The sequence below is a fragment of the Camellia sinensis genome, chromosome 12 (assembly GCF_055761805.1).
Source record: "Camellia sinensis isolate YWXY chromosome 12, ASM5576180v1, whole genome shotgun sequence".
Classification (NCBI taxonomy): Eukaryota; Viridiplantae; Streptophyta; class Magnoliopsida; order Ericales; family Theaceae; genus Camellia; species Camellia sinensis.
Genome location: NC_138972.1, coordinates 111,420,076 through 111,492,164, shown reverse-complemented (window position 1 = coordinate 111,492,164; position 72,089 = coordinate 111,420,076). Strand labels below are relative to the sequence as shown.

The 72,089-nt window shown below is 38.1% G+C and overlaps 2 protein-coding genes across 9 annotated transcripts in view; one reads left to right on the top strand and one right to left on the bottom strand.

Annotated features, from left to right (window-relative positions):
• Positions 1-20,290: 20,290 nt before the first annotated feature.
• On the bottom strand, positions 20,291-56,770 carry LOC114290700 (E3 ubiquitin-protein ligase SP1). Of its 8 annotated transcripts, none has more exons than XM_082899582.1 (12): positions 56,380-56,770; positions 56,231-56,283; positions 55,083-55,207; positions 54,909-55,004; positions 54,581-54,718; positions 54,374-54,439; positions 37,291-37,403; positions 37,039-37,149; positions 32,354-32,397; positions 32,150-32,258; positions 31,089-31,209; positions 20,291-20,703 (listed from the first exon to the last, which is right to left on the bottom strand). In XM_082899582.1, the coding sequence occupies exons 1-11, from the start codon at positions 56,451-56,453 to the stop codon at positions 31,107-31,109; spliced, it is 1,032 nt and encodes a 343-aa protein (XP_082755708.1). In that variant the 5' UTR covers positions 56,454-56,770; the 3' UTR covers positions 20,291-20,703; positions 31,089-31,106. The 8 variants fall into 8 exon arrangements, with proteins under 8 accessions (XP_082755708.1, XP_082755709.1, XP_082755713.1 ...); XM_082899583.1 differs by having other exon boundaries at positions 20,291-20,692; XM_082899587.1 differs by having other exon boundaries at positions 32,150-32,252.
• A 15,245-nt stretch (positions 56,771-72,015) lies between these two features.
• The window catches only part of LSM2 (Small nuclear ribonucleoprotein family protein), a 3,211-nt gene continuing 3,137 nt past the window's right edge, over positions 72,016-72,089 (top strand). The window contains exon 1 of the mRNA XM_028234690.2: positions 72,016-72,089. This exon is cut by the window's right edge and continues 66 nt beyond it. The gene's annotated coding sequence lies outside the window, so the exon portion shown is untranslated.

The window sequence follows — 72,089 nt, the reverse complement described above, 5'->3', positions numbered from 1 at the left end:
ATTAGTCTCCGCTTGAAAATTTGACTAAACAAAATAGTTATTTTTATTTTTATTTTTAGGTTGTACACCCACCATCCAAAATTATTAATATCTTATTTTATTTTTTATTATCTCAAAATATTAATTTAAAAAAAATTAATTATTAAAATAATATGAATTTCTTATTTTGTCCTTTTTTTAAATCCATTAATAATACAAAAAGTACAATTATGACAATTGATATTTTTAAAAAAATATACTATCAAAAGGTAATTTTGAAAAATTAATATTTTAAAAATGTAATAATTGTATTATAAAAAGAAATTAAATTCTGAAAATAGACTATTATTTTTAGATGGAAGAAGTTTAGATGGAAGAAGTTGTCGGCTTTCATTTGATGGGTTGAACACATCTTTTAATAATTGGGCCCTCACGCGAAAGGTATGCTAAAATGGGCAACTTGTTATTGGCTGTTTGTCGATAGTTTTACATTGCAAAAATTTAAAGGCATAGTTACAAGTCAGTCTGATAAATTTAATTTTTAATAATAAATTTATTATTTTTAAAAAGTACAATTAAACTATTTATACTTTTTACATCATCATATTTCAATAACACTAATAAATTAAGAATAAATCAAAATTCACAAATAAAAGACAAAATATCCCAATTATTTATCATTTTAATAAATTTTTCAATATTATTACCAGTACTAATAAAATAATCATTTTACAGACACAAAACATATATTTAAAAAGTTTTAAAAAAATTTCATTATCAAAACGAAGGCTAAGTGTGTAAAAAAAATTCACTCGTGACTTATGAGTAAATAAATCTGATTTGTAAGACTTATTTTTAAATTTATACTTTCTAAATATTTCTAAATTTTGCATTTTTTTTTTTCACAAACTGAGTCATAAAACTCCAATAAAGTAAAAAGTATAAACAATAAATAAAATTAAAAAATATTAATTTAACAAGCCTGATCTATTTTTCACATCTCTAAAAAAATTAGCAGCAAATATTTTCACAAAATTTTATCTTAATTTGAAATTCCCTCTCAAATTGGGGATTCCCCCCAAAATTTTGCCCGAACCCTTCTCTGTTTCTCATCTCACTCTCACACACAACTCCTTTTCATTCCTCACTACAAGAAAAGTGGGTATATGAGACGGAACTATTTGCAACGGCACACTTTGTCTCAAATTTGTAATTCACCAATTCATCTTCCACGAGAACATGTTCGGATTGCTGAAATCATGGCCTCGAAAATCTCAATTTTTTGATGATCATTAACAACCAATTACATGTTCCTGATTAAAATCTAATTGAACTCCAACTTAATTAACTTATTTATTTATTTATTTGTTTATAGCCTTGTTGCTTCTACCTAAAGTTTATTACCGGCAAATTGATTTGGGGAACATACAGACTGTGTTGAGATATGAGTTTACAATGAGTTGTGAACATGTGTTATTGTTTTAACTTCGAATGAGGTACTTTGTAAAGGTGGTTGGGAAATGGGAGTGGTGAGTTATATTATAGACCTTGTTTGTGGGCCTGAAAGTATAATTTCAGTGTTTGAATAATACTAACTTATATTAAAAGCATGTAGTGTGCATGTCTTAATTTATCCAAAACAGGTTGTATTTTTGTTCCTGTTGCTTTCTAAACTCCTCAATATGTTGAACAAGCACAATTAGGAACAGGTTGACTATTAACAATATATATTTTGCTTAATACATTAGTGTAGGTATTAGGTATATGTGGTGGTTGGTTGTGGACCTCTGGGAAGATAGCAAACACTTCAATGGCTAAGGATTGCTGGAGGTGGTGGACGAGAAGACCAAGGATTGATCGGTTTAACATGATTGTCAAAAGTCTCATTCATTATGAACTGGAGGAGAAGACCAAGGATTGCTGGAGGTGGTAGTCCCTTTTTATTGATTTTTATCTCATCCATTACAAAGTCTTGCATATAGTTGAAGGGGAGATTGAAATTGATTGATTGGTTTAACATGATTGTCAAAAGTATAGACATATCCTACTTTTATCAAACTCTCTCTTATACATTTAACCAATAGCATTTCTTGCAATATAAATTTTATAAACTAATAACAGGCTAGACAGTAGTCCTTTCCTCCTAGCTTTACTTAAAATTTAGGGAAATTATAACCAAAGTAGAAACTCCTAAAAATTAAAATTCCTAACAAACATGACTTTCTATGCAAGAGCTCCTTTATTGGCTAATGATGGGCTTTAAGTGGGCTGTTTTTGGAATCCTTGTCTTTCTATCCGTCTATCCTTTATTAACAGTTTGTGCCTGTTCTCAGTGGACAGAAGGAATGAAAGGAGAGAAACATGAAGGGGCATATATAATCAGTTAAAAAACTCATCTTAGGTCAAGGGCTCAAGGAACTGAAATGCATCTTTATGTAAGATGCACCTGTGCTTTATGAACTGTCTGACAGATTTGTGTAAAATGCATGTGTTCTAGGAACTTTCTGACAGATTTTCATTTATTTATTTATTATATTACCTTATTTAGGGTTGTTATGTCCATTTTTCTAATGTCAAGAAAGAATGTAATGGGTTTTAAATAATTTATGGTTGGTGGCTTTTAGATATTGTAACATCTTTATATAAAAACTATTATATATATAACGTGGTAATATAAATTTATTTAATTCTTTTGCATGGATAAGATTGTTCAACATTATTACTAATTTTTTTTTTAATATGTGCCAATTCTCTCTCTCACTCCTTCCTGTTTCTTTTCCTTTCTTTTCTTTTTTTTTTCTTTTTTTAGTTTTTATGAATCTCAATAGGAAAATATATGTGTGTGTGAGGGAACTGACCTTGGTTGCTCTTCACTTTTGTTTTGTGTTTTTGATAAGATATATAAGGAGTCAATAGGTACTGCTCCTGTAAACGATGCAATTTTTGGAGATCCAGTGCAGAAGGCAGAAGCAATGGCATTTCGTCGAGCTTTTGAGGGTATCTTCTTTTAGGAAAAGTAATTCCCAAAAAAGGAAATGCTAACCACCCCATCTAATGGGGTATATGTGTAAAAAGTAGATTCGAATATGTAGAAAGTGTATAGAAATATATGAATTGTGTATTGAAATTCTAACCCTTTTGACATTATATGGTCTTTAACAAAATGCCCAATGGAATCTATCTTTCATGCCATTTCCACCTTTCCTTCTGCTGGGAACAGAGCACAATTCTGAAAATGAGCACAATTCTTTCTTTTGGTTTTGTAGTTAACTGTTAACAAATGTGTGCTAGTAATGGCTGTGTAGCATGCCTTGTATTACTTAGACACGTTGCTATTTAAGTGGATGGTCCAATTTTTGTCACTTTAATGTACATGTATTTTCTAAATGGTCCCTTTGGCCATTATATTGGATTTTACTTTAATTTTTGAGTTATAACTTAGAAATTGTGCTTAATGTGTAATTTTTTTTCTTCTTGCAAATGTGAGATTTGAGCTCCCAATTTGCATAGCTATATCTACCTGAGATTGAATGAAACTTGTAGATTTGAATGTTCAAGGAACTTGTTTGATCTCTCACATTGTACGTTAGACAAACAAATGAAAGTTGTAATATAAATAAATACAGGTTGTCTACAATTTTTTTTTTTTTTAAAAAAAACAAAAAAAAAAATTATTTGGCTACCAAATGTTTTGGTAGCCAAATAGGTAATCAAAAGTTTTGGCTACTAATAATTTAGTAGCAAAAACATAACCCAAAACGTTTTTGCCACCAAATAATTAGTAGCTAAAAGATTTGAGAATGAGAGAAAGAAACTATTGGTGACTAATACTTTAGTGGCCAAAACATACCTTTTGCCGACTAAACTAAGATTAGTAGCCAAATGTGTGCTTTCAGCGACCAATTATTTAGTAGCTAAAAGTGATACCTTCCCCGACCACAACAAATTAGTAGCTAAATGTGTACTTTCGGCGACCAATTATTTAGTAGCTAAAAGTGATACCTTCCCCGACCACAACAAGTTAGTAGCCAAATGTGTACTTTCAGCGACTAATACTTTAGTGGCGGAAACATACTTTTTGCCGACTAAACTAAGATTAGTAGCCAAATGTGTACACTTTCAGCGACTAAACAAATTTTAGTCGCCAATACTATCGCCGACAAGGTAAAGGCGACGAGTTTAGCGACGAAAAATTTTGGTCGCTAAATCGTTTCGGCGACTAAATAAGTGACTTTTGGCTACCAATATTTTGGTAGCCAAAAGTAACATTTCTTGTAGTAAAGTGTGGGTCTGTAGCATTTCTATAATAATAAATTATCACATGTAACTTTTATTTTTTTTTTATTCTATAAAAAAAAAGGTTTTACCAACTATCACTTTTAATAAAAAAAATGTTTATTCCTATTTGATTTGAGCAAAAGTCACTTCCAGCTCGTTTGGGAGTTAATTTTTTTTAATTGACAATTAAGATTAAAAATAAATAGAATATATTATGTTTGACAATTGTTTAAAAAGGAATTTTGTTAAAAAAATATTTATATTAAAAAATTTACTGCAAGTCCTTATAGTTTAGAAGGACATAAATTTTTTTATAAAATTTAAAACCAAAAATGAGAAAAAAAAATATATAAACTTTTAATAGTGATCAATAATTTGAATACATGCATTTAATAATATATTATGTTTAGACCAATAATATTATGACACATTATTATGACACATATGAATATTTAATCTCACTCTAATTGTAGTAACATAATTTAAAATAAAATTTAAATTTAAAATTTTATTTTATTTTATTTTATAATTTGATAAAAAGATGCATAAATTAATGAATGAATATTGATATTATTCGGTGACATAATTTGAGAAAAATCTAAATTTTAGATTTTATTTTAAGAATATAAAAGTAATTTACAAACCAATCATATTGTGACACATATTAACAAAAATTAAACAAAATCAAAAAAAGAAAAGAAAAAGAATTGCAACTTTAAGCTTTGATAGGATGACAATATTTTTCAATTATAATAGTATATAAATTTTGTATAAGATTTTGAAACTCTCAAGAGCATTTCCAATGGTTGTTGCTATAATACTATTGTTATTGCTATAATTTTGTAATGAATAGTATTATTTTACCAAATTATAGCAATGGTGCTCCAATGGTCACTTACTATTTTGGCAATTCTCAACCAACTTTTCCTCCAAATTTGTAGGTGTTGTTTGGATATAGATTTTTTTGTGATTTTATTTTTGTTTATTTTTTTTTAATCTTTTATGAACTTTTTTTAACTATTTGTAAAAAAATTATATATTTATATTATTCCCGACTAGACAAATATAAAAAATTAAAAAATTTGAAAAAAAATTAAATATAATTCATTTTGAAAAATTAAATTTGAAAAATTACTTTGTTTTCTATTATTTCAATTTTGTTGTTTCAACTGAATTTGGAGCTACAATATGTTCATATTTGCTGATGTGGCGTGTTTGGCAATTACTATTTTACTTACCAAATTTGAGAGCATATATGGCATATGTCATCTTTGACAAGTAAAATAGCAAGCCATTGGAGACCCACTTTTCTATCACTATTTGCTAAATTATAGTTTTGACAAGTGTTTTGAGAGTTTCATTGGAGATGCTCTTATATCTCTTCTCAAAAACATTCTTTTGTAAAATATATAAATAATCTCAAAATCACTCTTATTGCTCCTAAATACAAAAATTATTAGCTTATTATGATAATTTTAAATTTGTATTTAAAAATTATAAATCATGGGATAGATCATTATAATTTTAAATTTATATTGTGTCAATTTTAAATTTAAATTAATAGATTGCTTTTCTATATTTAGTGACCCTCAAATTTGAATTTTGAAATAGATTAGTATACTTTTCATTTTTTTTAGATTTGATATATTTTCCATTTGAAAGTCATAAATCAAGAAATATTAATTTTTATTTATTTATTTATTTTTACTTGAATAAGAGCTGGCCAATAAATTTTTTTAAAATTAAAAAAATTATGAAATTTAGATTAAGAACTTGGAGCTTCCAAAAGGCTTGTGAGTTGAAAATTCTAATTTTCTTATATAATATATAGATGATATATGTTTAAAGTGATTTTTTTTTTTTTTTTAAGAAGAGTTTTGTTGTCTTCATTCCTACAGCTTGACACAAAAGCAAAAGTTCACTTCTTTGAATGGTCTTTTCAGTCCAGTTTGATGTAATTTTTTTTTCTTTTGAAAAATAATATATATAAACAATTTCTTAACTACTAGACGCAAAAAGTAGTGAGCCTTCTGTCTATTTATTAATGTGAGTACTACTATCTTTATGTCTGATTGTAAAAAAAAAATTGATAAAAAAATCATTTAGCTATAACATTACACCCTTTTTTTTTTGGTTTTTAATATTTTTCAACATTGTAAAATTTAAATTGTTGAGTAATAATAGGGTTCATTTGGGAAGTTGGTTGGCTTTTTTAGCCTGAGGCTCAAAAGTCTCATTTGTAAAGGACTTTTTGACTTTTTTAACTTTTTGTAAGAGAATGATTGTAATGATTATAAGTTGGATATAATATTTTGTCTTATTAAGCTAAAAAGTCTATTTAACCCCAAACCCAACCCAATCCAACCCTTCTTTCCAAACGAAGCCTAAACAATCACATGGATTTACCATTGCAAACTTCTTTTTTTTCTTTTTTCTTTTTTTTTAAAAAAAAAAATGAAAGACAATTATTATTATTAAAAAATATATAATTATTCAGTAATTCCGAAGAGCATGTTAACCTTGATTCCAAACCATTGCTGACTACATAAAACTAAATAAATAAACAAAACCCAATGATAATTTTAAATTTATATTTAAAAATTATAAATTATGGGATAGATCATTATAATTTTAAATTTATATTGTGTCAATTTTAAATTTAAATTAATAGATTGCTTTCTATATTTAGTGACCCTCAAATTTGAATTTTGAAATGGATTAGTATACTTTTCATTTTTTTTAGATCTGATATATTTTCCATTTGAAAGTCATAAATCAAGAAATATTAATTTTTATTTATTTATTTATTTTTACTTGAATAAGAGCTAGCCAATAATTTTTTTTTAATTTTTTTTAAAATTAAAAAAATTATGAAATTTAGATTAGGAACTTGGAGCTTCCAAAAGGTTTGTGAGTTGGAAACTCTATTTTCCTTATATAATATATAGATGATATATGTTTAAAGTGATTTTTTTTTTTTTTTTTTTTAAAGAAGAGTTTTGTTGTCTTCATTCCCACAGCTTGACACAAAAGCAAAAGTTCACTTCTTTGAATGGTCTTTTAAGTCCAGTTTGATGTAATTTTCTTTTGTATTTGTAATTAATTTTTTATTGATTAACTTAAAAAACGCAAAAGAATGGTTTTTAATCCTCAGGGGCATCTAAGAGCATTGCAAGGTACATTTCTTTGTAATTTATTTTTCTTTTGAAAAATAATATATATAAACAATTTCTTAACTACTAGACGCAAAAGTAGTGAGCCTTCTGTCTATTTATTAATGTGAGTACTACTATCTTTATGTCTGATTGTAAAAAAAAATTGATAAAAAAATCATTTAGCTATAGAATTACACCCTTTTTTCTTTTGGTTTTTAATATTTTTCAACATTGTAAAATTTAAATTGTTGAGTAATAATACGGGTTCATTTGGAAAGTTGGTTGACTTTTTAGCTTTTTGGCTTTTTTAGCCTGAGGCTCAAAAGTCTCATTTGTAAAGGACTTTTTGACTTTTTTAACTTTTTGTAAGAGAAAGATTGTAATGATTATAGGTTGGATGTAAAATTTGTCTTATTAAGCTAAAAAGTCTATTTTGTCTTTTTGTGACTAAAATAACCCCAAATCCAACCCTTCTTTCCAAACGAAGCCTAAACAATCTCATAGATTTACCATTGCAAACTTCTTCTTTTTTTCTTTTTTCTTTTTTTCAAAAAAAAATGAAAGACAACTATTATTATTAAAAAATGTATAATTATTCAGTAATTCCGAACAGCATGTTAACCTTGATTCCAAACCATTGCTGACTACATAAAACTAAAGCAAAACCCAATGCAAAAATAAAAAAGATCTCGAATATCACTTTATTCCAAATGACGTAGCCTCAATAATTTTTTTTGAAAAAAAAAAAGGCAAGGTCACTATATATATTATTATTATCATTTTGTGATCAGCCTTATTGATATATGTATATTATTGATTTTTTTTATTAGTTTAACTGGATTCTTTATAGATTTTTATATATATATATATATATATATATTCTTTATAGATTTTTTTTATATATATATTCTTTATAGATGATTAAGGGAGCATCAAATAGAGTTAAAAATAAGCCGTGTCGAATTGATAGTAAGTTAATCAAGTTTGATATGGTAATTTAACGATTTTAAATCATGTTTAAACTTAACTTATTTATATAATAAATCGATCTCGAATGAGTGTTTAACCAACCGAACACAAATCAGTATATATAAACTTATCAAGTTTACTAGTATGTTGTTCAAATTTAACTTTAAAATTTAACGAGCTTAAAATTTTAAAATTATCTTTAAATTTGATTTGTTTATACTAATTTCAAATAAATTTTAACAAATTTATGCGTCAAACTTGAATAATTTTAATGGCGTAGCGGTCTTAAAATCAAATACAAGAAGAAAAAATTTTAAAAACAGAAGATAGACCCAAAAGTGGGATCCACGACGAGAGGGGCTCTGTGTGAGTAGCTGATTTCATACCCTTTTTAGGCAATAAAAGTCAAGAATGCACATGAGAGGCCCTTGTTTGATTTTCATGAAAGTGGTGTTAATTTGGATGGTGATGGTAAGGCATCCCATATGACCTTTTTTTTTTTATATATAAAATTTATTTGTAGCAAAACATATATAATCTTGTATAAAAAGTCAAATTGCATCACACTCAATTTTACAATCACACATATATGTCAATTAATTATAGCTTCACAATTATACTATAAAAAAAATTATACTAAACCAAAAAGGGAATGGAATGACAACTTTCAGCTTTAATCGAAAAGTTAAAAAATTATTATAAGTTGTCATATCATTCTCTTTATTTTTCTAAATGTCTTTTCATAAAAAAATTATTAAAATAACATGTTCTCAAACGAGGCCTAAATAATAATATTGATTTGTAATTATGTATCAGTCCACTGTAAATCATTGCCAGGGCATCCTGTCCTCCACTATTAACCAATTTTCAAGGTTGTGATTGTAAAACCAATTTAGTATTGAGAGTTTCACACATGTTTAACTTTTTGAAATTGACATGTTGTCTAAAAAATAATGTTTAACTCATTTCAAAACATTGTTTATAAACACTTGTAAAACTGAGTAAAAAACTCAAACATTTAAATTTGGATTGATTAGAACTTATTTGAGATTGACTTTATTAATCAAATCAAATTTTAACAACTTCCTACCCAACTCGACTAAATTCGTTTACAATCCCAATCTAACTTCAATGCCCAAAATCTCTCTCAAACACACACACACACACACAAAAAGATCATGGCGAGAGTTTATAGGCTAATGACACATCCCCAACACTCTCGTATGAGTTTTGGATTCAAACCTTACCAGCGACAAAGTTGGATAGAGGAGTTTTATTAGTTTTTTTGTGTACTAATTGCCTATTGCTAATTCACCTACCCTTGCTACTTATTAACTCTCCTTCACCATACCACTTAAGAGTAAATTAGATATAAAAACTATATTTAAAAAAAAAAAAAATTACAAAGACTAACACACACATATATGTATATATACATGTTTATGTATGTACTTTTGATTTGCATGAGGAACCTTTTGTAACCTTGGATGGTGGAGAATCATCAACACAACTCAGAGAAACACAAATAATTGAGGACCATCCAAAATGAGTAGATGGAATTTTCACTTTATTGGGGGGGCTTTTGGTGAATGGCTAAAATATGCTCAAGCAACCAACTGGTTGTCTTATAGCCATCAACTGTGTTCTTCAAGGTACTCCATTGAAAGATTCTGTTTGTGAAGTAGTGGATATAGACACTCACACTCACACACTAAGGGGAAAATTGTGTGAAATAAATATTTTCTCTTTAAATGCATTTTTTTTTTTTGAACTGTCTTTAAATGCAATTTAATCTGATCATTATGTTGTTAAAATTTTACTAATTCACACAAACATTATATAGGGTCATCCTAAACAGCCCAATGGATTGTCAATATGAGTACAAATTTTTTTGTTCCAGATCTTTTATGTTTCAAAACACTCACAAACATAAGCAACAGTTCACCTTATGCCTCAAGATGGGCCCATCACGAGTTCTATCATGTTTCAAACCATTTATCTTGTTTGGTTTGTCGAGTAAATCATTTATATAAAAAATCAAGTCAATTAAACATCATTAATTATATGATTGAATCATATTTATCTTGAAAAAAATAAACCATCTAAATTTTAATTTTTAAGCCAAAGTTGATCGTGTATCTAATATTTTATATGGATTATCTTTTTTATAAACCCCACAAGATGAATTATTTGGATAATGAAATTGAGCCCGAGGTGAGCCTATCGTAGTGCACAACGCTCCCTGCTCCACAAGCATTGAATCATATCTTCAAGTTTTTGCACCTTAAGATTATAATATGATTAAATAATTATGAATATTTTGAAACAAAGTAATAGAGATTTGGGAAAATAAAATTTTTATTAAAATATTGGAAAGGACATGCCTAAAAAAAGTGAGAATCTCAAAATATTTTTATACATTTTTCTCAATGTTTCAATACATTTTTTATCTAACAACCCTTGTCGTGATCATTGACATTTTCTCTACATATACATATAGAAGTAACAAAATGTTCAACTAACTAGCTGTGAGTGACCTCATTGAATGTCAGCAGTCATGCCTGGAGGCTGGAATTGAATGGTGTGGTGCAGACACTTTCGGGCTTGAGGGTTGGTAGTTATTTCATTAAATTAGTTATATTTATTTATTTATTTTTATTCAATTCTGGCAATGACTAGTTAGGTTGTATGGATCTAGAAGCAAGTTAGGTGTATATAAGAGCATCTCCAACGGTTTATTTCTTTTTTCATTAAATCTGAGTAAAAAATGATCTATTTTATCAAATCTGATATCACTCGCTCCAACGGTGAACTTTCATCAAATTTGCGCCGGGACAATCGGTTGGTCGACCGGTTAGGCGAAATTTTATTTTATTTTATTTTTTTTTGAACTTTTTGAACCTTTTAGTGGTCGACCGGCTGGTCAACCGGCTGGTCGACCGGTAAGGCAAAAAAAAAATTATTTTTTATTTTTTTACTGTTTGAACCTTTTCTTGGAACTGTTTGAACCTTTTGGTGGTCGACCGGTTGGTCAACCGGTCGGGCAACCGGCTGGTTGACCGGTTGGTCTCCCCCAACGGTCACAAACAGTGTTTTGATGAAATCAGTATTCTGTCCTCAGTTTGATGAATTGTTTGGTGAAATCTAATTTTGATATCGATTTAGTGTAACCATTGGAGCACCAAATAGTAACTTTTTCACCAAATTTTAAATTTGATGTCAACTTTGATGAACCGTTGGAGATGGTCTAAGTGTGTTTTATTATGGCGGTGGTGCTGACTAAGAATGATATAAGTGGTGTTTGGTGGGATTTTTTTGAGCCAATTTATGACTTTTGGCTTTTAAAAAGTTATTTTGGACTATTTGGTTAAATTTATTTCAAAGAGTTTCTGATTCTAACAACTTATTTTAAGTTAAAAAAACTGATTCTGAGAAGCTGCTCACCCCTTACTTTTGATTATTAGCTTCTGCTGTGGACATGTTAATTCACAGTTATACTCTTAGATTTTTTTATTTTTTAGGAGAAATATTATTATTTAACGGTTATACTATAAAATATTATTATTATTTTTTATGAGAAATTTAGACAAATAGTGAATAATAAAAAATAAAAGTTAATTAAAAAAGCTACTTCACAGTTTATTTAACAAACACTACTAAGTAACTTAAATCTATAATCTAACAGGTATACCAAATAAATTAACAGCTTCTGATTAAAGTTATAATCTATAATCTGTTAAGTTATAATGTATAATCTGTTTTAACAGTTACACCAAACAAGACCATAGCTCCAGCAAATATTCTGATTCTTTAATTTCAATTAATTCAACAAAAATAAGTTTTCTCTTTTGTTTGAACTAAATATATCTCACCCAAAGTTATATCAACATATCTCGGTGGCCAAAAGAGAGCAAAAATTTAAATGCAATATCTCTAATAATAAAAATAATAAATTTAAAAATACAAAAATCAAATACATAAACAAACACAAATAACAAATTGATAGACAGGGGACCCTATAAACAAACCTTGTAAAATATTATCTATTCATATTATTTTATGTTCATATTATTTTTATGCTCGATTTTATGTTCCTAATATTATTGTAATAAAAAAACAACTCACTGTACTAAACTTCTACTAAAATAGAATTTGGAAACAACAAGATGTATGCAGTCTTACTCTTTTAAACAAATATTGACTCTACTCTTTTAAACAAGTATTGACACTGATGGTAATACTGCCAATGGGATTAAGTGAATATCTCTTGTATCATCTCTCACTATTCCAACCATTCCACTTTTGCAATGCAAAATTCTTCTTTAATTAGTAATATTACTACCACTACATTTTCAAAGATACTATTTCCGTAATTCAAATATGTACCACTTAAATATTAGCTGCAAACCTTACCATAGAGCGATTCCACACAATACCTCTAACAATCTTTCAAAATATTTGAAAGCTAATGTCTGTAATAATCCCAACCCCTTATTAACGTAATTCGTGCTTAATTATGCCTAACAATAATTTAGGAAGGATTTGGGATTAATTTGCATGTGTATTGCATTATTTATGTGTTTCTATCTGTTTGCGATAAAATGATATATTCATGTTTTATGTTTTAAATTGCGAATTGAAAGCCTTATCGGCGTCCGAATTAGAAATTGACTTGATTTATGTGTTAGTTAGGATTTATAGAATTTTATGGTAAGTTTAATTAAAATTCAGTTCGGAGCGATTAAATTTGATTAAGCAATGCTAGATGAAACATAGATTTAGTGAATGCTCGTAATAACATTTTTGCCTCTTAGTGGGCCACTTTGTACAATCTTTGATTAGGTGCTTTTGATTCATTTCTTTAGCCATTTTTGGGACCAAGAAAAACGTAGAAGAGTGAGAGAGGAGAAAATTGAGTTCAACAAAGTTTTGGCTTTGAACTTGTAGAATTGTAGAAGAATTGCATAATTTGAGCTCCTAAACTTGAAATTAAAGACATAAGGTAGAGAATTCATCTTCTCCATTGTGATTTTGATTTACTTCTTGCATGGTTCATGGTGAACTAGAGTTTAGAGTCAAGTTTTGGTTCTAAATGTTGAATTGAGTAGGAATTCTTGCATGCATGTGTATATCATGAAGTTTGAGGTTGTTTTCATAGAAATTCTTGCATGCATGCCCACATTTTTGTTATAGTCCATGAACTCACCATGTTTTGAAGTTAAGTCTTGCATTTGATCTTGTTTTAGAACTTTGGAGCTTCAAGGAACCCATACATGTGTTGAATTTGCATTGTTCTTCATGTTCTTGAAGTTTTATTTGAAATTGTGTTCAATTAACTCACCATTGGGTTTTGATTTTACAAATTGATCTTTGAAACATCTTATATTATGAGTTTACAAGTGTTTTCCAGAAAATGGGCCCAAGAGGTCGAGTTTTGAGGTGTTGAATGCTTGGTTTGAGCTTGGGAGGCAAATCTGGAAATTCCAGAATTTGGCTTCCTCGCTCGAGCGAAGGATTCCACGCTCGAGCGAAGGATTCCACGCTCGAGTGACCATCGTTTGTTCAGAGCTCCTGCTCGAGCGAAGGAATGGTGGCTCGAGCGTAAATTGCAAGCTCTCAGGTTTTTGGTACACGCAGACGTACGCTCGAGCGACGAGACCTACGCTCGAGCGAAAAGCTGTGTCTCACGCTCGAGCGAGCATCGAGCGTAAATTTTCAACAACCAGTACTTTTGCATTTTTACTGACCACTCGAGCGAAGGAGTCTACGCTCGAGCGACCCCTCTGTTTTGGCAAGCTCGCTCGAGCGAAGAAAGCCACGCTCGAGCGAGACCCCTATTTTCAGTAAGTTTTGAAAAATATTTTCCAAGGCAATCTTTGCATCCTCATTCCATCCTAGGCATTTCTAGGCCATGTTTTAGATTCCATTATGAGGATAAGAGATTAGAAACACACTAAGAGCCAACGAAATAAGTTTTGTACAATTAGAACGTGTGTTTCAAGTGTGTATCTGTTATGTGTTATGTAGGTCACGTGCCACGTACCGTTTGACTAAGTTTACTCTGTCTGTCTTACTCAAAGCCCACTGTGAGTAATAACTCTGTAAAGTTATGTTTAACCTATGTATTTTCTGACTGGTACGATATAATCTGTTTTTTGAAATGCTATCTTACGAATGATGAATGAATGTCCAATTTTTTGAAAAGTATTTGTGGCACCCTTAGTTCACGTGGCCCTCGCCCGGGGGTAACAATACCGCGGCCAATCTGCATGTGGCCCTCGCCCGGGGGTAACAATACCGTGGTCAATCTGTACGTGGCCCTTGCCTGGAGGTAACAATACCATGGCTCCTTGCGCGCAAGTTATGGACCTTTATGGTCATTGGTACCAACTATGTATGTGGGTCTCTGGACCAGTCTATTCTGATAGCTAATGGGTGTACCATGTATGATCTTGTGCAAAATCTGAATATGAAAATGTATATGAATCTGTTTCTGTTTGAAGTCTGATTATGTTCTGATTTAAATACTGGATTCTAACTTGTGATGGACATCATTCATATAACCTCTTTACCTTGTTATTATTCACTGGGCTTTCGCTCACAGTTTATATTATGTGTGTAGGTGAGCCAGCACTTGACCAGGGCCAGAGTTGACGGCCCTCTGTACCGTTTTGTCAACCAACCCTTGTGCCTCTTGAGGAGGTTTCGATCGAAGTTTAACACCAAGGCTGTTTTGTATTCATGCTAGTCTCTGTATGCGTTGTAAGGACAGGTCCTGGGATGTAATTACTTTGTAAATATTGGTGTCCTTGACTGACATGTTTATATATCTATAAGTAAGTTTTGAAATGTTCTGTCCTACGTACGTTATCACAGCTCATTGGACCTTATCTATTTTGTATTATTGCTTTCGCAGTCCCTTATTATTTGTTAATCTGTTCAGAGGCCTTTGGTAATCCACGGATTACTGGCCGGTTACGGTGCTAAACCTACAGGGGCAGGTTTGGGTCGTGACAATGTCCCAACAAGATTTCCAAAATGACAAAAAGGTTGAAGGCCGCTTTGGTTGACTCATCCATATCCATAAATTGTTAGGTTGTAAATTTCTTCTCATACGCCATGTCATGATAGATAACCAAGGGTAATTATTCAGTAATTTCATAATATAATCAAGTGGTATTTTATAACATTGTGATTGATGGAGAATGTGGATAGGTAAGATGTTGTGTTGGGTGATTGAGGATCATAAGGAGACATATTGAGGGCTATTTTAGGAAGTGGGTTAAAAGCCACTTCCCAGCTTTTAACTCACTTCCCTCTCTCACAAAAAAGTCAAAAAACAGCTTTTAACCATCTTCCCAAAACACCTCTGAATGATGATTAGTTAAGGATTACAGACACGTGATACTCCAAAAATATTGAATAATTTCCTGATAGGCAAATGGAGATGTCACCCAAAATTTTTGTTACTTTCCATTTTAATCTATCCTCACCTTGTTTTTTGCCCTATGAAAATGGGAAAAATTTAAAAACCAAAGCAACCTATGATAGAATTGTAGCAATTATTAGTGACAAATCTTTTAAAAATAATTTGTATTCAATACACTCTCTCAAGTTACATTTAAAAAAAATAACGTCACCAAATAAATTTTATTTATTTTTTTTATCTCTTACATGTATTATTTTGGGAGCATTACAGCATAGTAGGAATAAAAAAAAAATTTACAAAAACATATGAGGTATACATAATTCTATGATGGAATGCATGTAAAATGATATGACTCCATGTTTGTGTAAAAAAAAAACACTCTATCCCGTTGGAAAGTAATTCCCCCTATTATTTTTCACACCACAAATAATACATGTAAATGTAAGACATGCCGCCATATCTAGAAAAGAAAAAGGTTGAGACATCATTTTTTCTTGACTCCCACCACCCTCAATGTATTGGGATTAATCAATTTTTTATTTTTTGTTTTTTTATTTTATTTGTCCTCTTATCACTCACTGCCATGTTTTTATGGAATTTGTGGAGGTCAAGGAAAAAAAGACCTCTATCATTTCTGATCTAAAAGATAATGATATCCACCAAACTCAATAATTGGTGCAATAATTGCATTTAGGGTTTGTTTGAGAAGTGGATTAATTTTTTGACTTTTTAACTTTTTTTAGCCTGGGACTAAGAAGTTTCGTTTATGAAAGACTTTTTAGTTTTTTTGTAAGAGAAAGAATGTAATGATTATGGTTTGTTTGTGATATTTTGTCTTATTGGACTAAAAAACCTGACCTCGTTTGAAAACCCTCCATTTTAGCCAAAAAGTCAAAAAGTTATTAAATTAGCCAAAAAGCCAACAACCCATACCAAAAAGTCAAAGATTCTCTTTTCTCTCTACTTTTTGTACATCTTTTCGTAAAAAGTCAAAAAGTTATCCCAAACATACTAATTTTTTTTAGCTCATATTTTAATCAAATAGCCAAAAAATTACTAAATTAACCTATTCCCAAACGAGGCTAAATGTCTTTTTGTGGCTAAAATAATCCCAGACCCACCCTACTCCTTCTGCCCAAGCGAAGCCTAACCAACTTAGGATTGTTTTGGAAAATTAATTAAAAATTGATTTTTCGATTTTTTTCGATTTTTTTTTTAAAAAAAAAATAGAGAGGTGATATAACCTTAAAAAGTTTAAAAGCCAAAAAATTAACTTTTAACCAATTTTTTAATTTTAAAAAAATTAAAAAATTATTAAAAAAATCAATTATACAAAATAATCATTTATATTTTTTCATAAAACTAAAAGCAATTATCTTAATTTTTTTTTCTTTATAAAAATTAAAAAATTACTAAAAATCCAAATCTCAAACCTACGCCTCAATAATTAGCGACATCTATTAATTGGCATTGGCTTGCTTCTTTTCTTTTCTTTTTTTTTTTTAAATATATCAGAGGCCATAGCTTTGCAAGAGAGAATTTGAACCCTTGACTTCCTAAAGCTTTGTTTGTTAATGCTTTCCTTTTTCTTTTATTTTTCGCTTTCATTTTTTTTTTTTTTTTGGTAAACTTCAAAAAAAAAAATGTTCGATATATTATTTTAGTTTTTTAAAAAAACGTAATATATTTTTTTTAATTTATTTTCAAAATAAGTCTTCACTCTCTCCACTCCACCCTCCCTCACCACCTCTAGGCACAGCCAGTCAAACATGTTTATCTCTTTTTGTTTATATTTGTTTTCAAAACGTTTAAGTAGACCTCATAATTTTTTTGTTTTTATTATTTACACCCAAAAAAAACTTGTTTCTTATTTTTTATAAACAGAAGTCAAGCAACTATAACAACAATTCTGACCAAATTTTGTGCATTATTTAACAAATTTCATATTGGAATGGAGACAACAGAAGCTAAAATGCTGTATCATCATTGCTACAAGCAGGGGGTATTGACCTCTGCTTAAATGAAATAAAAAATAATATGTGACCTTAGACCATACTCAAAGTAAAATTATACTATAATTTTAGAGTGCTATATACCATTTTTCTAGTTCACTGATTGATGTAGAGACATGTATCCCACTTTCAAATGTCATGCAAAGAAACTAAACTTAGAACAAAGAAACTAAACTTAGAACATCTTACCCTATGATCTCACCCAAAATCACAAAGTCACACTTCAGATAGAAATTGAAGGAAAGACAATTCAACTATATATGTGTGTGTGTGTCACTCCAAGTCTCCAACCATTGGTTTGTTTTGAGATTTCATTATGTCATTTGACTTATTTCTCTTCCCTACAGAAATTTTTTGAACAGTTTCAGAAAGCATCAAGTAAATTTCAAATCACAACCTCACACTAGATAATTGTTTCTCTTTATTTTATTCGATAGCTTCTAAAATTTTTATTTTTATTTTTTTATGTACATTGAGAAGAGATTCGAACTTGTAACCACCTAATAGGTACATAGATTCTAGAGTGGTTTAAATCACATTCAATCTTGTGATCTCTTGGTAAGACATACGAGTCCTATAGTGATTAAAAAAAAAATTAATGTTTTATAAATGCTACTTTTCTTTTAACCTTAATTGGAGAGTTTCTAAAACCTTACTTTTTCTTGGAAGAATGTTAGAGACTTGCAAGGATCACACTGGTGGAACACAAACAATATATAGGTGCACCACTCTTTATATGTGGATCACTTAGGACAAATACATACATCAACATGAAAGTCACATTCGATTTAAGAATAAAAGAGGGAGATATGGCTTGCACTACATGGAATGAGATTAGCAATACCATAGAGGCATATGTTTGTTTAGGTAGACTGAATTAGATGAGATTTGGTTAGGTAAACTGATTTAGATGGGATTAGTATTCATAGGATTGTTAGTTCTACAGATTTTAGATTGTGTATCATATCCTGTGTTTGGATTGGTCTAGAATTACGAGTGATTGATAAAATCCTCAATTTTGTAGTCAAGTAATCCAGGATTATAAGGGATTGATAAAATCCTCAACAGTCCATCATATGGGGATACCATGTCCCAAACAAACATGATCATATGGGGATATGTCACCTTGATGAGTGTGGATTCACAGATTGTCACCCAAACTTCTATATTTAACTCTCTCTTTTTCCCTCAAAAATAGAAAAAATAAAAAGCGAGGTATGGTGGACAAGCCTGGCTACCAACTCACCAAAGTTGCAATTGCTCATTACCACATTTCATAATTAAAAGTAAAGCTACACCAAACGAAATATATATAAAAATAATATACATAATGATATGGTTAAAATAAGACCTATCTCGTAAAAAATGAAGTGTCTATCGACCTTTTACGGATGGAGTGACAGTGAACCAACTCAAAGATAGGGCAAGGGTACAGACAGAATGAGACACATCAGAAAGAACTGAATTCGATAAAGCATCCTCAGATTCATCTGTTGAAAGTATACCCTGAAAGCTACAACCCCAATTCGGTTCAACATAAAGCCATATATAAACAAGAAAACTAGTTTATTTCACGATGCAACCAAACCAACACAAAATAAAAAAGCTTCTATGCACACATCCATGCCATAAAAACACAATTACATGGCATATCAAACACTTTCATCAACTCATGTTGAAGCCAGCATTCATTTGATGGAGCCACTCCTTCCACCACCAACGTTTGACGCCGTTCTGATCTTGATCTTAGCACGATTGATAAAGCTACCAACCCTATCATTAAAGCTATCAAGTCTCAATCCACTCTTTCCATCTCCAACACCAACATTCGATGTACTTCTAATCGTAGCTTTAACACGATTGATATAATTAGAAAACTTATCGTTAAAATTTTCCAGCACCGAGTTTTTACCTTCTTCTTTCACAAAGTATTGTTGACCCACTTGCCCATTCTTTCGAATGGAAGCATTTGTTTCTGTTGTCTGTTCTGGAGTATTAAAAACAATTGGAACTTCTTCATAACTAACTTCATGAGTTGTCGTCTTCCGGTTAGTTGCCATTGAAGCGTGAGCTGCAGTGAGGAAGTTTGTATTTGTTTGGAATTGGAAGTATGAGAGCTGCTTACGATTGAGGGGTATGTAGAGAGAAAGAGATGCAAATTATGCAGTTTAATAGGAGGGAAATTGGGTTGGGGGGGGGGGGGGGGGGTGTGGGTGACTAGGTAGCCTTGTGGTATTATTATTCTTGTGTGAAAGCTAAGTATGGTACTAATAAATTAATGAGTATTCATAAGGGGAATTTCTACATAAATTCCTTTTGGTTACTACTTTTGCTGTCCAAATAATTAATGAGTAATATAATGGTTTGGGATTTTGCAGTAAGAAGAATAATAATGGTTTGGGATCATATTCCAACTTTTGCTGCACTTATTTTCTTTACCTAGAATTATCTAAAATCTATCCTAATCATTAAAGAAGTCATCAAGGGATTTATTACTTTTTAGCTGTTTCAAACAACATTATCATGCTGCTTCAGAAAAAAGAAAAAAGAAATGAAAAAAAGAACTCACATGACTAAATATATACAACAAGATTCTCTAAGGGCGTAAAATTCTGACAATAACAATCTTATCTGTAAGAATCTCTTAGATGGATAATTAATTGGAAATTATTGAGTGGATAACAGTTGTGCGGGGTCCACAAAAGTCATGGGATCCACTGGAAGTGAGCTAAAGTGTCAAGCAATGACTAGTGCATAGCATTAGCTAACCTGTGCCACATCGTGCTCCAAGAGTATCTAATAACTTGTGGTAAAGTAACCTTCTCGCTACAAATGCCCAACTTCTATTTTTGTACTTGACGGAGTCACCTCTGAGGTGTACCTGAATGCATTCAATATCAAATTTACTTCAAATTCTAAGAATTACAACTACGTTCAGCTAAGTAAAGTAGCATAGATGCGGATATGCGTGACATGACACAACAAGATGCTGGCATGGCGATTTTCAAAAAATGTAGAGAACACGATACACTTGGGACAAGTTAAAATTTTATAATTTTATAAATTTATTATGTGTCAAACATTCCATAACTTAAAACATCAAGATATCATTCACGTAACAATTGCATTACAAAAAATATAAAAACAATTATAAAACATTGAAATATACATGATGTATTCATCTTAAACAGGGGCAGAACAACAATTGTATCACTAGGCAGTCCATTCCTCACAAACCGAATAACCCAAATTGCATATTAAACAAGGGCATATCAGCCATAATTTAATGGACTCTGTCAAAGACTTGTAGAATATGCAGACCTAAAAAAAATAATTCCTATTAAGAATCCTAGTCTCTTCGTCTTCTCTCTCCCTGCATAAATTATTGCATATTTTTCTTTTCCAACATAAAAATAACAGGCAGACACATTCGAGTGAAAAATCATGACTTTTGGGGGTGTTGAGAGCTTTGCCAGCTTTATTAGTATATTTATTATGGGTAAATTACACTAACCAGCCATCAGGTTTGGATAAAATATCAAGTCGCACAAGTTTCAGATAATTACATTGGGCTTTCTTAAAGTTTTAATTCACATAATATTAAACCCCCTTCTCTTTAGTAATTTGTTCATTATCTTCAACCTTAAATGAACTGGCTGCTGGCCATACGAATGTCAGGGGAAAAAAAAATACTAACAAATTAATTTTGAGGAGTTGAAGAAAAAGGTGGCGTTGGGTTTTACTATCCACTTGCGGGCAAAAATATCATTCAACAAGCTCACTATGGTGACAAAACAGTGATTCATGCCCAGACCCAGTGAAAACAGTGTTGCTTATGCTCTGTTATCTCGTATAGAAACTGTTCATTTTACACTTCACTCCAAACCACACGGCAGTTATGAGTACATTTAGAGGATTATGTGTTTTCAGACTAAACTGCAAAGAGAAAAATGTAATTCACCCTTAATTACAATTAGTGACCATTGATTTGGACCTATTGGAGGTCGTCTCTTTTGAAATAAAAATTAAAAAATAACCGTGGTGACACTAGTCAAATGTTGAAAACAAATTAATACTTAACCAGGCCCGCCCATCTGGCCTAAACTTACCAGTCAACCCACACAACAATTGGGCTGGCCAGCATGATAGTTCTAATGAACTCAGTCCGCAGCCAATGGCCACAAGGTTGCACTCAAAAGCATCTTCTCTAAGAAAATATCTCGGGTGAGGGGGTTGTCAGAATAAGCAAACAATTCATAGTTTATTGATCTTCACTTTTAAGGTGATCCATCCCTCCAAAGAATTATCACCAAAAACAAAATCCTCCAAAGAAGGGTTCGGGGTTTGCACTTTATTAGTGGCAAGATTTTTTTGTAAAATAATTTTCTACCACTCTATTCTGAAGCATGGTACGAGAAATTGTTTTCAATTGTTAAAATTAAGAATAATACTATACAAACGTTAAAATTATAAAATGAGACCAATCACTTAAAAACATAGTGCCTATCTCGACATTTTATGGATGTTACCCTGAAGCATCCATAAAGACTACCCTGAAAGAATTGATTGGATAAAGAATCTGAGTTACAGCAGATTCATCTGTTTACAGTCTGATTTCAGAAAACCAGTGTATTTCATATCAACTTTATGCTATAATATATAAGAACATACAAAATAAGCAACCAACCAACACATAGTACTAAACTTACATGCACACATGAACACATTACTCACAATCATCAAAACCAACATTAATCATGATATATCAAATGCTTTCCTCAACTCATGATGCTCTGCGCTTATTCGTGGTCTTTGAAGCTAGCATTCATTTGATGGAGATGCTCCTTCTGTCACCAACATGTGATGTCGTTCTGATCTTAATCTTTGCCTGGTTAAGATAGTTAGTGACCTTATCATGAAAGCTATAGAGTCTCAATCATTTTTTTCCACCACCACCACCCTCACCAACATTTGATGTAGCTCTGATCATAGCTTTAGCACGATTAATATAATTAGAAAACTTATCATTAACCATTCTGGGTAAACTACCAATAGCTCCTAATAGCTTGACTTAATTCCCATCAAGTCTTATTGAAAATAAGTCTTGATAATATTGTCGTTAAAAATAATTTTTTTATGACAATTTTTTACATACATCACTAAAAATTGACAATTAGCAACTTTTTTTCGTCATGATTTTTATAAATTGTCGCTAAAACTTACAATTAGTGACCTTTTTTTATGACAAATTTTTCACATAGGACCTATTAGACAATAAATCCACTTATTAGGACCTACACGTAAGTACCCCTAACATTTTCTGGCTCCAAGTTTTTGCCCTTCTTCCGCATTAGATTGAGGTGGTGGCTCATCGTCTTTCACAAAGTATTGTTGCCCCACTTGCCCATTCTTTTGAATGGAAATATTTGTTTTCGCTGTCTGCTCTTAAGTATTAAATACGATTGGAACTTCTACATAAATAACTTCATGAGTTGTCTTCTTTTGATCAGATGACAGCAGCAAGAACTTGGAGCAGTGCTAGCGGCTTTCGAGCTTTGTGGGGAATGCAAAGTGTGATGAATTGTGTTGTAAATCCTTTTAGACACACCCTCAGAGTTCATGCTGGTTGGGTTAGTTGCCATTGAAGCGTGAGCTGCAATGGGCAAGATGTATTTGCTTGGAATTGGAGGTATGAGAGCTGCTTAAGATTGGGGCGTATGACAACAGAAAGAGATGTGAATTAAGCAGTTTAATATGGGAAATAATATGGGGGCTAGCTAGATGGTACTGTCCTTGTGTAAATCTAAGCATGGTATAATAAATGAGTACACAAAGGGAGAATTTCTACCAATATTCCTACTGGCTACTTTAGCCGCCCAAATAAATTAATAAGTAATATAATGGTTTGGGGTCTAGTAGTATTAAATAATAATGGGTGTTTCGGATCATATTCCAACTTTTTCTGCCCTTCTTTTCTTTATCTAACATTAGTATCTAACATGAATTCTAATGTCAAAAGAAGTCATCAAGGAATTTAATACTTTTTAGTTGTTTCACATAAGATTATCATGTTGCTCCAGGAAAAAGGGAGGAAAAAAAAAGAAAAGAAAAGAATGAAATAGTGAACTCACGTGACTAAATATTTACATCAAGGTGGGCACCATATTCAGTATAAGCAGCATCAAATTTTGACAATAACAATCTTATTGAGTGGCATAAGCCACGTGGTGACATACATACAATAGTTAGATGAGATCCACAAAAGTGGCGGGATCCACAACAGTGGGGTAAACTGTTGAGCCATGACTAGTGCATAGCATTAGCTGACCTAAGCAATGTCGTGCTCCAGGACCACCCAATAACTTGTAGTAATTAACCTTGTTAGTACAGATGCCCAACTTCTAGTTTTCTACTTGACAAAGCCACCTCTAATGTGTACCTGAAAAACCGGATGCATTCGAAATCAAATTTACTTCAGGTCCTAAGAACTACTACCATAGTTGTCAAATCGGGATTCGTATCATGAATCGAAATGGCCTCATACCAAATCACGAATCGAATCGTGAATCGTAAAGATTTGTAACTTTTTCTAAATTACTTAAAAATATATATATCTATACATTTAGATGTTAAATATATCTTATGAATACAAAATATTTAGATTTAAATCTATGAAAATGTTATTTTAAATGATAATCACATAGTTTAATAAGTAAGAAGTTAACAAAGGTTTCCATTGCCAATATGGGTAGAGGCCGATCCGGTGGTGGAATTGTGGGCGCCGGTGACCGAGAAAGATGGGGTTTCCGGGCCGAATATGGCAAGGACGGATTTTGGGCAAGTAGGGCAGGGTTTTTAGCCGAGATTGGGGGTGAATGAATATTTGCACAGATTTAGGAGAGAGGTGAGACCCATGGGTTTTCAGGGTAATATTTCCCAGCCTGTGGGGGCAGCGGTGGGCCATCTAATGGGGTCTAAGGGAGGGCAGTTGGGCTGGAGACAAGCCTAGGTACCTTATAACAAAGAAGTGGGCCAACATAGGTGGATTGTGGTCAAGAATAAGGGGACTCAATTGGGGGCCCAGGAAGTTAAGGGGCTAGGGTCTGTGGCCTATCAATCTAGCCCACAAGGGGATGGCTTTTCAAGCCCAACAGAGGGTGGTGATTTGGGCCTTTCTGGGCAGCTCAATAGTCTTGTAGATCCTTTTGTGGGTCGGTTTGAGGATGTGATGCGTTGTAGGGCTTCATGTGACCTACATCCAGGTGAGTCGGATCGGGTGGCTTTGATAGGGGCAGGTGCCCACCAGCGAGGATCTGAGTTGCCGTCCGGACTAGAGTTGGTGGTCCACTGTGCCCTATCAAGGATCGCGACTGGTAGTGGCGTCATAGAGTGGCTCTTCACAGTCGGCGGCCTCAGAGTCAGATGTGCTGGAGTTAGAGATGCCTCGCGATGCACCATCTGCTGATGAACTAGGGTCGCGACTGGTAGTGGAGTCGGAAAGAGGTACTTCACAATCAGCAACCTCAGAGTCGGTTGAGCGACAGTCTCACTTGGTGATAGAGATGCCTCGTGATGCGCCTTGGGATGACCAAGGTAGGAAGGGGCACAATAGTGATGGACAATCACAGGTCTTGGAGCTGCAGCTATTAGCAGTGCAGGATAGTGAATTGGTCGCTTGTTTGAAACAAAAACAGAGGTTTGAGGATACTGGTGGATTATCGGGGAAGGAAATCCCTTCGGCTGAGGCTGTGTCCCAGTGGGTGTTGGATCGGATTAGTGAAGTTAGTCGTTGTTGGGACTGTCATTTGAAGGCCACGAAGAAGAGGCAATGTGACTTTTTGCGACGGTGGAGGCTTCATGGCGGCAAAGGACTCCTAGTTCAGGGATGTCTCGGTCATTGGTGACCCTTTCTAAAGGTAATCAAGAGCTCAAAAATTTGGAATGTACTGTGAATTATGATCATGGTGTGAGGAATGTAGGACGAGGTGAAAGGAGAGATGGGAGGGGCCCATTGTTGTTGAAATGAAGTTAAAAATTGTATCGTGGAATGTGCGGGGTTTGAATGATAAGGACAAGAGGGTGACGGTGAAGGTAGTGTTGCGGAGTGCCAAAGCGGACGTTGTATGTTTACAAGAGACGAAGATGGAGGTGGTGGGGGTGGAGCTGATTCGCGAGGTGTGGGGGGGTGGGGAGGTTTGTGAAGTGGACCTTTTTGCCCTCTTTAGGCAGGGCAGGTGGGGTTCTTCTCTGTGGGGATAAGAGGATAGTGGTGAGGGAGGAGGAGGAGGAGGAGGAGGTAGGAGGATTTTCTATATCATGTTTGTTCCGTTGTGTGGTGGATAATTTCCAGCGGGGTTTTACTGGGGTTTATGGGCCTGTGCAAAATTTAGAGCGGGGTCTGTTGTTGGAGGAGATGGAGAACATATGGGATGTCCCCTGGTGTGTAGGGGGTGATTTTAATGTTGTTCATTGGCTATCGGAGAAGGCAGGGAATGCGAGGAGCTCGGAGGCAATGCGGGCTTTCTGTTCTTTCATTGATGATTTACAGTTGGTTGATTTACCTATCCAGGAGGGCAGGTTCACATGGTCAAATGGTCGGAGTTTGTCTCGAATTGATCGGTTCTTGGTTACTGTGGACTGGGAGGAGCACTTTTCTGAGGTGGTTTAGATTCGTTTACCTCGACCTGTGTTTGATCATTGGCCCATTTTGCTGGATAGTGGGGGAATCCGATGTAGTCCTACGCCATTTCGTTTTGAGAATATGTGGTTGCAACAAGAGGGTTTTCTAGAGTTGGTTCATGGATGGTAGAATTGCTACGTAGTTCATGGTTCTCCTAGTTGTGTGTTGGCTCAAAAATTGAAGATGTTGAAAGCGGCCTTAAAGACTTAGAATAAGGAGGTGCTTGGTTGGCTAGAGGGCCAAAAAGCTGCGGTGGTGTCTTTACTTCAATCCTTGGATGAGCTAGAGGTGCAAGATGGGCTGCCTACTGAGGCCAGTATTCGTAAGGAGGCGGTTAAATAGGATTTTGTTTGTATATCCCGTATGGAAGAGGTTTATTTTCGTCAAAAGTCTAGATGTTTATGGTTAAAGGATGGGGATCGAAATACAAAATTCTTTCACCGTATGGCCAATGCTCATCGAAGGGTTAATCAAATTAGTAGGTTGTGGGTGGATGGTCAAGAGCTGCACACAGATCGAGATATTAGGGAAGGGGTAGTGGGCTTCTACTAGAATTTATTCAGGCCACAAGAGGGGGTATGGCGGCCGAGTCTAGAAGGTGTTCAGTTTGATACGATTCTGGGAGAGGATCTAGAGAGGTTGGAGCGAGTTTTTACAGATGGTTTCACTATGGCTTTCTTCCAGCATTGTTGGAGCGTGGTTAAGGGTGAGGTCATGGCAACTATGGAGGATTTCCTAGTGTCTGGGCAATTTGAGAAGAATTTCAATGCAACTTTTTTGGCTTTGATTCCTAAGAAAGGAGGGGTTGACGATATTCGGGATTTTAGGCCTATTAGTTTGCTGGAGAGTATGTATAAGTTATTGGCTAAAGTGTTGGCAAATCGTTTGCAAGGAGTTTTATCGACTGTGGTGTCAGAGTCTCAGAATGCGTTTGTTGGGAGGAGGCAGATCTTAGATGCAGTATTGGTTACTAATGAATGTGTAGATTCTCGGATTCGTCAGGGGTGCCCTGGTTTGATTTGCAAATTGGATATTGAGAAGGCGTATGATAATGTTAACTGGGAGTTCCTCTTGTATGTAATGGGTCGTATGTGCTTTGGGGAGACTTGGTACCAATGGATCAAGTTCTGTATCTCGACTGTGCGGATGTCGGTGTTGATTAATGGGACTCCGGCGAGTTTTTTTTAGACACATCGAGGGCTTCGGCAAGGGGGATCCTTTATCCCCCTGCTATTTCTCTTAGTGATGAAGGCGTTGAGTAGACTGTTGGATAGAGCTGTGCGCGAAAGTCTATTGGAAGGTTATGTTGTGGGTTGATTGGCAAGGGCTCCTTTGGGGGTTTCGCATTTGTTATATACGGATGATGCTTTGATCTTCTGTGGTGTGGAAACAGCGCAGGTTGGTTATCTGCAAGATGTGTTTTGCTTTGTTTTGAGGTGGTTTCGGGCCTTCGTGTTAATTTGCAGAAGTCGGAGCTTATTCCAATTGGGGCGGTTGCTAGGTTACCTGTCATGGCAGCAGTGTTGGGGTGTAAGGTCTCGGTTTTTCCAATGTCCTATTTGGGTTTGCCGTTAGGGGCTTCTTTTAAGGCAAAGGGGGTGTGGGATGGAGTTGTGGAACGGGTCTAACGTCGATTGACAGGTTGAAAGTGCCAATATTTTTCGAAAGGCGGTCGGTTGACTTCGCTTAAGAGTGTGTTGAGTAGTATCCCACTTATTTCATGTCGGTCCATGTTATTCCAGTGTCAGTGGCGCATCGGTTGGAGAAGCTTCAGAGGGACTTCTTGTGGGGAAGTGGTGGTGATGATTTTTAAGTATCATTTGGTTGATTAGGGACAGGTTTGTTAACCCAAGCACGCTGGAGGGCTGGGGGTGCAGCGGTTGGTGACTTTTAACCGAGCCTTGTTAGGGAAATGGCTCTGGCGTTTTGCTTTGGAGCCTCACAAATTGTGGTGGCAGGTGGTGGCGTCTAAATATGGGCTGGGCAGAGGGGGTTGGGTTTCTGGGTCTGTGACCTGTACTTATGGGTGTGGGTTATGGAAAGGGATTTGGTTGGGAAGGGAGAGTTTTGGAAGTGGATAAGGTTTAAGGTGGGGGAGGGGAGTAGGATGCGGTTTTGGAAAGACAAGTGGTGTGGGGAGTTTGTGTCGGAGACCTGTTTCCCTTTGATTTTTAATATTGCGATAGATCAAGATGCATTGGTGGCTTCCTATTTGGATGGTGGGGGTATGGTGGTCTGGGATATTCAATTACGACGGGAGGTTCATGATTGGGAAGTCGATCAGTTGGTGGAGTTGTGGGGCTTTTTATATGGTTTGGGGACTGTCGGGGTGGGCCCAGATGTATTGGTGTGGACTGGGTTGGGGGCAAAGGGGCGATTTACAGTAGCATCATTTTATTGGAGGTTTGATGGGGGATGCTAGTTGGGTCTATCCTTGGACAAGTGTTTGGGTTATGGGAGTTCCGACTAAGGTTGCCTTTTTCATGTGAATGGTAGCTTTAGGTCGGAATCTTACTTTGGATAATTTGATACGACAGGGGCACATCCTGGTAAATTGGTGTTGTATGTGTTGTGAGGATGCGGAGACAGTGAATCATTTGTTTCATCATTGCTCGGTGGCTTCATGTTTGTGGAGCTTCTTTTGTTCACTTTTTGGACTTACTTGGGTTCAACCGTAGGAGGTGTTAGATTTTCTTTGGGCTTGGCGAGGCGTTCATCTTGGTCGGCGGTAGCGACGAGCTTGGTTATTAGCTTCGTTCTGTTTGATGTGGTTGCTTTGGTGAGAGCGGAATAGACGTACCTTCTTAGAGGTTTCTCATAGTGTTTCTTGGTTACCAAGTCGTCTTATTCTAGTTTTGTATAGTTGGCTGGAGAGTAAGGTAGATCCGGATTTATTTGTGTTTTTAGATTTTTTAGATGAGATGATTGGTTAGCCCTTGTTTTATTGGTTCCCCTTCCTAGGGTGGTTTTCTTGTATTGGTTGCATCATTGATGCTTTCTTAATAATATTTGCTTATCAAAAAAAAAAAAAAAAAAGGTTAACAAAGATTCCTATCTAAAATCACTATCTTACCTTTTTTTCTTTTTTGGATATCTCTTATCAACCATTTTTAATAAAGATAACAACCAAATATACAAACTATCAATTTCTAAAGTAACAATAATTAAGAACGATATTGATATTTGGACAATAAGCATACATACTTTTCTAAGTAACAGTGAGCCAATAATAAGAAAGAAATTTTAAAGCCTAAAACATTTTAAAAGGTATAACTAACCTCACACATGTAATATTCAATTTAGTAAAATAGCAATAGATAATTCATAGTGTAACTTTAATCTTAAATATCTTTAGAAAATATATTATGATTTTTTAAAAAGAAAAAATAAGAAGAAAAGTTAAAAATATGTTGGGTCTGACTGAATCTGATTGAGGCTTGGTTTGGCATAATAAAAAAAAGCCAAAAAGTTAAAAAGTCACTATCCTATTTAAGTCACATCATCTTATTTAAGTCACATCATCTCTCTATCACATCACTTCATACCCAACTCATATATCATAAAAAGTCAAGAAGTACACTTAGGGGGTGTTAGATTCAGTTCAATCGTGTTAGATTTTCAGTTCGCTCACTAGAAGTTTTAGTATAATTGCATGAATTATACTAAATTGATTTTCAACGTTCAGTTCTTCAAATCACAAAAGATTTTAATTTTCGAACCTCCAAGTGTCAAACGCACTCTGAAGACTGATGCATGCTACATGGTTTCCGTCACCTTAATGCTCTGAACCCTTAAACCTCCTCTCATATTGAACGCTTCAACCCCCAGCTTCACTCCTCCTTTCATACTTAGCAAGGAACAAAATAACTTAACCCACTACTTTCTAATCTCGTCCAAAGTCTGTCAATCAATTTTTTACCCTAACAGTATTGACTGTAGAAGATGGAAGTTCCTTTACAAATCCTGCTTTAACCTTTCTTTCTTACACCTTTTAGATATTAGGAGATGTAGTGGACTCAGGCAAGCCTACTTTATATATAATTTGACACGCTAGTGAACACACACCAAATTAAAAGAGTAACAAATTCTATTACATATTTGTTCCAAATATTGGCCATGTTTGGTAGCGCTTATTTTCAGCTTATTTCAGCTTTTAGCTTAATTTAAGCTATTTTGATATGTTTGGTTCAGCTTAACAATACAACTTATAGCTTTTTGTAAGTCAAAAATCAACTTATTCTTTGAGTGGGGGAGGAGAAGCTTAATTTATAAGTCAAAAATCAGTTTATGCTCACAGTTATAAGCTATAAGCTGTTAGGCTATAAGTTATAATCACTTTCCCGCAGCTCTACCAAACGTAGCCATTATCAACTTACAAAGATGGCTGTTCATGAGTCATTTACAGTTTTAGAAGATTATATGAAAAGGCTTATGAAGAACTGATCCAAATCAACTGTATTGGCAATGTTTCTTGAAAAATTTTAGAACTTCAATAGGCACCAACTGTAGTATATTATATTGGCCAGAAAGAAACAGGACATAATGAAGTTCCATAGCCATGAAGAAAGAGAAGTTCTGGCACTTACACTCTTAAGTGTGCAGCTTCAATGCCGGAAAGTCCTCACCACCTGCTCAACCCGTCGCCGACAAAGTGGACAGTTTATTAAGTGTAAAGAGCACGCTGTACAACAGCACATGTGTCCACATCTGAAAATCATAACCCCGTCAACCATTTAAGACCTGAGCAAAGTCAAACAGCTCTATACAAAATTAGATAATGTTCTACTTTTTTTTTTTTCCTCTCATGTTTTTAGCATCGAAACTTGGACTCCTCAATTTGGGCACTTTAGCATTGAGTTGTATTATTGCTCTGTAATTTTTTTAGCCATAATTAATAGCTGAATATATCTCATAGAGTGATTTTAACCATCTTGCATGGCTACATTCATTACATGGAAAGGCTTCAAAACCAAGCTAAAACCCTGAAAACTATACACCCTCATTCCTTGCTTATGCTATCCCACCTTAAGGAATCATTGCATTTTTTCTCCTCTTTCTCATTTCGTTTGGGTGGTGGGAGATGGATTCTTGAATGAAGTTAGGGCAGTCATTTTCAAGACCATTATTTTATGCATGTCCACAACAATATATACATGTAATACATGTCTGAGAAAGTGAACTGTCTCATAGTCCGATGAAATAGGTGGCAAACATGGTCCAATGACATGGGGGATTAGTGAAGAATTCAGATCTAGGAAAACAATGTTCCTGTGCGGCAAACATGGAACTTGCTTTCTTCTATGCATTAAGAGACCAGGTTGATGTAGTACAAGTGTCTAAATTTTGTACACCAAACAATGACCCATCCAGAAATTAATGCCATCTGACTTGTCAGATCATGAATAATTAGGTGTTAAACTTATTTCTATCAGGCCCACTTTCAGCATGAAAATATTTGGTAGATGTTTATGTATACACAAGAATGTGAAAGACCCAGCTGCTGAAGAATTTTTAAGCATGATTTAACCGCATGCATAAAAATTATTTAATGAAGTAGGCAAAAACTCCTCTTAACAAAAATAAGAGTTTGTGCATTCAATTTTTTCTCTGGCTAAAAAAAATAAGAAAAGGAAGTTGGAGTGCTTACGGGACAAAAACAGAATTGTACTCCTGCTCTAAGCATATTACACACAGATCTGGCATTAATTGGTCTTTTTTAGTACTATCTGATCCATTCTCAGCTCTACCATCTGAACCTGGGAAAAAAAGGGCCAAAAAAGCAACTTTTCACTATTACAATTATCCATCAAGGAAAAAATAAAAAGATAGAAGTAGGTACACCACAAGTTACCTTCATTATCGGGGCCTGGTCTTTTAGCTGCTGCAGCAAGAACCCTGCATGGAAAATAATTCTTTAGGGGCTGATAGCTCTGACAGATAAAGAGAAGAAGAAAATGGAGTGCAAGTTACTCCAAAAGGCAGGTTTATAGTTATATATATTATCATGAAATGAAAGAAAGCCAGACTATTATCCAGAAAGCAGAAGAACTATAGAGATATAACCCGGAATTGAAACCCAGTCATGATGTCAACTAACAATAATAATAATAATAATAACAACAATATAATAGTAATCTCTGATGGAAGAACTTCTTATTAGCCACAAGGCCCACAAGTAATCATTTAGTCTACTGCTCTATCATGTAACAAAAACAGCCCAAATCAAAGTTTTAAAAGGCTTTACTGAGATTTGCCTTGATGCTCGCCTCGCCTCGAGGCTAAGGTGAAACGTATCAAGGTAATGATTTTTAGATTATACTCCCCAAAGGGTTGCGCATCACAGTCTGAAGCATGCGCCTTAGGTGAGCATTGTACGTTTTTTGTGCATAAGCATACGAGGAGGACGCATATGAAGAAGTTGCCCTAGGATCTTGTTAAAATTAGTCTAGTAGATGGTTTAAAAAAAGGAACCCCTGTTGCAACTATATTCTATAAGAGTAAATGATCAATTGAGAAAAAACACAAAGTTAATATTCAAGTGAGAGCTCAACTAGTAAAGCTAAGAACGTTAATTTCACTTCTAATGAAAGCAAGTTTCCTTCTCTATACTAAAATGTTCAATGCCTTATGGAGAAAAGTATTTACACTTTTATATTTAAATTTTATTTAATTATTTAATAATTTAAAATATTTGATTTGATAACTAAAAACAACGCCCAATTAGTACATATTAATGTGTGTTTGGGAGAGGAAAGATTAAGTGCACCTAACCTTTGACATAATGCACAAAGTGGGGGCCCCAAGACTTAAAATTTGAAATACATACGCCTCAGTGCCTTAAGGCTTATGCCTCGTCTCATGAGAAGTAAAACCCCTCGAGTTACACATTCGCCTTGAAAAGCTTCAGCCCAAATAATGCAAGACAAGAAGCACCAGAACAAAGAAGATCTACCGCAGTAGATGGAAAACCAAACCCAAATCCAAACTCATGAACCCACCCAATTATACCCATTTAAAACTCATATTAACCTGCCCAAATCAACAAATAAGCTATAATGGGTTACTGATTGTCAATCCGTCTAAATGGGCACCCTCTATTAAGCACGGACACCTCTCAGGAGGCAGCGTATGGGTGTCGGACATGTGTTGCACTCGGACATGGACACGGACACGGACATGTGGTGGACACGTGTCCGACACTCGACCTAAAATGTCCCTTTTTTTTTTTTTTTTTTTGAATTTTTGCAGGCAAACACTCTTTCAGGCACTCTTGGACACGTTGTGGACACTTTGAAAACAGAGAGAAACCCTAACCAGGAGACAGAGAGAAATCCTAACCCATTGAAGATAGAGAGAGAGAGAGAGAAAGGGAAAGAGGAAGAGAAAGAACCTACTGAAGCCCTAGATCAAGGCTAGCTCTATTCGTCTTCGTCTCTGATCGAGGCTAGATCGAGCTAGCTTTGTTCGTCTTCGTCTCTAATCGAGGCTAGGTCTGCTCGTCTTCGTCTCTGATCGAGGTATGTTTTTCATTTCTTTCGCGTCTCTCTGTTCATCTCCTCTCTTTCTGTGTTCGTCTCTATTCATTTTCGTCTCCTCTCTCTCTGTGTTCATCTCTTGTTTGACTCTCTCTCTCTCTCTCTCTCTCTTCCCTCTTCCTTACTGTCTCTCTCCCTCTTTATTCTTTTTATTCTTTTTTTTTATACCTTTTTTGAAAATAAATAATATAAATAAATACAAATAATATATATATTTTTTTAATTTTACATATAATAAATAAATAAAAATAATATATATTTTTAATTTTACATATAATAATATATATATATATTGAGCGTGTCCCCAGCGTGTCATGTCCCCTGTTTTTTAAAAATTTGCGTATCCACGTGTCCGTGTCCATACTTCATTGGGCACCACTTCTATCACAAATTCTAAAAAAAAAATTAAAAATAAAAAAAAAATAGAAAAATAATAATTTTTTTAATTAAAAAATAATTATTATTTTTAAAAAATTTAAAATATATATATATATATATTTTTTAGGAAAAAATAAAAAACTTTTTTTTTATTAAAAAAAAAACTAATTTTTAAAAAAAAAATCTTTAGGAAAAAAAGAGAGAGATGAAGTAAATAGGTTAGATGGATTTATTTGTTCAACCCGTATCCAATTCAACCCAACCTGTTTAATCCCATTTATTAAATGGGTAGGTTTGGGTTGAATTGCTTTAAATTTATAACTTGTACTGATAATGTATGTATACTAAAGAGGCTATTCTACACGTAGTTGACTTCCACTTAGCTGAGAACTAAGAAGCACGGACACTTCTAAGAAGGTGACGTATCCGTGTCGTGTCCGTGTCGGACACCGACACTCTTTGGACACTCTTAGGACACGTGTCCGATACTCTTCAAAACATGTCCTATTTTTTAAATATTTTTAAAGAGCCGGACGCTCTTTGGACACTTGGAGGACACACGTGTCAATTGTTTAAACACATGTGTCTATTGATTATACATATGTGAAACTAATTATAAGTTTGAACAAAACAACTTAAGATACAATAATAAAACAAAAACCATATAAATTTATAGGAAATAGTGCTATATTGCATTTTTTATTATCTTTGAATGATATATTCATATATATAATATATAATAAATATATAAAATTATATATTTCATGTGTGTCCTCCACGTGTCGTGTCCTGCATTTTTTTAAAATTAACGTGTCGGCGTATCCGTGTCGTATTCGTGTCGTGTCACGTGTCCGTGTCCATGCTTCTTAGGCTGAGAACTTAAACTATTGTAAATACATGCATGTGGCTCTGCACATTGGAGGTTGAGCTATCACAAGGACATCTCCATGAGCCTTCCATGTTGACATCTCCAAAAGTCTTGGATCCACGTGTCAGCCTCATGAGGTGACGTGTAGATCAATAATACATCTCTACATGCCCTTGGACGTTGAGCCACACTGGAAAATGATAGCGCACAGAGAGCTTTAGCCTTTGAGCTCAGACAAAGGAACCATTCAAGATATCTCAGTCTCCTAATCCACTCAAGCAGCTATGCTCAAGGCAACACTGAGCTGGGCCAAGCAAACATCCATCTGAGTACATCATTCTCTCCACTAGAAGGCACGCTCAGCACTCCCCAGTCAGTCGAGCAGCCCCTCCCCCAACATGTCTCTCCATCACACACCTCCTACAATGTACACTCCCACCAAAGGGCACCCAAATGTTGTCATGACTCGTGCCAGCCTTGGTCGAAAGCAGGGCCTACAAAAACCCCCTTGGATTGGTGTCTTAGTCATGGGGCGATCAAGCAACCCATAATCCCGCCCAGGACCACCAAAGGACTTGTGGCTTAGAGGCTAGAGTTGACGGTTCGTCGATGTGCCCCCACCACCACCACCCCTCTCCTCAAGGGGGCATACACCTTGACCAATCCTAGAGAGGTATATGCCTCCACAAGACCTCATGCTCCGTACTTTGGACAAACCTATCCCATGCTGCCACCTCTGATAAAACCTCTGAGATCAGAGGATTGGTGCAAATGTTAGTTAGAAATATCTGAATTATCTGGAAGGCCACTATTTAAAGCACCATAAGAGATTTGCCTCACTAAACTTAGGAAGTAGCTTACATATTAGCTTATCTAGAATTACAAAGAGCTGACGAGGCTTTAACGCCTAAAAAATCAGTGTCTTTTTTTAATGTACTATTGTCCAAGAGCAATGACTTGATATCTGCATTTATACAAAATTCAACTTTTTCCTTTTTAAAATAAAAAAAAGGGGAACCAAGAAGACCTAGGTCCGTTAAATTTGAGTCACTAAGACGTGGAAATAGTGTAGTTTTGGTACTAAAATACTTTATACTAAATTTGCAATACTAATTACTGTTTAAGGAAGATTTATTAAATCTAGTCAGATTAGATATATATACAACCCCCCTTACTGTCAAGCCTTCAACTTTGTTACTCTGCAGCTCACCATACTGCCAACAGGCTCCATTTTATAATTTTTCTTCAATGATTACGACATGATCTATCATTCCACACTAGCAATCATTTATTCACCATAAGCATCAATTTTGTCATGACTTGTGATGCATCAAATCTATTCTTCTACCAATGAGAGAGCACCTTGTCATGACTTTGGGAGTTTGTGATGCATCAAACCTATTCTTTAACCCACGAGAGTTAACAGTCAGCCATTTTCCTTTCATGAAGCCTGTTGAATAATGGCATACCTCATTTGTTTCCAGAAGCTTACTTTCATCCAGATTTAATTGATTAGTGTAAATTCAGGAGACTGTTACAACAACAGCATATGTATCTATTTGTGCCTACCCAAGAGGATCTACTTGTGATAATATGTATCGATGGTTCTGTTAATGCAACATTGACAAACAAGAAGTGGCTTGTTCAGAGTGACAACATTAACAAACAACGTTGAATATGCAACACTTCTATCATTTGCCTTCCAAACAGCAATGATAAAACTCAGTGATAATGATAAACACCAGTGAAACATACCTTTTTCGCAATTCCCAATGGCGCCTTCTTTCCATGACATACTGGAATGCATGCTTAGCCAGCAGATACACACCAAACACAGTAAACCCTACTGAGGCATATTTATACCACCTGCAGGACACATCACTGTTAAGCACATAGAAGAAGAAGAAGAAGACGATGATGATGACGATGACGATGACGATGAAAGCATCATATCAAATATGTCTATATGCACTTATGTAAGTGCGTGTGAAAAATTGCTAACACAACCTTGCCCATTTCCCAAGGTTTGCAATGAGCTGGTCCATGGTTTTGTGAGAAACATAAAATGGCCCTTTGTGAGGTCGTTGAACGCGAATTGTTCCAATGTCATCTTTGACAGCCTGACCATACATTGAAGAAAAAGGTTATAGGACATGGCAATAATAACAAGTACACTAATATCTTAATGCATTTAATGGGCAAAGCGAGCACCCTTAAAACCACAAAAAGTTGCCGCAGCTGACTTTTATGCATCATCACTACACTAGTGGTGAATAATCATGCTACATGTCTGTAATTTTTCAGTTTAAGTATCAAAATGATTTGAATAAGTTTTTTTGAAAAGGAATATGTAATAATCCTTTATACGGGACACACATTCAACACAGATCTAAATTTCATTTTCTAATTTACAATGATCTTTATGGTTGTGAAACACAGAGGTCAATGCAAATTAGAAATAAAGCTAAGTTACATAAAAACAGGTATCAAAATGAAGTTACCATTCACTCTGACAATTACCCCCAAAAAACAGTATGGAAGGCTTGTGAGTTGACAGTCTACATAGAATATTTTAGCAGAAAAAGGTTCACACAGCCAAGCCCAAGTAATTTGGAAAGGCTCCATTTTATTAGATTTATTTTAACATTGTAGAAGCAAGTTGTACAGTTGAGACACCTAGGCAATTACTGTACAATTGAAACATTATATGATCATAAGACTAGTAGAAAAAAAGGCCAAATGAAAATCGAAAAAAATACATGCAGACATGGAGATAAAGAAATATGACATCTAACAAACGAAAAGCTAACCATAGCATGACATGATAAAAGAGTAAAAAGTGGTCACATTTAGCACTGTCTGGTTAATTGTGGAACTGAAAGGTATCTCAGCTGTTTTGAGAACCAAATTTCATTCAATTAGTCCATGATTGATGGAATACGAGTATTTTAAGTCTCAATTAGGACAATAACATCGATACAATGGTACTTGCAAAAAAATTATGATGACAACAATGGTGATAATGATAAGATAGGCCATTGGCATTAGAGTCTTAATCTGGATGTAAGAGTTTCCCCTCGTAAATTATAACTCTAGATTACTCATCATAGCCACTACCAATGTTTAAAAGGAGAATCACTGAACTAGATCGGATATATAATCAGATTAATTTTGAGTGAATACAAACTATCATCTTCGAAGACCCTTTTTAAACAAACATCATGGGCATAAACACGAAAAAATTGTCGTAGATGCATGATGATTTACGAATCTGCCACAATGTTGGTGTTGTGTTGCCCTTTGGCTTCATCCATAGTACTTGATATAATCTGACAATACACCTCATTCCATACTTTATCTTTGCCAAACCTCCTTCCCAACCAAAAAAAAAAAAACATGATTTTCAAATACCAGAGAGATAATCAGAAATATGTAATAAAATTTGTAAAATTTCAAACAAATAGGTTAATAGAACAATTTTACAATTCTAATTTTGGTATTTGAAAAGAAACTATGGAAAGGGATTTTGAACTACACAAAAAAATTTATTGCATGCTGTTAAAAGTAAGCAAGCCCCTCCCCATTTAAATTTCCTTAATTGGACAGATTATGGTATAGAATAAGAAAATAGTTGTTGAATACTTATCAAATCTAGAGAGAATAAATAAATAAATAGTCCTTCGATCAAAATACAGTACACTGATTATTGGGTGCAAAGATACAACCAATGTTTTAAAAACCGGACCAGTGAGTGAACTGGAAAAGGGATCAAGCGGACGGGTCACCGGTTCACTCGTCGGGTTGAACCAGATCAAACCGTAGCGTTATAATTACGTCATAAATAATTTTTTTTTAAATATAAAATAATAATATATAGAAAATAAATTTTCAATTTTTTTAAAATTCTTAAATATTTTCAGTTATGTTTTTCTAAACAAAAAAAGCATCCTAGATATAAGTCATAGCACTTCACATGCTAACAACAAATAAAATTAAAAAAATGAAAAACTCATTGCTCAAAACAGTAAAAAAGGCCCTCACTCACACTATTTCTGTGCTCTCATTCTCAATTTCCATAAAGATGAAAAACCCATTGCTCAAAACAGTAAAAAAGGGTCCTCACTCACACTATCTCTCTGCTCTCATTCTCAATTCCCATCTCTGTATTTCTATTCTATATTGTGTCTTGTGCGAGTGCATATTTTGATGGGTCTCTAAAATGGGTTCTCTTGAGGGTGGTCTTTCATTCAAGAGAGATATCAAAATCTACTTCATTCAACGAGCAACAGGAATTAGTAAAACCCACTTGGTCAAAGACCCAGATCGAGACTCTCAAGATTTGTATTGTTCAAGAAGATTGATTATCTTATCTACAATGAATTTGGACTGTGGGTGTCTTAATCCTTGTTGCAAGAAGAGTTGAGAGCTAGAGTAGAGTTGAGTTGAGTTGAGTTGAGTGCTGCGTTAATGGTGATTATGATTGATGAAGAGAGAGAGAGAGAGAGAGAGAGAGAGAGAGAGATGCAGCTGTGCAAGGTTGTTGCCGAAAACGCCCTAGATCTTCTGCTGCTGATGAAGAGAAATGAAAAGAAAAGAGACAGATTTGGGGATTTATATACATATATATCAACTCTGCCAGGGTTGTTAGCAATTCCGCCAGTCCCAAGCCCAGGTTAAGGAGGAGAGTTGTGTGTTAGGTAGCCGACAGCCAACACGTAAAAAAACCGCTAAGATTCCTTATGAAAATGAATCCTACTTTGAATCGTTTAAATGCTAAATCGTTTCCCTCAAGTGACGCATTGCGCCTGCCTCCGGGTGTTTCGAAAAGTGAGCAAGGGGCGCTGCATCGACGCCTGGGTGCAGTGAAAAATGGGCAAAGGTTCCTGCGTTTTTCTAGACGAGCGCGGGTAAAGAAGCCAGTCCAAGACTATAGGTTTGGGGCAGTCACTTAGAATATAGGAACCTTAACTGGTAAGACGATGGAATTGATAGATGTTAGGATTAGGAAGAGACTATGAAGCACGGACACGTCTCTGGAGGCAGTGTATGGGTGTCGGACACGGACACGAGTCGGACACGCGATAGAAACGTGTCCGACACTCGACCTAACGTGTCTCTTTTTTTTTTTTTGAATTTTTACAGGCGAACACTCTTTCGAACACGCTTGACACGTCGTGGACACGTTGTAAACAGAAAGAAACCCTAACCAGGAGAGAGAGAAACCCTAACCCATTGAAGATAGAGAGAGAGAGAGAGAGAGAGAGAGAGAAAGAGAGAGAGAGAGAGAGGAATAACCTGTTGAAGCCTAGATGGAGGCTAGATCGAGTCCTCTTCGTCTCTGATCGAGGTATTTCTTTCGCGTCTCTATTCGTCTCCTCTCTCTCTGTGTTCGGCTCTCATCGTCTTCATCTCCTCTCTCTCTATCCATCTCTCTCTGGTCTCGCCTCTCGCTCTCTGATCGTCGCCGTCGCCTCTTGCTCTCTGTTCTGGCCGTCGCCTCTCGCTCTCGCTCTCTGTCTCTTCCTGTTTTTTTTGTTTCTCACTTTCTCTTCCCTCTTCCTTGCAACCGTGTCCGAGTGTCTCCCTCTTTATTCTTTTTTCTTTTTTATGCCTTACTTTTGTAAATAAATAATACAAATAAATACAAATAATATATTTATTTTTTAATTTTACATATAATAAATAAAATAAATAAATAAAATTAGTATATATTTTTTAATTTTACATATAATAAATAAAATAAATAAATAAAAACAGTATATATTTTTTAATTTTACATATAATATATTAAAAAAATTACATATATTAAACATGTCCCTAGCGTGTCGTGTCCCTTATTTTTTTAAAATTTGTGTTTTTGCGTGTCCGTGTCGTGTCCGTGTCCGTGCTACATAGGGAGGAGAGTTAGTATAGCTTTCGTACAAGAAACTAAGTGGACAGGGGAGAAAACTAGAAAAATTGAGGATACCGGTTTTAAACTGTATTATAGTAGTAAGGATAGACACAAGAATGGGGTAGAAATCTTAATTACTAAGGGTCTTGTAGAGAATGTAGTAGCGGTCATTAGGAAAGGGGATAGGTTTATGTTAGTTAAACTAGTTATTGGAGGAAATATAGTGAACATTATTAGTGCATACGCCGCTCAAGTAGGATTAAATGATCAGACTAAGAGGGATTTTGGAAGCAAATGAGTGAGATCTTACAGGAGATACCCGTAGGAAAGAACCTAGTTATAGGTGGAGATTTTAATGGCCATGTAGGCATAGATAAACTAGGCTATAAAAGGGTGCATAGTGGATACGGTTTTGGTGACAAAAATGAGGCTGGAGAGAGTATCTTAGATTTTGCGTTGACTTCTGACTTGGGGGTGGCCAATACTATGTATCAGAAGAGGGAGGAGCATTTGATAACCTTTAAGAGTGGATCAGTTAAGAGCCAAATAGATTACTTCTTAGTGAGAAAAATGGACTGCCTAAAATACAATGATTGTAAGGTGATTCCTAAAGAGAGCTTGATCTCTCAACATAGGATTTTGGTACTAGATTTATGTTTTAGAGGACAATACCGAACTAGGAAGGATGGTGGGCGTCGTAAGACGAGATGGTGGGACCTAAAAGGGGATAAATTAGAAATATTTAAGAATAAAATAGATAAGGAAGGTACTTGGGACTTGAAAGATGATGATAACACTATGTGGAACTCGATGGCCAATTGTATGAGAAGAATTTCAAGGGAAGTGCTTGGAGAGTCGAAAGGAACGAAACCCAGCTTTAGGGAAACTTAGTAGTGGAGGGAAGAGGTTCAAGCGGTAGTTAAAGCAAAAAAAGAGTGCTTTAAAAAGTGACAAAAGGATAGAACTGAGGAAAACCTTAAGAGCTATAGATTGGCTAATAAGGAGGTCAAGAAAGTAGTGAGACAGGCTAAGTTGAAAGCTTATGATGACCTATATACTAGACTAGCTAGTAAGGAGGGAGAGAAGAGGCTATACAAACTTGTTAAGATACGGGAGAAGAAAATAAAAGATTTTAATCAAGTTAAGTGCATCAAGAGTGAAAATTCTAAGGTATTGGTGAGGGATGAAGAGATTAAGAAAAGATGGAAGAACTATTTTGAGAAACTATTAAATGAGGAACATGAAGGTACGGCAATAGGGGAAGACATAACCAGTAATATGATAAACCAAGACTATGGATACTATCGCAGGATTAGAAACTTTGAAGTAGAGATTGCACTTAAGAAGATAAAATCAAATAAGGTTTTAGGACCAAATGATATCCCTATTGAAGCTTGGAAGTGTTTGGGTCAAAAAGAGTTGCTTGGTTGACTAGGTTGTTTAGCAAAATTTTATTGACTAGAAACATGCTAAATGATTGGAAGAAGAGTATTTTAGTGCCAATCTATAAGAACAAATGAGATGTCCAGAATTGCAACAACTATAAAGGAATCAAACTAATGTGTCATATAATGAACGTGTAAGAGAGGGTGATAGAACGCCGATTGCAAGATATAACAGAGGTGTCAGAGAATCAATTTGGGTTTATGCCTAGCAAGTCAACAATGGAAGCGATCTATCTTTTAAAGAGAGTGTGGAGATGTGGTTTCGGAAATACTCTTCTGATCCTGGGAGACGCTAGTGACCCTCTTCTAGTCACTTGAAAAGGAATAAACACTCCGGTCGGAGGTGCCGAAATTAGCACTCCGACGGGCAAATCAGTCTTTACACTCAAGTTTACTTGTATTCTAAATTAAGCACAATAGTTCTCACATACCTCTTACTGGCTAATATTCTTCTATTTATATCCTTTCTCTCTTAGGCCTCGGGATTAGGCCCACTTTCTGTTTGTCATTCGGCTTCCTTTGTAGCAAATTACTTTTTACTCGGCCGAATAGGGTATGATTTGGATGTGGGATGAAGCTGAATACTATACATACATCCCAGTCCCCCAAGTTCATATACTCGGCCTATTTCCGACCCCCATTATTCGACCCCCACAATTGCCCCCCAAACATTCCACTAATGACAGTTGCTTGGAGTGTTTGGTTTCGAACTTGAAAAGTCAGAGCCGAAATTCGGCGACTGACCCCATCTCCAAGGCAAATGTCTGAACACACGCTTCTCGGTCATCATTTCAACTTCCCGCCCCTTTGTACTCTCCTACTTACTATGATTTAAAAATTTTGACGTCTTTTCAAATGCACACGCTTTCAGATACTTGCCGCTGGACTGTCTTCCGCGTTGTCTCTGCAACTTCCTTTCCCTCACTATCCTCTTCGTCTCTCATAAGTTCTCTTTGCCTGGTTTGTTTTTGGTTTCGAGTATTCGTGTAAACTGTAGGAAATGGCAAAACACCTAAAAGATCTCCCTTCGGATCGAATTTCTGGCTTCCGACGCCATTTTTCCATTCCTGATGACGTCCGTCTGTCATTCGTGGCAACCGGCACCCTCGATATGGAGAGGCCTCATGAATCCACGATCGTTTTCCCTCTCCTATCAATCGCAGAGGGTGGAGTCCGATTCCCACTTCATCCACTCCTTAGGGCTGTGCTCTGCCATTGGAGTTTAATCCCTTCCCAACCTAATGTTAATTTTTTTAGAATTGTAATGGGGATTATCGCACTAAACCATCGCCTTAGGATTAACCTCGGCATTCCTGCTATTCGGCATTGTTATGCCTTGGCCAAGTCTTCTGGTTGGCATGGGTGTTACTTCCTTAGGGCCAAGGACACCGACCATCAACTAGTGACTATGCTTTCCAGCTCTGGAAAGCGAGTCGATGATGTTATGATCGTTGTCTAAGGTAATTGGGAATTCGGCGAAGGCGATGATCGCCTCAATCCTATTCCTAGACGAAGGGGTGAACCAAGTGGCCATGTAGCTTCTTTTATTTATTTTTTGTTATATTCATAAAGCTTCGTTTTCGAGACCTCGTGGCTTTGCTTGTGCAGGGAACAATTTGAAGAAAGTCCTGACTTCAACCAACGACGCCGTTCTTTCGGAAATCAAGGTTGTGCTCAGATATTTCGGCCGACCGAGTCTTCAAAAACAGGGAAGGGCAGCCCACGTTCTTCTCCGCTACGAGCCGACCTATACGACCTTCTCGACGGCAGAGAACATCCCAGTTCCGAAGGGTGAGGAGTTTCTTACCGCCCTTATCCTGACCGATTTCAAGAATTTGAGGCAAGTCGGTCTTGAGGGGTCCAATTCAGAACGACCAGAAGTAGTTGAGGTTGTCGAGTCCGATCAGTCCGAAACCGAAGAAGAGGCTTTGCAGTTAGCCTTTGAGGAAGCCGGCCTCAACTCAGCCGACCCTCCGTCCACTTCGAGCCGAGATGACCTTCCACCCGACGACATTTTTCACGGTCTGGAGGACCTTCCCGGCACTTACCCCGAAGATATGGCTGGGTTAAGCCTCATACAACTTGCCAAAAAGGCGAACGCAGAAAGGATGGCAGCACGATAAAGGGCAGAGGCTATTTGAACCGGAGTGCCTCCTGCTACCGAAACTCAGCCCTCCCTGCCTGTTAGCGAATCTCAGCCCTCCTTGCCTATTATTGAGGAGGGAACGGCAGAAAACCGAAGTGCCAAGGCCGAGTTGGTTGTTCAGGCCGATTGAGAGGCTGAACTAAGGGCCAGGAAGCGCTCTGCAGAGGTTGAGGCCAGCTCAGAAGATAACCACGTCGACAAACGACCTCATTTAGAGGAGTCAGATGTGATCATGCCTTTCGTTATTCAACAGAAGATAAAAAACACGCGGATCCCTTCTGATGCTTCGGTAATTAAAGATCCAGCGGTCGCGCTTAGCATGGCTACATCCGTTTCACTGCCGGCTGACAAGGCGGCTTTCCGGGCGGAGCCGAATCTGGTTTCAATAGCATTGGCCGCGCAATCGGCACTTTTGGTATAAATCTTGACTTTGTTTTTTCACTTTATGCAAATACTATTTTGGTCTTAACTTCCTATTTTGCAGACCGTCAAAAGGATAATGGAGATGGGCCGTCGCCATCATGACGCCATCAAACAACTCGGCCGTCTTCAAACGGAAGTTGAGGGCCAAAGGAGTAGGGCCGAGTTTGAGGCTTTAAGGGTGAAGATGGAAGGCGCGCGGGCCGAAGAAGAGATGGAGAGGGCACAGAATGCGGAGGAACTGAGATTAGCCGCCGAGAGGAGGGCGGACGCGAGCGAGGGGGCACTGAAATTGACCCAGGAGGCGGTCTCCAAACTGGAGGCTAAGTTAGAGAAAGTAAAGAAGGCGAAGGAAGCGGCCGACTTGGAGGCTTCTAAGGCATTAGAGGCCGGAAAAAGTGCTGCCCTTGCCGAATATGTAGACGAAGTCTCCAAATTTGAAAATCAAGAATTCAAACACGGCTGGCTCAAAGCCCTCGCTGCTGCTAATGTGACATTGGCTATGCCAATTCCATACGAGCAAGTGGATATTGAGCCGCTGGAGTCTGACTCCAAGGATTAATTTGGGCGACACCTTTTTTACTTGCTGTTTTGTTTTTTGCTTGCTGTTTTAGGAGTTTTCGAATGTATTTTTACAGCTTTTTGTTTGGTAATTTTCATGTGTAAAATGGCTACAATTTGTGCCCAATTTCCTAATGAAAATTTCCTTTTTTGCCTTGCTGTTATCTGTGCCAGCTTTTGTTATTGATGAATGATATTGCTGTTGATTGCAAGATGGCTACACTTTGTTTTTAATACCAAGTATCAATCGACATCGGGCTTAAATATTTGGCCGATTAGATTAATAAATCTGCCATTGCCCCAGCCAGTGCACGAGCTTCGTTAGCCGAATAGGCCTAGTTCGTGGAATGGCTGCGACATAAATCTAACGGCAGCCGAATAGGCCTAGTTCGTGGAATGGTTGCAGCATACATCTATCGACATCGGGCTTAAATATTTGGCCGATCAAATTAATCAATCTGCCCTTGCCCCAGCCAGTGCATGAGCTTCGTTAGCCGAATAGGCCTAGTTCGTGGAATGGCTGCGGCATTCATCTAGCAGCATCGGACTTAAATATTTGGCCGATCAGATAAATCAATCTGCCCTTGCCCCAGCCAGTGCACGAGCTTCGTTAGCCGAATAGGCCTAGTTCGTGGAAAGGCTGCGGCATTCATCTATCAGCATCGGGCTTAAATATTTGGCCGATCAGATTAATCAATCTGCCCTTGCCCCAGCCAGTACACGAGCTTCGTTAGCTGAATAGGCCTAGTTCGTGGAATGGCTGCAGCATTCATCTATCGGCATCGGGCTTCTACCGTTTGGCATTAATGACGTCGCCTCAGGGGCGCAGCATACATATGAATAAATGGGCGTGTAATTCGTGAACGAGGGTCCTATTTATGTGATCAGTCAGCAACTCAGTCCAGCTCTTTGAGGAAGATTAAGCAAGTGCGAATGTCAAATAAGCTTTTCTTCAACAGCAGAGGTGAAGCGAAGACGCTAGCTGAGCTGGGAGGTGCCATGAGCCGAGGCGGTGAACCTTCACGCACGGACAGTAGGACTACGAGGGATCGGGAGATACACCAATCTCCTCGTCGTCGAAGTAGGTCGCCCAGGAGGGACAAACAGCCACAGCGTAAGTCTCCTCAACCCCGTCCTGGAAGGGAATCCGACACGACTCCTCGCCCATTGAGTTTCGCGATCTTCGTGGGTAATAGACCAATGACAGAGGCGGATTCGATCATTCGAGATCCAAATGTGGCAGCCGAGTTTACTCGACAGATTTTTCCACCCGAAGTTCAGCAGTCGATGGTAGGTCAGCCGGACTTCAAAGTGTTTCGTGAAGGCATTCACGAGGCAGTGAGGGGACTGTACACAGCTTATGAGATCGGCATGCGTCTCCGCGCAGCTCACCACGACATAGAACAGAGAGATGAACGCATTCGGAAGTTAGAAGCTCGCGCCGAGAAGGCCGAGCATGAGCTAAAGAAAATCAAGTTTGCCGGGCCCCAATCAACCAGCTACCCCAACCCGGTTGTCGAAGAGAGGGTTACTCAAAGGCTGATTAGTGATGCGATCGCCGATCGTAATACAGCTAGCATGTTCGTGACTAAGACTGCAAGCCGCGGCCTATGAAAAAGGCTTCCATGACGGCCGACTGGTCGGAATTCAGAAGACCAAAGAGAAACTCGCCGAAGAAGTTTGCCGATGTGAAAATCGTGGCTTTAAGCACGGTTGGATCAAGGCATCTCAAGCCGCGGAAGCTCTCCGAGCGTCGGGCATTGATTCGGCATTACCACTCTACCAACGTAATCATTTTCCGTTTTCCGCCTTTAAAGTCGAGAAAAGTGAGGATGAGGGCGACGCCATATAAAAATACTATGTAATTATGTAATTATTGCCTGATTGAATAAAACATCTTATTTTAAATGTTTCATTGTAATTTGCATTCAGCACACACGTGTTTGCATGTGTTTCATTGTATAAACATTGACCGGCCCGAGTCAACTAGGCATTTAATTCCGAACGGTTATATGCCGGCTTGTCATGAGCATTCTTCATTCAATATATATTTGGCATACGTGTCATGCGCCGATGAGGCTCCGAATTCAAATGCTTTTATCGGCCCAAAGGTATCATGCGCCGATGAGGCTCCGAATTCGGAGGCGTAATCGACCCAAAGGTGTCATGCACCAGGGGCTCTGAATCCGGAGATTGTCAGCCCATCTATAATTGCCGTTTAGATAATTACGCCTTTTCAACTCCAAAAAATCGAAAATTAGCACATGGAGTGGTTGTGGCCAATATCGATCGGCGTCCGTCTTTTGGAGTTCAGTGTTAATGAAATCACCTCAGGGTCACTGTAAGGATTAGAAATAAATCGCCTCGGAATCTTCGCACCAGTAACTTACTGTGTCCAGACTCGATTTAAAACGATTTTGTTGCGTAGGGTTAGATAAGTGTGAATGTCAGAGGAGAAGCTCGAACTTTGGCTGAGCTTAATACTGCAAGGAATCGCAGCAGAGAATCCACCCGTGCGAGAGGTAGGGCGTTCAAAGAACGGGAAAAACGTCAGCCTCTAAGTCGTCGAAGCAGATCACCCCGAAGGGAGAAACAGCAACAGGGAAGTTCTTCGTAACCACGGCCGAGAAATGAGGCCGACGTAGCGCCGCGACCGTTGAGTTTTACTGTTTTTGTGGGAAATTTCTTTCTTGTCCTGGATCTTAGCCTTGACGTTGTCTATGGTGTCAAAGCTTTCCACCTCAAGGGTGATTGTTTCGCCGGTGTGAACATCGTGGATTTAAGCACGGTCAAATCAAAGCATTTCAAGCTGCAGATGCTCTCCGAGCAGCGGGCGTTGATTCGGCGCTGCCGCTGTACCAACGCAACCACTTCTCCTTTTTCGCCTTCGAAGTTAAGAAGGGTGAGGACGAAGGCGACGCCGTATGAAAATAGATATTGTAATGCTCAAACGCGGATTGCGTTTTTGTAATTACTGTTCAATCGAATAAAATGTTTTATTTTAAAAGTTTGTATCTCATTCTGAATTTTTATATGCTTAATTAAGCATCTTATTTCGAATGTTGGCACGTTTTGCTTTGTTCATGCAGTTGTCCCAGCTCAACTTACATATCCCTGCTTTGATGTGTAAATATTTTTGAATTCGAAATATTACTCGGCCCTTGAGCGTCGCTCGGTGGGACACTATTTGGTCAGCCGAATTTGGAGGCTTTATCGGCCAAAGACGTCATGGCCAATCGTGATATCCACGAAGGGCGCTCCGAATCCGGAGACTTTTTCGGCCCAAAGACGTCATGTGCCGATGGGGCTCTGAATCCGGAGGCATTTTGCCCAACGTGATATCCACGAAGGGCGCTCCGAATCCGGAGGCTTTTTGGCCAATCGTGATATCCACGAAAGGCGCTCCAAATCCGGAGGTTTTTTCGGCCCAAAGACGTCATGCGCCGAGAGGGTTCTGAATCCGGAGGCTTTTTGGCCAATCGTGATATCCACGAAGGGCGCTCCGAATCCGGAGGCTTTTTCGGCCCAAAGACATCATGCGCCGAGGGGGCTCCAAATCCGGAAGCTTTTTGGCCAATCGTGACACCCACGAAGGGCACTCCGAATCCGGAGGCTTTTTCGGCCCAAAGACGTCGTGCGCCGATAGGGCTCCAAATCCGGAAGCTTTTTGGCCAATCATGATATCCCCGAAGGGCGCTCCGAATCCGAAGGCTTTTTCGGCCCAAAGAAATCATGCGCCGAGGGGGCTCCGAATCCGAAGGCTTTTTTCGTCGGAGCACTTTTTAACTGGATTTCGCAGTGGGTGGGATTACAACTTTTCAACAAGAATCCTTGCATTACAAAAGTGGAATGTGTACATGGCGAATCAACAAGAATCCTTGCATTACAGAAGTCGGGTTTAATGACAGAATTTTCGCAAGTGCGACGAGTTCTAGGGCCGTGGCAAACTCCTTCCTGACATATTTCTGAGTCGATGTGGAATCTATCCTATAATGGCCGTCTCAGTTAGGACCCAATTTTCCATCAACCAGTTTCTTGTCATCCGGAGGTACCTTCAAGATCAACTCTCCCGGTGCGTAACGGCACAGCTGAACGCGTTGATTATACGACTTGCCAAGCTGCTGCTGGTATCGCCTAGGGCTTCCGTGGCTTTTCGCTAGGGAGCCGTCCGAGATCGTCGAGGCTATTTCGATTCGGCACTTCAGTGGAGTTGACCTGCGACTCCGTTGGTGTCTTTCCAAAAAGGAGATAACATGCTTGTGCGGATTGCTAGGAACCACGGATTTGCTCAATGCCGTGTTCGGTCAGGAAGCGTAGCAGCTGATGATAGGTGCTTGGCACGGCCTGAATAGTATGCAACCAAGTTCGCCCCATGATGAGATTATACGGCGAAGGGAGCTTGACGACCAAGAATTTTACATCCACTGTTTGGGAGCACGCTCGAACGGGTAGTGTGATTTTCCCCAACGAGTACTCTGGATTTGCGATGAAGCCGAATAATGGATAAGGAGCTGAAGACAGGTCTGATTCGTTAAAGTCGAGTTTGACGAAGGTCTCGTAATACATAACCTTCGAAGTGCTCCCCTGGTCTATGAGGACGCATTTAACGGTAAATCGGTTTACGTGTAGTTCAATGACCAATGGATCAATGTGGGGAAGTGTTATGCCAATAAGATCGGAATCGTCGAAGATAATACTCGGAGCTTCGTGGGGCCGTTTCGTTGGTGGGAGTTGCTTCTGGGGGGCTGACTGAATTGCGTGTACGATAAGAGGCATTGGAAGACTGTATATCATATGAATGACGCCGAGCGGAGGTGAATCCTGCCGAAGGGCAACTGTTTTGATTGCGCTCTTTCGGACATGTTGCTGGAGCCGACCATCTTGCACCAATTCCTCAAGTTGGTCTTTCAAAGCAAAGCAACTGTCCGTATCATGACCGTGATCTTTGTGATATTCACACCGCCTGTCCCGCCTTCTCGTGTCAAGAGGTCCCACCATTTTGGACGGCCATTTGAAGAACGGAAGATGTTGGATTTTGGACATAACCGAGCTAATTGGCTCTGACAGCTCCGTATATTTCTTGTCGGCGCGCTTTGTGCGCCTACTATCAACTTGCAGTTGCTCATTTGCTCGGTGTGAGCATTGATCGCTTGATCGGCGAGAATCCCGTCTCTTGTCTCGTTTAGCCCGCTGTCGTGGTTCAAGGCTCTGAGGTGGTACGAAACTTATTGGCTGAGCAATTTCATGAGGGGCCGTTTTGTTGGCCATGTGTCCAGCTTTAACCCACAAGGCGTCATCTTCCACTTTGCAGTATTCCTCTACTTTTTTATCAACCCCCAGACTGTTTTGGGAGGTATTCTAGTCAAGGAACTGCGGAGGGCACTATCTGGATGTAATCCCATTTTGAAGGCGGTGATGGCCATGGAGTCGTTGCAAGCGTCGTCAACAAGATTAAAGCATTCCCAATATCGCGCCGAATATGCTCTTACTGTTTCTCCTGGCAAGATTTGCATTGCCCAGAGAGAGTCGGCTTATTTCGGCTGGACCTCGTTGGTGATAAATCTGGCCCTGAAGGATTTCTGTAATTGGTAGAAGGCTTTGATCGAAGCCGGCTCCAGTTTATAATACCACCTGACAGCCAATGGTCCCAAACTGCTTGAAAATATTCGGCACAAGAGGGTCTCGTCGTCTGCATGCAATGTCATGGCTTGCTTGTAGTGGCGGATGTTGTCGGTGGGGTCTGATTTGCCGTCGTACAAGATGAATGACGGTGCTTTGAATTTCTTGGGTAGCACTGCCTTTGCAATCCGTCGTACGAAGGGATCGTGTTGATCTTCGTTCGAACTGTTCCTTCTTCGCTTGTGCCTTATACGGGGACTTTCTTCAGAAGAACTGGTAGTTTCAAGTCGCCTCTTCTTCCTGGGCTCCGAGGATAACGAGTCGGAGTTGCTATCAATGTCGTCTTGTCGGGCTCGAGATTGTCGACCACCTGCCTTCGAAGATCGTTCCGGATTTAGGCGTACAGCTTGTTTGGACTTCGCCACTTCCAAGGCCAAATCTTCACGAAAATGTTCGTTCTCAGCGATCATGTTCCCCAACCTCTATTCATTTTGCTTTGCTTGTTCCATGATCGCCTGCATTGTCTCATGCTCTAAAGTCGAGGGTGAGGCGAAGTTCAAGGCAAGTCTTGCGGCGATAGTCTCCGGTCCAAGCATGTTTGTTGGAGTGAGGTCGTCTCTTTGCGTGGTTTCATCAATGACTATTGGAGGATCTTCTGTTACGTCTGCCATGGATATATTTGAGTATTCTCACAAACGGCGCCAATTGTGGAGATGTGGTTTCGAAAATACTCTTCTGATCCTGGGAGACGCTAGTGACCATTTTCTAGTCACCTGAAAATGAATAAACACTCCGGTCGGGGGTGCCAGAATTAGCACTCCGACGGGCAAGTCAGTCTTTACACTCAAGTTTACTTGTATTCTAAATTAAGCACAATAGTTCTCACATATCTCTTACTAGCTGATATTCTTCTATTTATATCCTTTCTCTCTTGGGCCTCGGGATTAGGCCCACTTTCTGTTCGTCATTCGGCTTCCTTTGTAGCAAATTGCTTTTTACTCGGCCGAATAGGGTATGATTTGGATGTGGGATAAAGCCGAATACTATACATACATCCCAGTCCCCCAAGTTCATATACTCGGCCTATTTACGACCCCCATTATTCGGCCCCCACAGAGAGTAATAGAAAAGTATAGAGAAAAGAAAAGAGATATTCATATGGTGTTTATCGACCTTCAGAAAGCATATGATAAACTGCCCCAATATATAATATAATGGGTGTTAGCGAAGAAAGGGGTGACAAAAGGTTACATTGATGTGATTAGGGACATATGTATGAAGGGGTAGTGACCATTATTAGATCGCCTACTGGAGAGACAAATGAATTTCCTATCACTGTAGGGTTACACCAAGGATCTACCTTAAGTCCTTATCTTTTTGTTTTAGTTATGGATGAGTTGACGAAAAATATCCAGGATGACGTGCTATGGTGTATACTTTTTTCAGATGATATAGTGTTAGTGGATGAGACTAGAGAAGGAGTTAATACAAACTTGGAGTTAAGACAGAGTATATGGAGTATAAATTTAGTAACAGTAACAATGAAAGCAAAGGAGAAGTGAAGATTGAGAACCAAGAATTGTCTAAGAGTGAACATTTTCATTATTTAGGATCGATTATCACAACAGTGGGGGAGATTGATGCAGATGTGGCCCATAGAATTAAGGCGGAATGGTGTAAGTAGAGAAGTGCGTCTGGGGTACTGTGTGATAAACGAATACCCACTAAACTTAAAGGTAAGTTCTATAGAACGGCTATTAGACCAGTGATGTTGTATAGGATGGAGTGTTGGGCAACCAAGAAACAACATGTAGATAAGATGAGTATGGCTGAGATGAGAACGCTAAGGTAGATGTGTGGCAAGACTAGACAAGACAGAATTAGGAATGAGTGTGTTCGGGAATGAGTGTATTCGGAAATGAGTAGAAGTAGCACCGATAGAAGATAAGTTGAGAGAGAATCGATTGAGATGGTTTGGTCATATTCAACGGAGACCAACAGAGGCAGTAGTAAAGAGATGCGATGCTATAACGGTAGATGGAAGTGTCAGGGAACGGGATAGACCTAAATTAACGTTGGTTAGCGTTGTAAATAGAGATATGGATCTACTTAATTTAACAAACAAAATGGCCTTTGATAGGGCCGCATGGAGAAGAAGGATTCATGTAGCCGACCCCATTTGATGAGATTTAAGGCTTGATTTTGGTTTGGTTTGGTTATATATATATACATATATATATATCATAACAAGGTTTGATTAACCCGTGAACGGGTCGGACAGTTCGGCGGTTCAAACGGTTCTCCTTAAATATACCGGTTTTTGACTTTGAATGGTTTAAAAGGATTGACAGGACCAGAACCTCACCCGGTTGACTGTTTAACCGGTTGAACCGGCCGGCCCGGTCTGGTTTTCAAAACCTTGGATACAACTATTCTATATGATGGTTGCATTAGTGCATCAGCACACATAAGAAAAATCGATACTTCGTATAAGAACATGTTTGCAACGTAATTCGTACATCCAACTTAAAACCAATAACAATATGACCTACAGAATTCTTTAGAACTTAGCAAGTACAAGCATAGCCTCGGGGTATATGTATATCTCATGAAACTGATACAATCAGGCACTACAATTAAATAGATAACAATTTCAAAAAACAATAACTATTTGTGGCTTGATTGGACCCTAATCAGAATATGTATTGCTATCCATCATACAATTAGTTTGTTGTTCAATAATATTCAATAATTGAATTCATTGTTCGCTAACATTCCATCTATTTCATAAATGGTAGATCATTTGACAGATAATAATTTAATGCTATCCACCCTTAATTGGAATGTTTATTACCATCCACGACACATGTATGATGTTATCATTACTCATTTGCATTCCATTTATGTATCAATATTGTTGGTCATTTTTTTGTCGCAAAGCATGGCCATAAATGTTAGCAATGAGTTTTCAACAAAGAAGACAACTATTTTGAAAGCAAAACATACCTCACCAACAACAGTCAAGGGTGTACCAGTTGGAAGAACACGTTCGGTTCTCTTGACTCCAAGCATCTTTAGAAAACAACCACCATTTAGTAAGCTTGATTAAAACACATGTGGGTACTTATCAAAGCACAGCATACATGTGAGTGTGAGTGTGAGTGTGAGTGTGAGTGTGAGTGTGGGTAACGAGCAAATACAAGCAAAACAAACCTTGAGACCTTGGAGATAATCTAATGTTCCACGTACAAGAGACCTCCCTGACTCCTCAAAGACTTCACTTCCAACTGTTAAAACCAAACCTGTAGCACCTCGAGCCCCTACTACATATACACGACCAGTCCCATCATCCTGATACAGAGCAACTAATAAGGATTATAACATATGGCCACACACCAATAACTCCCTAATCTTGAATGGGTGCATTGCAGACTGTAAAACTTCATCTTCAACTAGAATGATGTTCATTCCAGACAATAAACAATATAGATGCAATATTATAGTCCCAAAGAGATAGAGGGGCAAGGAAACCATTTCTCACCAGGTACCAGGGAACCTCTTTACACATGGATAGCATCAAAGCAGAATCCTGTATCCACGATCCTGCGTCATTGTGTTTCAAAAAGTGCTGTTCTGCCTGCAGAAGGTATTCGAAGAATGTTCACGAACAACAAAATAAAACATGATTAGTGTCTGGAAAAGTGAATCTACTTACTGTTTCTTCCACTATTACACCCCGTAAACCACTGTACTCGCAACTGATCGGTGCATCCGAACCAACTCTTCCAGCAACAGTAACAACCAAAGGTAAAATTTTCGATGCAGTATCTAGTAACTGTCCTGAAAGGTCAGAAAAGGGGAAAATTTTATTTGAGTATCATTCAAGAGCTAGTTTGGGCAAATATTTTAGTCAATTTTAACCAAACATTCAAGAAGAAAGGAAAAAAATAAAAAATAAAATAAATCACATCAAATAGATGTTCCTAAGAAGCCCAATTGCAATGAGTTATTAGAGAACCACAATGCCTCACCAATCAAGAACAACATCAGTGTGGTCATTGGCAATATAACCATTCACATAATAGTGCTACCATGGTTCTTAGAATCCTACGATTCACAATTCAATTCATACGATTTGATAAGAGTTTCAACCAAACAATTCAATTTGTGCTGTTGAATCTTAAATTGAGTAAACCGTACAGTTCAATTGCAATTTACAACAATTCATTGAAATTCACTGAGATTCAGCTGCAATTCAGGTCTATCAGAAAATCCATAAAATAACATCATTTTCACAAAATTAATATATATATATATATATATATATTTATCAATTATGTACATACATTTATACAATTTAATTATATTGATATTTATTTCATTTGAAATACAATATGAATGTGTATTTTTATATGTATATACATATGTAAAATTATATATTATCCTAAATAAAGTGAATCTTACGATTCACTATTTTAGCAAAATGATTCATAATTTGACAACAATATCACCACTACCACTATAAAGCTGGAGAGTGAGAGGCGAAATGCTACTCTAAACATAGGATTTAATCAGAAAAATGAGTAACCACGAGGGGGTGAAAAATTTTGCAAGGACATCTTCCTTTTTTGCCCAAGTGTTAAGTCTACTTTTTGTCTTTCTTCTCTTGGTATAATTTCTTCGTCCTAGTATATAACAATCTATACTATTATATGAAAACACACGTGAACTCTTCTAGTTGATATACAAGTAAATCAATTAAAATGTAGAATACATGCGAGCACACTATTTATCTGTCTAAACAACAATCAAGAAAATAAACAATATTTTAAAACATATAATTATTGGGTTTTAGGGTTTTACCCATATCTTTCAATTGATTAACTCGAGTGACAGATTTGAGAGCCTCCGCATCCCTGAAGAACACACATAATCAAATTAGTATTAATCAATTCACAAAATTGGGGAAAAAAAAATTATAAAATTTGGTACTGAGAGAAGATTAACCTAACCTTCCACTGCTCCTGCCAAGGAGATAGAGAGCGGCTCCGCTCATACAACAAGTGAGTCCACCCCATGGTACCATCTTCTCAGCAATTCAACAACAAAACCCTAACCTTGAATCGCTCGTTATCTAGGGTAGTTTTTATATGCAAAGACAGTCGGCATCAATCAAATTGCAGAATTTTATTGTGGGATTGAAATTCGGCAGTGGCGAGAAGCGAGCCAAATGAATGAATGATGGAAAAGAAAGTTGAACAAACGGGCGTGGTAATTAAGTGAATACACCGGTGGTGGTGTGAATGGCGCACCGCGCTTGAGTGGGGCCGCCCACTTGGGGGTGGGCAAATACGAGCCGGGCTTGCACTGAAAGGACGGTACGTGTAATTCTAGTGTTGGTCTGGCATTGACTTTTTAGTTGGTTTTTTTGTATTAAGATTTTTTTAATTTGATTTTTTTAATCTCTTTTGGTTTATTTTTTGGATTTTTAAAATTTTTGTAATAAAAAAAATAAAATTTTTGTAATAAAAAAAATATAATGATTATGATTTGAATGTGACATTTTATCATATTAACTTATGTAGCTAATTTTGTCTTTTTATACTTTTTTAGCCACAAATTTAAAACCAAACGAAACTTAAGCTCGGTCCAATCCAATATTCTGTATGAGAAATTTTTGTATGTTAATAAAATATTACATGGTTTTATTATTTACTAATTATAAATATACATGTCTTTTATTCTTTTCAAATATCTAATATAAAATATAGTAGATTATATTGTTAAAGTCACCACAATAATAAAATGTATTACATGACATATACCTTATCTGTATATAAAAATTATTCATGTTTTAAACTTGTTTGGGACAAGTTTTTTTTTCGGCTAAAATAATCTAACAAAAAAAATTAACATGGTCAATGAGATAAAATATCACATTTTACATATCAATCAATTATTTTTTCTTTTATAACTATCTATTCAATTATAAAAAATAAATAACAAATCATCTCAAATATAATTTTTTTCATCTCATAAAATAGTTTAAAAAACTAACTAAAATAAACAAATTTTCAAAAGAGACCTTAATTATAGACCTATAAGAAAGTATAAGATACTGGTTAATTTTTTTGTAATGATTTTTTTATTTTTTTGACTAAATAAAACTAACTCCCAAACTTGTCCTATTCTGTGCTTAAAATAAATAAATAAATAACTTATAAATCTCAAATTTGTCCACTTAATTATATAAATAAATATGAGCTATTAATTTATTTTAATTTTTTTGGTCTTCAAAGTTATTAAAATATTTAAATACTTTTAATAAAATAAATATGATAGTCCAAAATATATATTCATGATAGATTTTAAAAAATTATTACACATTAATGAAAAAAATTATAATTTTAATTATTAATTTTCACAATATTTAATACTTGTTTGTATTTGTTTTTCCCTCACACCAATGAGATGTAACTTCTCTTATATTCTTTCATTGTCTTTTATCATTTTTCTAATTGATTTTGTAATCATATACATATATATATATATATATATATATTAAAGGTAATATTTTTCTGATGTTTAGGTAACACGGACTTACTTTTTTCTAAAAGAGTAACGCTAGCATGTATTCTTTTAATTACATATAGAGTTCTACACAAATCTAAACATAATTAAAATTATAGTAATTTTACCTATTTTATATGGACTGTTGACAAATATTTTTTTTCCATATATTTGTTCATATTAAATTGAGATAATTCACAATATCAATACCAATTTTACGTTTCATTCTTTTTTCTTAATTCTTTCAAGGGTATTAAAAAAAAAATTCTAAATTGCTTTTCTTTTTTTCTTATTTTTTTTGTTTATTATTCTATACTCAACACTAATTATATGTTATGATTTATCGTTTAAATTTTATAGTGATTCATATATGGAATTATATTTCATTTCTTATATTATTTTATATAATCACAACTCTCATGAGAAAAATCTGTACACAGTGATATTCTTGAAGAACTTCTAAAGTTTGGATTTATTGTTTGAGTTTCTTTTCAATTGTTAAATAGTAAGTTATCGGGTAAAACTCATTATTAATCTTAAAAAAACGTGGGTTTAAACTATGACACATTTGCATTTAGGTTTCTAGAGTTTAAAATTGAACAGTTAACCCAAAGTATTATGTTGTTACATTTAATATCTTCTATTTAGGGTTCTATTAAAGATTTAAATGAAATATAATCATGAGTGAAGTACATGACACAATTATTAATTTTTTAGAATAAATTACTATTTGATAATCTCGTTTGCACTTTATCTTAGAGTTGGTTTGGCATAACCTATATAATTCATCTTTTTTATTTTTTTTCCATCACATCACCTCTCTACTTTTCTGCACATCTTTTCGTAAAAAAATAAAAAATGCACTTTTTTATGACACCCTAAACCAATCCTTAATTTTGTGTTCTTTTGGGAAGCTGGTAAAAAGTCAACTTCTAGTTTTTTATCAATTTTGAATTATATCACTTATCACATAACTTATTCATAAAAAGACAAAATAAGTTAAAAAAGTCAAAAAGTCAAATTTTTACTAATTTTTCAAAACACTCTTATCTTAAGTGATAAATTACAAACCGACTCATTAAATAAAGGCATTATTATTTTAAAACTGTAGTAAATCCTAATTTTATGTAAATTCTTAATACAATCCTAACAAAAATAAATAAATATTAATAGTAACAAAACAATAGTTGGGAGTGATTAATTGTTAAATTTTGATGTTAACAAAAGGTAAAGTACATGGTTTAAAAAGAATTATTGTAAATTATTTAAATCTTTATTTCAACCGACAACAAAATTCCCCGTAACCAAACGCAACGTCAAGTAGGGTGGCTTTGGAACGTATTTCCAGCGTCCCAAACAAGAACACACATTCATGTCAAGCAGCTAGAAAGTACGGGGCAGAAATAATTCTCCTCGTATAATCCTGTTGACCAAGTCCACGCTCCTCCGTACGACGTCGCTTTATCACCTGAAAACACAAACGTGAGCTAGCCGGCGGGTGTGTGCCGGAAACCTCTCCGATGCCTAAGTCAGTAAGCTTGACAAATAGACAAAGTTTTATGCTCTCAGAAAGAATTGTGTCCAATTACCTCCTCCAAGGTGGTGCTTGTGAGCTTTTATAGGTTTCGAGTGGCACAATCCTAGTAGGACTTTTATTTCTCCATACAGAGTCCTCCTAGGATTCATACTCCTAAGGATAATGCTTATCCTTTTACGCCCTTCCCCACTGCTTAAACCAAGTGGGATGGTTTTCACCATGGCCGAACTACTATATGACCGAAATAGGCTTGGCTATGCAGAGCCACAGAGAAGGCCGAACTGTCCTAAGCTCGGTCTTTTCCTCCAACTCCTTATCTCGGCTTTCCCCTGTTCAACCATGGTGTGTTTAGATCAAACTTCCAAGTGGCAAGTTCTGACCGACCTAACCATAATATGTTACGACCGGACTAAATGCAAGGCCGGACTCACTTCAAACTGCTACCGGACCGGAGTTGCTTTGCACATTCTTGAACCGGAGTAACCACACCCCTCCTGGGCCGGAATAACTTCACTTCTCCTGGGCCGGAGTACCTATACCTCTACTGGGCCGAAACAACATTACGGCTTCTTACCGATTCCTTCACACTTTGGGCCGCAGGGCCCAACTCACAGCTCGGCCCAATTCTTTCCCAAAAATTACCCTCTCAATTGCCCCTTAATTTCATCTGCATAGCATGATTGAGATTACAAATCCTTTAACCGAGCTGAAGTTCTACAAGCCTTTCCAGCCGAGATAAAAACCCTTCAGTGTATCCAGCCGAGTTAGTTTTACTCCGAACTCTGCTTTATCCGGTCAAAACGTCTCTTCAATCGCGACTGTAACGCTTCCCTTTCCCTTGCCACGTGGCGGGCTCTGATAGGCCGTGAGCTGTCATCACGCCGCCTTCGTACTTCGAACTTTTTGAACAGTCCCGCCCCTTTTTGCCGCGTTTTTCTCTCTCCTCTTTCACAAAACAACCCTTCTTTTTCTTGGATCATTCACCTCCCATTCTTCATCTCCTCTTTCTGTGTTCTTGTCGTTCGTGTTCTTCCTTCACTTTTGAGAACTGATTTTGCTGCCACTTCCCCATCATCAGATCCCACTTCTTCCATCTGGTAAATAGACTCACTTTGCTTCCTTTATTTTGCTTTCGCATCTGTATATCTTGTTTTGTATGTTTTTTGCAAACATTTTCTTTCATTTTTGACGCTTCGCTTTTGTACTTTCACGAAAAAACAATAGCAGAGCTTATATATGCATGAACTCCTGTAAAAAAACTTGCCTTAGATCCAAAACTAGGTAGCAACCGAACTAGCGATTGTGTTTGCCCCAAATAGGTAGATCACTGTAGTCAATAACTGAACTAGAACTTGAAAGTTTCAAAGGGATACCAGAGCCTGACTCACTTTAGCCGAAATAAGATCACCGAGTTTTGAATATATCAAACTAGGAACTTAGGTTTTCAACCGAACTAAGCTTTTGGGGCCAAGCCGGCTTTCTTAGTTCTTAAACCGAACTCAGAAAGCCGCCCCTAGAGGCTTAACCGAAGTAACTTTATTCACACCGCAACCTATTTAGGCCTTGGGGCTAAACCAGCTTTCTTAGTTTTTTAGACCGAACTAAGAAGCTGCCCCTAGACGTTAAACCGGTCTACCGAGCAAACTGCTCAAACCGAGCTACCAAACCTTTTGACGAACCGAGATAGAACCAGTTTCTTGAGGTCGAAGTAGGGCTCTTATACCTTGCTTTTAAATTGTAGCACGGTCCATTGATCAGTGCTTTAACCCCCTCTGTTTTTTACTTTACAGACTTAGGTTACCCAGGCACTCCTGCGTGCGCTTAACCGAGCTACTGAGCACGATTTTTGCACCGATATAAATTATAAGTAAATTATTCATCAGATGGGTAAGTATAGGTATCTAGTTGAGACCCCTGGTGGCATGGCCGAATTTAGGAAAGATTACCAAATTCCTGATGACGTCCATCTGACGTTGGCCAAAAAAGATGTTATTCCTTGGGAAAATGAAGGCTTCGTCCCTTTTACCCTTCAATCCATAATAGAAACCGGACTACGGTTTCCTGTCCAACCGTTGATCTGCGAATTTCTTAGGCAGACTAGATTATGCCCCACCCAACTGTCCACCAATACATATCGCATCATAATGGGAATAGCCGCACTGAACCACCAAACCGGACTGAACCTCGGCCTGGCCGAAATTTTCCATCAATACTCCATCGGCTCAAAAGATGCTGGGTGGGTCTATTACCTTAGGATTCGCCGCCGCCGAGAGAAGATAGTTAAAAACACACCGGACAAAGATCTTAACGACGATGATTTTTTCTGGGTCTCTGGAAACTTTGAGGATTTTCAAGCCCAAATTCCTGGCCGACCTATAAATTGGAAAAAGGGAGAGCTCGGTAATTTAACTTCGGTCTTCTTCCTTGTATGTTATTTCGGTTTTTTTAGTCTATTAGCCGAACTAACACTTCTCTTTTTGCAGATTTCGCCCACCTCCGTTCCCTATATAGCTATCCCAACCTTGCGATTTTGCGAGCCGCACTACGGTGTAAAGAAAGGAGTTGGGCCAAGCTTCTAAACTTTGAACCGACCTACCGATATAGCGGTCGTCGGAAGGCTCGAGTGACCGATTTCCTTCTCGAGGAAGCACCAGAACCGGACCCAACCTTACCCGAAATACGACTTGTCCCATTAACTGTTGAAGAAGAGATGGCAAAGAAAAGCAGAGTTAGGGCCCTTCTGACCGCAACAACCAGGGCCGAAGTACCACCAACTATTGAGGCGCAGCCTGCCGTTGTGGCCCTCCCTTCTCAACGGCCTTCTTCATCTCGCCCTTCCAAACGCGCCCGATCTACATCGACCGAACAGCAACTTGTCGATGAGGTTGAATCCGTCCCCCAAAGTCCTCAACCTTTCCCTCAACCGGAGCAAACTGACCGAGCTGAATCTCCGAAGTGGGCTCCGCCGCTGACCTTCAACGACCGAGACATCAAAGCTACTGACTCGGTCGTGGCTGAAAAAGATCACCAATTGGCCTTTAACCTAGCCAAAAGTGTGTGCCTCCCCAAGGACATGGAGCACCACTTAAAGCAATTAAACACCGAAATGAAGTCAATCCGGTCCACATCGAAGTCCATGATCTTGGTAAGTAGCTCTGTCTGTTTTTTTTGCCTAAATTTTCCAACTTTTACTTCGGCTCAAAGGAAATCTTTGTTTTGCCAGGCCTTACAAAAGAACAATATTACTTACAAGAAAGTCCAAGAACTGGGAAAAACCACAAGGCAAGCAATGGCGGAAGCCGAGGCAAAGGCGGCCGAGCTAGAAATTAGCAGAAAAGAGAATGGCCGAGCTACAAGCGGAGAACGGCCGTCTTGCCGATCTGGTTAGTTCGGCGGAGGCAGAGAGGCAGAAAGCGGCCATTGCTATGAAGGACAAATATCTGCGGGAGTTGGTGAAGCTTGAGAAGAGAAAAGACACCGAAATAAGCGAACTAAAAAAGAGCGTGGAGGCGGCCGAAAAGGAGGGGTACAAGCGAGGTTACAAGGAGGCAGAAGACGCCTATGTCAAACAATGCGACGCCGCGAAGGAGCTGTTCTTTAAGTGCTGCTGGAGGGCGGCTGTGGAGAAGCTCGGTCATGATCAACAGACCGAGGTCTTCGACCCTCCAGCTTACTATATACCGAAGTCCCTTGCGGAGTATGCAGACGCCTTGCAACAAGAGTTTCTGGAGGACTCAGACTCTGATGACTCCTCTGCTCCCGAAGACATTCCGGTTGTAAGTGCAGACCCGTCACTTCGGTTGGAGCCCATGGTGGATGACCTACCTATCGAACAGCCAAATGAAACTGTGGTTCCAATCGAAAGCATTCTGGCAACCGAGAGTGAACTTCCTCTTGCAACCGGTCTTCAAGTTGCTGGTGACGCGGCTTTTGACGCCGAAATTGAAGAACTTTTTTCCTGATTGTGTATTTTTTCTTTGTTGCTGTTTGCCGTTGTAACCGAACTATGAACATCCTTTGTAATAGTTTCAATGAATGAAAAATTTTGCTTCAACTCTTGTTCCGGTTCTGATGGGTATGCCTGTACTTTGTAATGCTTCAGTTACTCCAACTGTTATTTCGGTTTTAGATGGTTAAACTATACTTGCCAGCCAACCACTCCTTAGCCGATATGCTTACTTTGGCTGAGGAGTACAAAGTGTTGGTTTATTCCAGCCAACCACTCTTCAGCCATGCACTTACTTCGGCTGAAGAGTAACAAGAGTTGGTTTATTCCAGCCAACCACTCTTCAGCCATACCCTTACTTCGGCTGAAGAGTAATAAGAGTTGGTTTATTCCAGCTAACCACTCTTTAGCCATGCACTTACTTCGGCTGAAGAGTAATAAGAGTTGGTTTATTCCAGCCAACCACTCTTCAGCCATACCCTTACTTCGGCTGAAGAGTAATAAGAGTTGGTTTATTCCAGCCAACCACTCTTCAGCCTTACCCTTACTTCGGCTGAAGAGTAACAAGAGTTGGTTTATTCCAGCCAACCACTCTTCAGCCTTACCCTTACTTCGGCTGAAGAGTAACAAGTGTTGGTTTATTCCAGCCAACCACTCTTCAGCCACACACTTACTTCGGCTGAAGAGTAATAAGAGTTGGTTTATTCCAGCCAACCACTCTTCAGCCTTACCCTTACTTCGGCTGAAGAGTAACAAGTGTTGGTTTATTCCAACCAACCACTCTTCAGCCACACACTTACTTCGGCTGAAGAGTAACAAGTGTTGGTTTATTCCAGCCAACCACTCTTCAGCCACACACTTACTTCGGCTGAAGAGTAATAAGAGTTGGTTTATTCCAGCCAACCACTCTTCAGCCTTACCCTTACTTCGGCTGAAGAGTAACAAGTGTTGGTTTATTCCAGCCAACCACTCTTCAGCCACACACTTACTTCGGCTGAAGAGTAACAAGTGTTGGTTTATTCCAGCCAACCACTCTTCAGCCATACACTTACTTCGGCTGAAGAGTAACGAGTGTTGGTTTATTCCAGCCAACCACTCTTCAGCCTTACCCTTACTTCGACTGAAGAGTAATAAGAGTTGGTTTATTCCAGCCAACCACTCTTTAGCCTTACCCTTACTTCGGCTGAAGAGTAATAAGAGTTGGTTTATTCCAGCCAACCACTCTTTAGCCTTACCCTTACTTCGGCTGAAGAGTAACAAGAGTTGGTTTATTCCAGCCAACCACTCTTCAGCCTTACCCTTACTTCGGCTGAAGAGTAACAAGAGTTGGTTTATTCCAGTCAACCACTCTTCAGCCATACACTTACTTTGGCTGAAGAGTAACAAGTGTTGGTTTATTCCAGCCAACCACTCTTCAGTCATACACTTACTTTGGCTGAAGAGTAACAAGTGTTGGTTTATTCCAGCCAACCTCTAAGTTAGTTTTTCCAGCTAACTTAGAATAAAATGCCTGTATTAAACCTAATCTATACTAAGGCTAACTCTTATAGAAAATAACTTGTGCTGAAAAAGAATTGCTTGTTTTATTTAAGGAAGAAAAAATTACATATGTTTGAAAAAAAAAAGCTAAAAGTAAAATAACTTGAGATTGGTCGTATTCCATGGCCTAGGGATTGCCTTGCCATCCTTGTCTTCTAGGTGATATGCCCCTTTGCCTGCTAACCCAACCACCTTATAAGGACCTTCCCAATTTGGGCCTAACTTGCCGTCTTCCTGGGATCAAGGTGTTTCCCATCACTTTGCGTAGTACCCAATCCCCAATCTTGAATTGTCTTGGATGCACCTTTTTGCTGTATTTTCTGATTAACTCTCGTTGGTATGAGGCGATGTGAACTAGTGCTCTTTCTCTTTTTTCTTCTGCAAGGTCGAGTTCCAATGTTATGGCTTCTCCATTCAAGTTAGGATCAAAATTCTCGCTTCGAATTGTGGGGAGGCCAACTTCTAGTGGGATTACTGCTTCCATTCCGTAGGCTAAGGAGAATGGTGTTTCTCTTGTTGATCGCCGAGGTGTGGTGTGGTAAGCCCATAAAACATGAGGAAGTTCCTCCGCCCACTTGCCTTTTGCTTTCTCTAGCCTTTTCTTTAGTCCATCCAAGACAACCTTATTTGATGCTTCTGCTTGCCCATTTGCTTGAGGATATGCTGGTGTAGAATTGTAGAACTCTATCTTGTACTCTTCACAAAAGCTTCTGAAGATTCTGCCGTCGAATTGAGTACCATTGTCTGAGATCAGTGCTTTTGGTATGCCAAACCGAGTGATGATATTCTGCCAAACAAACTTCTTCACGTCTTTCTCTTTGATTGATGCCAACGCTTCTGCTTCTACCCACTTTGTGAAGTAGTCTGTTGCTGCGAGAAAGAACTTCCTGCCGCCGGGCGCTGTTGGAAGTGGTCCTACTATGTCCAAGCCCCACATTGCGAAAGGCCATGGGCTTGTTAGTGGTAGGAGTTCTCTTGCTGGTTGATGTATCTGGTGCGCGAATTTTTGGCATTTCTCACACTTTTTCACATATTTCTCTGAATCTGCCTGCATATAGGGCCACCAATATCCTTGCGAAATAGCCCTGTAAGCGAGCGACCTTCCTCCTTGATGACTTCCACACACCCCTTCGTGTATTTCAAACAAGAATGCTTCTACTTTGCTGGGGTGAACGCACTTGAGGTAAGGCCCAGAGAATGACTTCTTGTATAATGCCAAAGATGGAGATAGCCAAAATCGCTGCGACTTTGCCCTTATTCTGTTGGCTTCTTTTTTCTCTTCTGGTAGGATGCCGTCTTTTAGGAACAGGATGATGGGATCCATCCAAGAAGGGCCTAATTCTGTGCAGCATACTTCTTCTGCTTCGGGGTCTTCTATGCTTGGTCTTGGTAAGAAGTCGATGAGTAATGGATGAGGGATTGATGTATCTGCTATTGAGGCAAGGCCTGCTAGTTCGTCCGCTCGGCAGTTTTCCTCTCTGCCAATTTGTTCTATTCTTACTACATCAAACTTCTTGATCTCTGTTCTGACTAACTCTTGGTACTTGGCCATTCTGTCGTCCTTTGCTTCGTATTCGCCAGAAATTTGGTTTACTACCAGCAGAGAGTCACTGTATACCATTAGTTCGGTTGCTTTCATGAAGTGTGCTGACTTGAGTCCTGCGAAAAGCGCCTCATACTCCGCTTCATTGTTGGATGCTGGGAAGCCAAGGTTGATTGTTTGCTCTATAACCAGGCCGTCTGGAGAGATGAGGACTATGCCAAGCCCTGCACCATGTCGGTTGGATGCTCCATCGACAAAGAGCTTCCACATTTCTCCAACGAATAACTTCCAGCAAGTGGAAGGATCAGATGATGCCGTGGGGTCAAGGATGGTGTTTTCTTCATGGTCCATGTTGGCTATCTGTCATTCGTCCTCTGTTTGAACTGTTGGTGGGCCTTTGTTTGTCTCTTCCTTGTTGTCCTTAGTACGGTCTGCCTTGGTGCTTGATTGACTACCTTCTACTAGGGGTTGCGCTATTCCGGCGTCAACTTCCGTCCCTAGTTCGGTTGTGTCAGTTAGGTCGACTGGGCATATATGATGACTTCCAGGAGTAAATTCTGCGACGAAGTCTGCCAAAGATTAGGCTTTTATTGCGGTTTTGGGTTGGAACTTTATGTCGAATTGTCCCAACTCTACTGCCCATTTCAAAATTCGCCCGCTAAAGTTCGCCCTTTCAAACAGAGCTTTTAGTGGAAAGGCTGTGAGGACGACTATGGTGTGGGCGTGAAAGTAGTGTGCCAATTTTCTGGATGCCATCATTAATGCTAATGCTAGTTTCTCTAAGGGCAAGTACCTTGTTTCGGCTCGTAACAATGTCTTGCTGACATAAAAGATGGGCAAGTGTTGTATTCCTTCTGCACAAACCAACACTGCGCTGACTGCATGCTGAGAGACTGTCAGGTACAAAAAGAGTTCTTCACCAGGTACTGGAGTAACAAGTAGTGGTGGGGAAGACATGTACTCCTTCAAGCTTTCCAGAGCTCGGTCGCATTCTTCATCCCACTCAAACTTGGCCTTTAAAGCTTGGAAGAATGGTCGTAGTCTGTCTGATGACCTGCTTATGAACCGGTTGAGCGCAGCTGCCATACCAGTGAGATGCTGCACTTCTTTGACTGAGTTTGGTCTCTCCAACTCCTGGATTGCTTTAATCTGAGAGGGGTCTGCTTCTATACCTCGGTTGGTCACCAGGAAGCCCAAGAATTTGCCAAATCCAACTCCGAATGCGCATTTGGACGCATTGAGGCGCAACTTGTGTTTCTTCAGGATCTGGAACATTTCGCCTAGGTCTTTAAGATGGTCATTCTCATCCTTGCTTTTGACCACCATGTCGTCGATGTAAGCCTCCATTGTTCTGCCTAACAATGGTTCGAACATCTTGGTGACCATCCTTTGGAATGTCGCCCCTGCGTTCTTTAGGCCAAAGGGCATGACCTTGTAGCAATATAACCCCCTTGGTGTTGTGAAGGATGTGACCTCTTGGTCTGGTTCATGCATGGTGATCTGGTGGTAGCCTCTGTATGCATCCAGAAAGCTAAGTCGGTTATGCCCTGCCTTTAGGTCCACCAGTTGATCTATCCTTGGTAGAGGAAAGCTATCTTTTGGGCACGCCTTGTTGACTGTTTTGTAGTCGACGCAGACACGCCATTTACCATTCTTTTTTGGCACTACAACTGTGTTGGAGATCCATCTTGGGTAGTGCACTTCTCTTATTGCTCCTGCCTCCAGCAGGTTGCCTACTTCCTCCGCCACTATTTCGGCGTGGTGGAGTGCCGATCTGCGTGTGCGTTGGATGACTGGTCTGGCGGATGGGTGGACATTGAGTTGGTGACTGATGAAGTTTGGGTCAATACCTGGCATGTCGTAGGGTGTCCAGGCAAACACTTCGATATTAGAGGTCAAGAATTCCAAGACCTCTAATCTCTCAGTGCTGGACAACGATGAGCCAAGCAAGAAGAACTTATCCGGGTTCTTCTCATCTATTTTTACCTCCACCAAGTCCTCCACCGCTTTCTGATCAGCCTCTTTGCCGACGTCCGCGAATAGTTCATTACTTTCTGGTTCTTCCACCGAATGAACGTATCCTTTGGCCGCTCGGCTTCCATTCGCTGTGGCGAAGCATTGTTTTGACATGATCTGATCGCCATAGACTTCTTCAATTATACCGGTGTCGTTGGGGAACCTCATTACCTGATGGTATGATGACGCTACCGAACGCATGGCATGCAGCCATGTTCTGCCCAAGATGATGTTGTAGGTGGAGGGGACCTTCAATACCCAAAACTCCACTTGTTTCGTTATGCTTCCAGCTCTAACTGGAAGGATTATTTTGCCGACAGGCCACTCTGGCATGGAGTTGAATCCAATCAGGGGAGAAACTGCAGGCGCCAGGTCTTTGTCTTGCAGCTTCAGTTGTTTAAATGTGTCGTAGTACATGATCTCACATGAACTACCCTGGTCAATCAGAATCCGCTTGACGTCAAAATCTTTGACTCGGAGAGTGACAACCAGAGCATCATTGTGAGGACAGTATATTCGATCCAGGTCCTTATCTGAAAAAAACATGACGTTTGTTGCCTTTGTGTTTCCCCTTCTTGATGGTAGGTTGGGCACTTAATACTTCCCTAAAGTGCTCAGCTTTCTTGATTGAACCTCTGAGCTCGCATACGCGCTCAGGTTCAAAAACTCCATGAATTACATTGATAATGCCTTGAGGTGGTGCATCGATTGGCATTCTGTTGGGATGGTCATTATGATCTTGGGGGGCCGGTTGCGCTCCTCCTTCAATGTATTTGTCCAAGTGGCCTGCTGCCACCAATTCTTCCAAGTGCTGTCTCAGTGGCGTGCAATTCTCAGTTCGGTGCCCTTTTTCTTTGTGGAAGGTGCACCGTGATCTGTCGTCGTAATTTTTCTGAGCTTCCCCTAGCTTGGCCGGCCACTTGACAAAAGGCTCGTCTTTTATTTCGCTCAGAATCCGATATATTGGTTTTTTGAACACCGTTGTTATGGCAGTGCGGATTCTCAACCATCTTTTGTCTGGGTCTTCTCCGTTATCTCGCTTGCCACGCCCGTTTCTATTCTGCCGATCTACTGCATTGACCTTTGCTGAGGTCTTCTTTTCTGGTACTGTGGTTGTACTAGATTTTGCTTTTGCACGTGCGCCATCCTCTTCTACCCTGATGTGCTGATGCACTCTTTCCATCAGGGCCTCCATGGTGAGGGGTGGCGTCATGGTAATCGAATCCCTTAGTCTGTTCCCTACTGGTAGGCCTCTTTTATATTGCGCAATGGCTAGATTGGTGGGGCAGTCTCCAATCTGGTTGAATGTTTCCCAGTAGCGACTGTTGTAAGATCTGAGGGTCTCTTTTTCACCCATGTCGATGGAGAGTAACTGGTCTATCTCCACCGGTGTTTTAGTATTTGTCCGAAACCTCGTTACGAACGCTTCTGCCAATTGGGCCCAGGAGGCTATGCTGCCCTCTGGGAGCTTTTCGAACCAAGTCAAGCCTAGGTCGCCAAGACTTGACGGGAAGAGTATGCACATTAAGGCCTCGTTTCGCCTGTACATAGCCATGACTTGGCGAAAGTGGCTCAGGTGTGAATACGGGTCCGTCTTCCCTTCATATGTATTGAATTTCGACTGAAGGAAGCCTGATGGTAGGGGCGCGTTTTCGATCGTTGGGATAAACGGCGAAGTCTGTAGTCTTGCCAATGCCTTGTCCGTTGGTTCGTAGGCCGGTCGCGGTATTGGCATTCCAATCTCGACGCTTCCATGCGTCCGAGGAGCCAACCGTTGTAAGGCCGAAACTCGGTGTGGATCCCTTGCCCTGGCATCCTCCTTGCATCGTGCTTTTTCTTCGAGCACGGTTCGTAAGTCGGATGACCTGGGCAGCTCTGTTTTGTCTAGATCTGGTTTGGTGTGAATGTGAAGGCCAATACGTGCTTCCTTCAGTGTATGATCTTTCGGATCTCGTCCTCTCAGACCTGGAGTGACGAGTCCTAGAAGATAAGGAATGAGTGTCGCCTGTCCTGAGGCTTCTGCTTTCTCCTTGGGAGGGTGTAGTATTCCTACTACGATTCTCTGAGTGGCGAGGGGGCGTCTTGTGCTTGCGCCCCTCTCCTGTCGCCACATCTTTAGTCTTCATCTGGCGTTTTAATGCTTCCATGTCCGCCGCCATCTTCCGAATTAGTTCATCTTGTTCCTTCACGCGATCTTCCAGGGCTTGAGGATCAATCCTCCTCCTTTGCCTGTCAGGACTTTGAGAGTGACGAGGGCTGCTATTCCGCCTTCCCCTACCACTCCTCCTGGAGTTATGTTGTTGGGGCTCCAGATCTGCCATAGGAGGGACAGAGGGTAATCCTTCTCGCCTTGCGCCCCCGTCTGGAGTTAGCCCGTCGACGGCGGACTGCGGTAGTTCTTCAATGTGTGCCATTGATTGAGAAAAGGAGGAGCTTAGTCAAGAGGTTTTTGTTCTTGTCTGTTTGTTCCCACAGACGGCGCCAATTGTACGGGGCAGAAATAATTCTCCTCGTATAATCCTGTTGACCAAGTCCACGCTCCTCCGTACGACGTCGCTTTATCACCTGAAAACACAAACGTGAGCTAGCCGGCGGGTGTGTGCCGGAAACCTCTCTGATGCCTAAGTCAGTAAGCTTGACAAATAGACAAAGTTTTATGCTCTCAGAAAGAATTGTGTCCAATTACCTCCTCCAAGGTGGTGCTTGTGAGCTTTTATAGGTTTCGAGTGGCACAATCCTAGTAGTACTTTTTTTTCTCCATGCAGAGTCCTCCTAGGATTCATACTCCTAAGGATAATGCTTATCCTTTTACACCCTCACCCACTGCTTAAACCAAGTGGGATGGTTTTCACTATGGCCGAACTACTATATGACCGAAATAGGCTTGGCTATGCAGAGCCACAGAGAAGGCCGAACTGTCCTAAGCTCGGTCTTTTCCTCCAACTCCTTATCTCGGCTTTCCCCTGTTCAACCATGGTGTGTTTAGATCAAACTTCCAAGTGGCAAGTTCTGACCGACCTAACCATAATATGTTACGACCGGACTAAATGCAAGGCCGGACTCACTTCAAACTGCTACCGGACCGGAGTTGCTTTGCACATTCTTGAACTGGAGTAACCACACCCCTCCTGGGCCGGAATAACTTCACTTCTCCTGGGCCGGAGTACCTATACCTCTACTGGGCCGAAACAACATTACGGCTTCTTACCGATTCCTTCACACTTTGGGCCGCAGGGCCCAACTCACAGCTCGGCCCAATTCTTTCCAAAAAATTACCCTCTCAATTATTATTTTAAAACTGTAGTAAATCCTAATTTTATGTAAATTCTTAATACAATCCTAACAAAAATAAATAAATATTAATAGTAACAAAACAATAGTTGGGAGTGATTAATTGTTAAATTTTGATGTTAAGAAAAGGTAAAGTAGATGGTTTAAAAAGAATTATTGTAAATTATTTAAATCTTTATTTCAACCGACAACAAATTCCCGGTAACCAAACACAACGTCAAGTAGGGTGGCTTTCGAACGTATTTCCAGCGTCCCAAACAAGAACACACATTCATGTCAA

Coding starts and splice junctions, on each gene's coding strand:
- LOC114290700 (XM_082899582.1), bottom strand. CDS start 56,453: ATGGTACCATGGGGTGGACTCACTTGTTGTATGAGCGGAGCCGCTCTC. Junction 54,440..54,580: donor ATTATCTCCAAGGTCTCAAG/GTTTGTTTTGCT, acceptor TGTTTTCTAAAG/ATGCTTGGAGTCAAGAGAAC. Junction 37,404..54,373: donor CCTTGACTGTTGTTGGTGAG/GTATGTTTTGCT, acceptor ATGTATGGTCAG/GCTGTCAAAGATGACATTGG.